General features: G+C 55.5%; 3 protein-coding genes across 19 annotated transcripts in view; all 3 read right to left on the reverse strand.

Annotated features, from left to right (window-relative positions):
• Positions 1-23,069: 23,069 nt before the first annotated feature.
• Positions 23,070-29,095, reverse strand: PLPP2 (phospholipid phosphatase 2). Of its 3 annotated transcripts, none has more exons than XM_079115421.1 (6): positions 28,987-29,095; positions 26,980-27,131; positions 26,591-26,868; positions 24,539-24,596; positions 24,190-24,366; positions 23,070-24,078 (listed from the first exon to the last, which is right to left on the reverse strand). In XM_079115421.1, exons 2-6 carry the CDS (start codon positions 27,013-27,015, stop codon positions 23,932-23,934), a joined length of 696 nt encoding a protein of 231 aa, XP_078971547.1. In that variant the 5' UTR covers positions 27,016-27,131; positions 28,987-29,095; the 3' UTR covers positions 23,070-23,931. The 3 variants fall into 3 exon arrangements, with proteins under 3 accessions (XP_078971547.1, XP_078971546.1, XP_078971545.1); XM_079115420.1 differs by having other exon boundaries at positions 28,946-29,092; XM_079115419.1 differs by lacking the exon at positions 28,987-29,095 and adding an exon at positions 27,579-27,780.
• Positions 29,096-33,603: 4,508 nt separating this feature from the next.
• MIER2 (MIER family member 2) lies at positions 33,604-57,009 on the reverse strand. Of its 15 annotated transcripts, none has more exons than XM_079116570.1 (14): positions 55,516-57,009; positions 49,133-49,220; positions 47,668-47,810; positions 45,055-45,180; positions 44,464-44,584; positions 43,896-43,987; positions 43,429-43,498; positions 38,355-38,506; positions 37,969-38,050; positions 37,790-37,884; positions 36,388-36,491; positions 36,127-36,215; positions 34,934-35,351; positions 33,604-34,645 (listed from the first exon to the last, which is right to left on the reverse strand). In XM_079116570.1, the coding sequence occupies exons 1-14, from the start codon at positions 55,522-55,524 to the stop codon at positions 34,624-34,626; spliced, it is 1,611 nt and encodes a 536-aa protein (XP_078972696.1). In that variant the 5' UTR covers positions 55,525-57,009; the 3' UTR covers positions 33,604-34,623. The 15 variants fall into 15 exon arrangements, with proteins under 15 accessions (XP_078972696.1, XP_078972695.1, XP_078972688.1 ...); XM_079116569.1 differs by having other exon boundaries at positions 36,367-36,491; positions 55,516-57,006; XM_079116562.1 differs by lacking the exons at positions 49,133-49,220; positions 55,516-57,009 and adding an exon at positions 54,897-55,262 and having other exon boundaries at positions 34,934-35,171; positions 35,316-35,351.
• Positions 57,010-63,034: 6,025 nt separating this feature from the next.
• SPMAP2 (sperm microtubule associated protein 2) overlaps positions 63,035-68,873 on the reverse strand; it is an 8,262-nt gene continuing 2,423 nt past the window's right edge. The window contains exons 6-8 of the mRNA XM_079114479.1: positions 68,056-68,173; positions 65,775-65,934; positions 63,035-63,333 (exon numbers count right to left, since the gene is read on the reverse strand). Of these exons, the coding sequence (XP_078970605.1) occupies positions 63,095-63,333; positions 65,775-65,934; positions 68,056-68,173 (517 nt within the window). The 3' untranslated portion in view covers positions 63,035-63,094. The remainder of the gene's footprint in view (positions 63,334-65,774; positions 65,935-68,055; positions 68,174-68,873) is intronic.

The following is a 68,873-nucleotide window of genomic DNA, read 5'->3' on the forward strand; positions in this document are numbered from 1 at the left end:
ACAACACAAAGGTGTAACTTTATTTTATTTTTATGCTATCACTTGGTCCTGGGTTTGCCTTCTAAAAACCTGATCACTTTAGAGAAAAAAACATAACACTTTTAGAGACTATATTTCAACTCATTGTTGAACTTTCTCAAAAGAGTGACTTTGTAAAAAACAACATATTCTGAAGGCAAATTGACTCTCTGTGATTGAATTATTTATTCCAAAGAATCCTTGTCTTCACTTTGTTTCTATGCATACCCTTTAGCAGTAATAGAATCAAATATTTGCCACTGGGACAAATAGTCAAAAAAGAAAAATGAAACAGGATTGGCAACCATCATAAGGGACACCTTCTGAGCAGAAGAGTTTAAAAGGACAGAAGTGTTCATCTCCTCCATGACATTCTGCAGGAAGTGGTAAGCCCAGAGAAGCATAGGCAGCAGTCAGTCCAGGAGTGACCTTAGATGCTACTGTGTTATGGGAAAACACTGTACCTTCTAGAAACCACAAGGAGCTATCAGATGCCCAAACTCCTGAATGGTTCCAAATTCTTTGAACTTTTAAGTGATTTTACTATCACTTCTAGTTAGTCATGAAGCTAATGAGAACTAATGGGTCTATGGGGTTAGGGATGCAGCTCAGTGGAAGTGTGCTTGCCTAGCATACAAGAGGTCCTGGGTTCAATCTCTAGCACCACAAAAGGGGGGAAAAATTTGTGCTTTATTTGCATAATAAATAAAAAATGAATAATCAATGCTCTTAGGAAAACATGTTGGGCCTGAAACACAGCCGAGACTCTCAGAATAAAAATACTCTCTGTATAGTGGATTGCCCAACTAGATTATCATGATCAACAGTGTCACATTATAAAGTATGTTCACATAAGTATGCCATCAAAACAACAAAAGTCTCTATTTTTTTTTTCCAGTTCTAAAACCAAATCTTTATTCTCTATTCTGAAAAGGAGGGTAAGTGGTTCTTCTGTGTAGATCCAGAGAACAGAACAAGGCCCAATAGGTAGAAATTGTAGGAAAGCAGAATTCAATCATTATAAGGAAGAATTTCTAACAATTAGAATCATTCTACTATAGAACCAGGGCCTCAGGAGGTGGGCGCTCACATCACCAGGTGAGGCTGGTATCCACATGCTGGAAACCTTGTAAAGGAAACTCACCCAGGACCTTCCCTTCAGCTGACCCTCCAGCACTGGTGGGCCAGCCCTTCCCACAACACAAGCTCAGGAAGGAGTGGAAGAGGGTCGGCCCTGGGAGGGCCAATTGGATAAAGCCAGACAGACCCCTTCAAGGAGGAAATGCCCTGGGAGGCTGATCTTCAGGGAGACAGAGGATGGAATCACAGGCAGGAGATGGGCCTCTGCAAGCCTGGGATTTCAGCAGGGGCGTCGGGGAGGGGGCACAGGTGAAAGCAGCTTAGCTTCATCTCTTGGGCTGAAGAGGCCCTGTGCTGCCCTAACAAGGCCAGCAGGTTCTCCAAGGGTATCCAGCTGCTCCACTTTCCCTCCTGAGTTTTCCTTTACTAAGGACTGTACCACACCTATTTTCAAAAGTGACCTGAAGTAACTCATAATAAAGACTGGGACATTAAGGCGTTAACACCAGAGGATGGACTCTTCCTTCCCACCGGTGGCTCCTCTAGCCAAGGGCACTACAGGTAAATGGAGCTGCTATTGCTACTTTTCCAGGGCATAGGACAGTTAGGATCAACGTTGGAAACACCAGCTGGAAGCCAGGTCTCTGCGCTCTGAAGGGGCATCCCTGGCCATCGGGTTGACTCCCTCACTAACAGGGCCCAGTTCACTCCCGCCTCTTCTATCCCCCCGGAGTCTCCTCCACCAGCTCCAAAGCGAGCGCTACCCAGGCCCACTGCCACACTCCTGCTGCGAAGGAGCCCAGGGCCTGTCTCCGTCGCCCATAGCCCCTGCCCTTCTCAGATATCATGTTTCTTTTGGTGAGTCAGGAGCCTCTCCTCGTCGTCAAAGGTCTGGCCACAGATGGCACAGCAGAAGGCGCCATCCCGAATGTGGCTCTTGCGGTGGGTGATGAGGTTGGACTTCTGACTGAAGCTGCGGTCACAGTCGGGGCAGGCGTAGGGCCGCTCGCCTGTGTGAATGCGCCGGTGGGACACCAGGTTGGACTTCTGGCTGAAGGCCTTGCCGCAGTCGGGGCAGACGTAGGGCTTCTCGCCGGTGTGGATGCGCCGGTGGGCGGCCAGGTAGGGCTTGTGGCGGAAAGCCTTGCCGCAGTCGGCGCAGACGAAGGGCCGCTCGGGGGCGTGGTCGCGCCGGTGGGCGGCCAGGTGGCTGCCCTGGGAGAAGCGGCGCCCGCACTCCTCGCAGGCAAAGGGCCGCTCGCCAGAGTGCACGCGGGAGTGCGCCACCAGGTGGGTCTTCTTGCCGAAGTTCTTCCCGCACTCGGCGCAGGTGAAGGGCCGCTCCCCGGTGTGCTGCCGCTGGTGCGCCCGCAGGAAGCGCTCGAGCCGGAAGCTGCGCCCACAGTCGTCGCAGCTGTACAGGGGCGCGGTCGCCTCGGCCTGGTCCCGCGGGGGCTCCAGGAGGGCCTCGGGCGGAGGCTCCGCCACGGGCTCCGGAGCACTCTTCTCGGGGGTCGGCTCTGCCGAGGGATCCAGCACCACGGCTGACAGCTGGGGGCTCCCAGCACCAGGGGTGGCCTGTGTGGAGCCCTCGGACCGCTTGTGGATCTTGCTGTGCGACAGCAGGTTGGGTTTGTGCCGGAAACGGCGGCCGCACTCAGTGCAAGGGTAGGGCTTCTCGCCAGTGTGGATGCGGCGGTGCGAGGTCAGGTAGGGCTTGTTGGTGAAGCGTTTCCCGCATTCTGGGCACTGGTGGGGACGCTCGCCAGTGTGCACTCGTCGGTGGGCGATCAGGTTGGGCTTGTGGCGGAAGCGCTTGCCGCAGCAGGCGCACTGGAAGGGGCGGTCCACGGCGTCTCCGCCGGGCCGCGGGGCGGTCACAGCCGGGCGACCTCGGGGTCTTGGCCCCAGAGCCTTGGCTGCCGCCTCTTCCAGGGCCTCAGCCACGTGCACCCGCTTGTGAGCAACCAGCTGGTCCCACTGAGCAAAGCTCCGGCCACAGTTGCCGCATATGAAGGGCCGGGCCTCAGGAGCAGGTGGGTGGCACCGCCGCAGATGTGCTCGAAGCTGCTTGTGTCGCCAGAAGCGTCTCTCACATTCGGGACAAGCGATGGGCCGCTTTGCAGCCGAGTGGGCCCGCAGATGCAAAACCAGGGCCACCCAGCCTCGGAAGCTCTGCCCACAGAGGTGGCAGGTGAAGCCCAGGACTGGTGTGGCAGCAGCATGGACCTGACGATGCAGTGCTAAGAAGGGGGCGTGGCGGAAGCGCTTCCCACACTCAGGACAAGGCACGGGGAGCCGGGCCTGGCACCTTCGGGTGTGAAGCCACAGGGCCACCCAGCTCAAGAAGTGCCTTCGACAGTGGGCACAGCGATGGGCCCTGCCTAGGGCTTGATTGCCTGACTGGGCCAGTTTAGTGCCCTGGTGCCTCAGCCCGCTGGACTCCTTCTCCAAGGTCTGAGGTGACTCCTGGGAGGGCCCTGAAAGGAGTCTCGGCTGGGCGGGACCCATGGCCATGGGGCCCCTGCAGCGCTGTTCCAGCATTGGTTCTTCCTCTGCTCTCCCGCGGGCTCTGCAGGGGTGCCGCGCCGGTCCATGGAGCCCCAGGCCGGCCTCCGCGGCCCGCTCCCGGCCCCGCCGCGGCGACAGCGGCAGGTTCGAGTTCACAACTGCCAGGCCCGTCCCCAACCTCCCCCCGCCGGGTTCCCAGCGCCACGTGACTACCCAAAAGTCTCTATTGACTCTTGAGAAGAATAAAAATGGATATAATATAGCTTAGGAAATTATTGTACATTGGAAACATGTGATACTGACATCAAATCCTCCAGGACACACCAGCAACTTTGACACATGCTATCATCCCACTTACTTGGGAGATTAAGGCCAGAGGATCACAAATTTGAGGACCCCTGGAGCAATTTAGCAAGATCCTGTCCCAAAATAAAATTTTAAAAGGGCTGGGGATGTATGTAGTTCAGTGTTTGGCTAGCATGTGCAAGGCCCTGGGTTCAACCCCCAGTGCCAAAAAATTCTCCAGATCAGATATCTGATCATAGACAACCATGGCAGGTGTAGAACAGGGCAGAAGCCTCCCCAAAATGATTAAATGAAACCTGTATTTTGTTCAGTTCATATATAACCTCTGCTTCTACTCATTCAAATATAATGACCCTTAAATATAATAATAAAAAAGTACTTCTTTAAAGAATTCAAAAGATATGAGATATACTCAACTCTATTCTAAAAGCCACTTTATAAGCACACAGGGGACAAGCATTAAGATAAAATGCAATCATGGTACTTCCCACATGAAATAACCCAAGTACTAATAAATATACATCAAAAGAAGAGATTCAAATTTCCAAAATCAAAAGCATGACTGCATTTTTAAATGATACTTTGAACAGAGGCAAACCACTTAATAGAGCTCTCCAACAAGAATTCTTGACAATATATGAAGCATTCTGCTCATTAGAAGATCCATCTCCTTGCTTGCAAGGAGTAAGAAAATTAACTTTCTGATGAATGGAAAACTTTAATAAGACATAGGGATATACTTTCTAAATTTGAAAAGTAGAAAAGAAAATATCTGTTTAAAAGAGTTTAGCAAGAGGCATCCTGCTCTTGATGATGCATGCCTGTAATTACATCCCAGCAACTTGGGGCTGAGACAGGAGGATCACAAGTTCAAGGCCAGCCTCAGCAACTTAGCAATATCTTCAGCAACTTAGGAAGATACTGTCTGAAAATAAAAAATAAAAGAGCTGAGAGTGGGCTGGGGTTGTAGCTCAGTGGTACAGCACTTACCTTGCATGTGTGAGACACTGGGTTCAAGTCTCAGCACAATAAATAAATAAATAAAAAGTAAAGGTCCACTGACAACTAAAAAAAAATTTTTTTTTAAAGGGCTGAGGGTATAGCTCAGTGGTAAAGCACCCTTGGGTTAGATCCCCAGTACCAAAAATAAATAAATAAAATAGAGGCTTTTTACTAAATGTATCTGAATTTAAAAAGCAGCTACTGACTTTTCTCTTTCATATTGTAATGACTTGAGTCCTCAGGAAACTTCATCTATAGGGGTTTTGGGTATCATGCAATGTCAATAGTTGACATTTAAAATATCACCATCCTGGGGCTAGAGGTGTAACTCAGTGGTAGAGTGAGGCATTGGATTCGAGTCTCAGCACCACATACAAATAAATAAAATAAAGGTTCATTGACAACAAAAAAGTGTCAAAAAATAAAATAAAATACCCCATCCTGCTTCTGTCTTCTAAACCTGATCTGACATTTTTGCAGTATTGTGGTGTATGTGTGTATATGTAAATACATGCTCTTTTTAAATGATGCCTTTGGATACCTCTGACACTTGAGTTCTGTCAAAGACACCTTTTTGTGTGTGGAGCTGGGATGGAACGTGGAACCCAGGGCCTCTTACTTGGTAGGCAAGTGTTCTGCCATAGAGCTGCACATCCAGTCCCCAAAGACATCTTAATAAGCAGAAATTAATTAAAATCATTGAAGAGTATGATGAGAATTTTCAAACAAGAAACTCAATCAAAAAAAAAAGTAAGCTGAGCTGGGGTTGTGGCTCAGTGGTAGAGTGCTTGCCGCACCTATGTGAGGCACTGGGTTAATTCTAGCACCACATATAAATAAATGAATAAAATAGGTCCATCAACAACTAAAATAAAATTTTAAAGTATGTTTTTAAAATATTGCTGATGAAAAACAGCAGAAGTCTACAGGATTAAGAATTCAGTAGAGGCTGGGGTTGTGGCTCAGTGGTAAAGCATTTTCCTAACAATTATGAGGCACTGGGTTTGATTCTCAGCACCACATGTAAATAAATGAATAAAATAAAGATCCATCGACAACTAAAAAAATTTTTTTAAGTAATTCTATAGAAAACTAGAAAGAGAAAAATTCAAAAGTTGAACAGGAGAAAATGACTACACGCGACTGAAAACTTGGAGGACCTGGGGGATTTCCTAGGAAACACAGACAGTGAAAAATGACTCTAAATTAAGGAAACTAGAAATCAATCAATTAGCATAGGAATGCTCAGACTGGTGTTTGGATATCTGAAAAGACCCCAGGATCATGGAGCTCACAGTTTAGTGTTACCTGACCTTTAACAAATTCTGATTTTATTTCAAATGTTCACAATCTAATGAAAAGAGAAAGAGGTGACTTTCCTAAATTCATTTTATGGTATATCAAAGCCTGATAGAGTTAAGATATTTCATCCAATGCAGGATGTCAATGTATATACAACAGACACTATTTTGTGTACCATTAAAAACATATTGCTAATTAGTACACTGAGGTGTGGCAGCAGGGGAAACTGTTCATCCTAGCTCAGTAGGGCAGGGTCTGGAAGAGGGGCAGGGACTGAAGGAGGGGTGGGGCTGGAAAAAGGTCAGGAGGGACCAGGATGGTAAGGAGTGGTGGCCTTGGTGGTCACTAGCTCAGAGCAGCTCAATCTCCAGTCTTCCAATCCTGTAGGGGAAGCTGAGGCTAAAACTGGGTAGAGGCAGTGACAGCCTGCCTGACCCACCACCCACCATTACAATAAGTGCCAGCAGCTACCCTGAATTCAGGGACCGTAGTCCCTGGGCCACCCACCACAACTACCTGCTCTGTTCTAGCTGCCTTAAAGTGCCAGGGAAGTGGCAGGTATTCATTACATAATGCTGAAAGAGGAGAGGAGCAGGTAAGATGGTCCATGCCTGTAATCCCAGCTACTAGGAAGACAGAGGCAGGAAGATTGCAAGTTTGGGGCTGGCTTGGGCAACTTAGCATGATTATGCCTCAAAATAAAAAAGAACTGAGGGCATCACTCAGTGGTAGAGCATTCACCTAGGATGCATGAAGTCCTGGGCTCAATCCCCAGTACTACAATTATTCAGCCTTAAATAAGAATGAAATGATGGCATTTGGTAAATGGATGGAGCTGGAGAATATCATGCTAAGTGAAATAAACCAATTCCAAAAAACCAAAGGTTAAATGTTTTCTCTCAAATAAGGATGCTAATTCATAATAAGGGGGTGGGCCTAGGGAATAGAGTTACTTTGGATTAGGCAGAGAGGAATGAAGGGAGGGGAGGGGTATGGAGGAAGGAAGAATAGGAGAATGAATCAGATATCATTACCCTAAGTGCATATGTGAATACATGACCAGGGTGATTCTACATCGTATCCAACCAGAAGAATAAAAGTCATACTCCATTTACATATGATGTGTTAAAGTGTATTCTACTGTCATGTATAATGAATTAGAACAAATAAAAATAAAAAGGAAAGGAATGCATTATTATAAAGTCCATTTCCTTTTATTCTACCTTCATCTACATCATCATTTTAATGCATTTAAATGTTCATGGACTATCTGGCAGAAGCTGTAGAGCACTTGAAAACTAAAATTTCAGATGCTTACACCCAAAGGACTTAAAATCAACATACTACAGTGACACAGTCATATCAATGTTTATATCCGCTCAATTCACAATAGCTAAACTATGGAACCAACCTAGATGCCCTTCAACAATGAATGCATAAAGAAAATGTGAAATATTACTCAGCTTTAAAGAAGAATGAAATTTTGGCATTTGCTGGTAAATGGATAGAGTTAGGTAATATCATGCTAAGTGAAATAAGTCAAACCCAAAAAACCAAAGACCGAATGTTTTCTCTGATATGTGGAAGCTAATTCACAATATAGGATGAGGGGGGAGGGAAGAATAGAGTTACTTTATATTAGGTAGAGGAGAGTGAAGGGAAGGGAAGGGGTATGGGGGAAGGAATGATAATAGAGTGAAACAGACATTATTAACCCATGTACATGTATGACTGCATGACCAATGTGATCTTGTAATATGTATAATCAGAAAAATGAGATTACACTCTATTTATGTATGATCTATCAAAATGTATAAATGCATTCTACTGTCATATACAACTAATTAGAACAAATTAAAAAAAATAAAAAGATGCTATTTATTATAGATCAAGTCAAGATAAAGAATTTCTAAAATGAAGATGTAAGTCAGTGAAAAAGCTAGATCTGACTCATAGAAACCTGATTCTTCAACATATTGGCACAGGCACTAACTTCCTTAACAAGAGCCATACAATTCAAAAATAAAACTAAGTGGGATGGCTTCAAATTTAAAAACTGCACATTGGAGCTGGAGTTGTGGCTCAGCTTGCCTGGCATGCACAAGGCCCTGGGTTTGATACATAGCACCACATAAAATAAATAACAGAAAAGATCCATTAACAACTAAAAAATACATTTAAAAATACTTTTTAAAAAAGCTTCTGCAAAGCAAAGGAAATGGATTCATGAAATGAGAGCCTACAGGATGGGAGAAAATTTTTGCCAGTTATTCTTCCAACAGGGGGTTAATATCCAGAATATATAAAGAACTTAAAATAACAACAAAAAATTAATAACTCAATTAAAAATGGACAAAAGAACTAAACATTTCTCAAAAGAATACAAAAAATATGTGAGACAATGCTCAACATCCTTAGCAATCAGGAAAATTCAAATCAAAACTACACTGAGACTTCATCTGACTCCAGTCAGAATGGCAAACATCAAGAGCACAAATAATAAACTCCGGCAAGGATGTGGGAAAAGGTACACTCACTGTTGGTAGAACTGCAGACTAGTGCAACCACACCGGAGAGCAGCATGAAGATTCCTCACAACACTAGGAATGAACCACCATATGGCCCAACTGTCCCACTCCTTGGTATTTATCCAAAAGAACTAAAATCAACACGCTGGTGATACAGGCACATCAATGTTTACATCACCACAATTCATAGTAGCCCAGCTATGGAACCAGCCCAGGTGGCTATCAACAGATGAATGGCTAAAGAAAATGTGATAAAGATACACAACTTAGCCATAAAAAAGAATGAAATTACCACATTTACTAGAGTAAATGAATGGAAACAGAGAACATCATGCTAAATGAAATAAGCAAACTCAGAAATTCAAGGGTTAAATATTTTATCTCACATGCAGAAACTAGAGAGAAATAAGGATATATAAAAAGGGGGTGACTCCTATGAAGATAAAAGAGAGGTCAGGAGAAAAGAAGATGGGGACAGAGAGGGAGACAGGAGGGAAAATGGAAGAACTGAGTAATGAAGAATGTATCCACACATATGAATAGACCACAGTGAACTCTGCCTTCATGTATATCTATAAAGCACCAATTTAATAAAACAAGAAGTAAATAGAGGAAGACCAGCAGTGGAGAGGGAGCAGGGGAGGGAGGAGAAGAAGAAAGTAGAAGTACTGAGGATGAAATGCAGCTAAGTATATTTCCTGCACACGTGCATTCCTCAAAATGGACCCCACTATTGCGTATAACTGAAATGCACTAATGAAAACATTTTTAGGCAGGCGCAGTGATACACACAGTAATCCCAGCAGCTGGGGATACTGAGGCAGGAGTATCTTGGGTTCAAAGTCAGCCTCAGCAAAAGCAAGGTGCTAAGCAAATTAGTGAGACCGTGTCTCTAAATAAAATATAAAATAGGGCGGGGGATGTGGCTCAGTAGTCAAATGCCCCGGAGTTCAAGCCAGTGTCCCCCCAAAATTTTTTTTAAAAAAGGAAAAGTAGGGGTTGTAGCTGTAGCTCAGTTGTAGAGTGCTTGCCTCGCACATGTGAAGCACTGGGTTTGATCCTCAGCACCACATAAAAATAAATAAATAAATAAAGATATTGTGTCTACCTACAACAAAATATTTTTTTTACAAAAGAGGGAAAATAGACATGTACTGCCAATCAAACTTTGCCTTCCTCAGCCAAAGAAAAATGTGGTTAATGAGCTTAGTTCCATGGAAGCCATGAAATAAAATTTTAATAAATTCTGACTTTCTTAGAAATAATGAATTTGAACTTAAACACCTTAGTGGACTTGACACATGTAATTCTGAATTTTTCAATATTTTCTACTACTTTAACACTGCAAAAGACAATGAACCATTAAAACATTAAGGAAACAAGTAATAGGGTGCACTGGGGCTCCCTCCCCTCATGCTCAGGACCCTCCCTCATTTCCTCCTTCCTCCCTGCTAGGTTCCCCAGAAACCACCTGGGGTCCCTCAGGAAGGGCTGCTGCACAGGGATCCTAGATAAAAAAATTAAGAAGAGAGTGGGGCTCCAGCCAGGCTGCCCTCAGCTCTCACGCCCAGGATGGGCCTCGCTCCACACTCACCCCACCGTTTCCTCACCTGTTGCCTCTTCATCCAGAAACTTCTAGGACACCACCTTGAGGCCGCTCTGAGAAGGGAGCTCCAGGCGTCCCTACAGACATGACCCACAGTGTCCCTAAGCCAGGCGTCTCCCCCAGGCTGCTCTCAGGACAAGGGAGCCCCAGGCGATCCTAGAGACAACACCCAGAGTGTCCCAAGCCAGGCGTCTCCCCCAGGCTGCTCTGAGGAGAAGGGAACCTCAGGTGTCCCTAGAGACATGACCCACAGTGTCCCCAAGCCAGGCGTCTCCCCCAGGCTGCTCTGAGAAGGGAACCTCAGGTGTCCCTAGACACACGACCCACAGTGTCCCTAAGCCAGGCGTCTCCCCCAGGCTGCTCTGAGGAGAAGGGAACCTCAGGTGTCCCTGGAGACATGACCCACAGTGTCCCTAAGCCAGGCATCTCCCCCAGGCTGCTCTGAGGAGAAGGGAACCTCAGGTGTCCCTGGAGACATGACCCACAGTGTCCTAAGCCAGGCGTCTCCCCCAGGCTGCTCTGAGGAGAAGGGAACCTCAGGTGTCCCTGGAGACATGACCCACAGTGTCCCTAAGCCAGGCGTCTCCCCCAGGCTGCTCTGAGGAGAAGGGAACCTCAGGTGTCCCTGAGACACTGACCCACAGTGTCCCTAAGCCAGGCGTCTCCCCCAGGCTGCTCTGAGGAGAAGGGAACCTCAGGTGTCCCTGGAGACATGACCCACAGTGTCCCTAAGCCAGGCATCTCCCCCAGGCTGCTCTGAGAAGGGAACCTCAGGTGTCCCTAGACACACGACCCACAGTGTCCCTAAGCCAGGCGTCTCCCCCAGGCTGCTCTGAGGAGAAGGGAACCTCAGGTGTCCCTGGAGACATGACCCACAGTGTCCCTAAGCCAGGCATCTCCCCCAGGCTGCTCTGAGAAGGGAACCTCAGGTGTCCCTAGAGACATGACCCACAGTGTCCTAAGCCAGGCGTCTCCCCCAGGCTGCTCTAAGGAGAAGGGAACCTCAAGTGTCCCTAGAGACATGACCCACAGTGTCATAAGCCAGGCGTCTCCCCCAGGCTGCTCTGAGAAGGGAACCTCAGGTGTCCCTAGAGACATGACCCACAGTGTCCCCAAGCCAGGCTCCTCCCCAGGCTGCTCTGAGGAGAAGGGAACCTCAGGTGTCCCTAGAGACACGACCCACAGTGTCCCCAAGCCAGGCTCCTCCCCAGGCTGCTCTGAGGAGAAGGGAACCTCAGGCGTCCCTAGAGACACCACCCAGAGTGTCCCCAAGCCAGGCGTCTTCCTCAGGCTGCTCTGAGGAGAAGGGAACCTCAGGTGTCCCTAGACACACGACCCACAGTGTCCTAAGCCAGGCGTCTCCCCCAGGCTGCTCTGAGGAGAAGGGAACCTCAGGTGTCCCTAGAGACATGACCCACAGTGTCCTAAGCCAGGCGTCTCCCCAGGCTGCTCTGAGGAGAAGGGAACCTCAGGTGTCCCTAGAGACATGACCCACAGTGTCCTAAGCCAGGCGTCTCCCCCAGGCTGCTCTGAGGAGAAGGGAATCTCAGGTGTCCCTAGAGACATGACCCACAGTGTCCTAAGCCAGGCTCCTCCCCAGGCTGCTCTGAGGAGAAGGGAACCTCAGGTGTCCCTAGAGACACCACCCAGAGTGTCCCCAAGCCAGGCGTCTTCCTCAGGCTGCTCTGAGAACCTCAGGTGTCCCTAGAGACATGACCCACAGTGTCCTAAGCCAGGCGTCTCCCCCAGGCTGCTCTGAGGAGAAGGGAACCTCAGGTGTCCCTAGAGACACGACCCACAGTGTCCTAAGCCAGGCGTCTCCCCCAGGCTGCTCTGAGGAGAAGGGAATCTCAGGTGTCCCTAGAGACATGACCCACAGTGTCCTAAGCCAGGCTCCTCCCCAGGCTGCTCTGAGGAGAAGGGAACCTCAGGTGTCCCTAGAGACACCACCCAGAGTGTCCCCAAGCCAGGCGTCTTCCTCAGGCTGCTCTGAGAACCTCAGGTGTCCCTAGAGACATGACCCACAGTGTCCTAAGCCAGGCGTCTCCCCCAGGCTGCTCTGAGGAGAAGGGAACCTCAGGTGTCCCTAGAGACACCACCCAGAGTGTCCTAAGCCAGGCGTCTCCCCAGGCTGCTCTGAGGAGAAGGGAACCTCAGGTGTCCCTAGAGACATGACCCACAGTGTCCTAAGCCAGGCTCCTCCCCAGGCTGCTCTGAGGAGAAGGGAACCTCAGGTGTCCCTAGAGACACCACCCAGAGTGTCCCCAAGCCAGGCGTCTTCCTCAGGCTGCTCTGAGAACCTCAGGTGTCCCTAGAGACATGACCCACAGTGTCCTAAGCCAGGCGTCTCCCCCAGGCTGCTCTGAGGAGAAGGGAACCTCAGGTGTCCCTAGAGACACCACCCAGAGTGTCCCCAAGCCAGGCGTCTTCCTCAGGCTGCTCTGAGAACCTCAGGTGTCCCTAGAGACATGACCCACAGTGTCCTAAGCCAGGCGTCTTCCTCAGGCTGCTCTGAGAACCTCAGGTGTCCCTAGACACACGACCCACAGTGTCCCCAAGCCAGGCGTCTTCCTCAGGCTGCTCTGAGAACCTCAGGTGTCCCTAGAGACATGACCCACAGTGTCCTAAGCCAGGCGTCTCCCCCAGGCTGCTCTGAGGAGAAGGGAACCTCAGGTGTCCCTAGAGACACCACCCAGAGTGTCCCCAAGCCAGGCGTCTTCCTCAGGCTGCTCTGAGAACCTCAGGTGTCCCTAGACACACGACCCACAGTGTCCCCAAGCCAGGCGTCTTCCTCAGGCTGCTCTGAGAAGGGAACTCTGCCTCTACCTATGGAGTGACCACCATGTCCCTGAGCCAGGACTCCCAAGTCTTGGTCCTGAGGAGGAGGCTTGTCCTCACCCTGAAGGACGTAGGACCGGCATCAAAGTAGGCGCCGGGAGGCCCCGCCCCTGAAGACCACGCCCCCTGGTGGCCACGCCCAGCGCAGGCCGGCACTCCCCTTGCGGCTGGTGTGGCTCCCAGCTTCCTAGTCGATCCGAGTTACCTCTTCCACCCTCAACTCTGCCTGAATAAAATCTGTTCAGCCGGGTGGGGTGGCGCACGCCTGTAATCCCAATGGCTGGGGAGGCTGAGGCAGGAGGATTGTGAGTTCAAAGTCATCCTCGGCAACTTAGGGAGGCCCTAAGCAACTGTGAGACCCTGTCCCTAATAAAATACAAAAAGGACTGGGGTGTGGCTCAGCAGTTAAGCGTCCCTGGGTTCAATCCCCAATAAAATAAATAAATAAAATAAAAAAATATGATCCCACTTCCTTACCTAGGTCTGTCTGTGCTATCTCCTCTCACAAGGAGTGAACTCTCAAGAGAGGAGAAAAGGGAGTCCAGGATACCACCTTCCTGAGATCCCAGTCCTGCAGCCAGGCACCAGGCAGGCAGAGGCACGGATATGTGCAGCCACATGGAGCCCCAGTTTTACTTCTGCCCAAGAAAATGGCCACGACAGAAGCCTCTGGGAAGTGTGGTCTTTAAGATGGAGTGGCAGGGGCTGGGGAGATAGCTCACTTGGTAGAGTGAGTGCTTGCCTTGCACAAGACCCTGGGTTCGATCCCCAGCACCCAAAAAAAAAAAAAAAAAAAAAAAAGATGGAGTGGCTTAGCCAGGACTGCTCCATTTTAGGATCATGGGCGACGCCGTCCAGCGGAGTCAATGTGGCGCAGCGGAGACAAAAGAGTAGCAAGGCTCTTAAATTTGGAACGGCTTATTGATGAATCAGGAAACCGGGGCCTCCAACCCCGGTGCTCGAGGAGAGCTGGCTTATATTCCCTTCAGGAGGTGAGGGGAAGGGCTGACGCCAATTATGCAAAAGATTAGGCGAGGAGCTAGCTGCCCAATCATGGTGAAGGTCAAAAACGAGCAGGCACGATCAGGAGCGGGAACACCTGTACACGTGTTGTGTGCGTGGACTTAATTGGATCCGGCCAATGACAAATCACCTGGGTGTGCTTATGTTAATCAACCTCCTCACCACCATGTGATCAAAGTAACCTCTGGCTGGCTGCCAGGTGCCATCCCAGCGCAGTCCACAGGGCATAGCCCCAACAATGGGTTTTAAAAAGAGCAGTTAAATCCCAAGCCAAGGTGTCCACTATCAAAGTTAAGAGAACCTGAGCTCAGACCAAGCACCAGCAGCCCCTGAGAGGTACAGGCTGCACATTCATTCAGAATTCCCAGGGATTCTGGGCAGTGAAGTCTTCTGTTTTTCACACACAGCCCTCGCCCCAGAGTCCTATATGGCCTGCAAAAAGCACATACCCCTAGGATTCTGGATAGTGTAGTCCAGTGTTCTACAATGAAGCTCGATTTCAGAGCTTTCAGGGAGCTGCAGGTTTCTCCATCACAAGATGCCCCTAGGCATTCTGGGAACTGTAGTCTGGTGTTTTGTCCATGCATTCCTCACAACAAAGGATTCTGAGAGCTGCAGGCCCCGCAGGATCGTGGACCTTGTACTCTTGCTATGTTGGTGCAACCCATGCTATAGTGGCTCCTTGGAGTTCTGAGCCCCCAGGAACTCTGGGTATTATAGTGTGTTCCATTCAGGCAGTCCTGACCTCAGAGGTCTCTGAGAGCTCTGGACCACTGACTTCTCTGGGTACTACAGCTCATCCTACCTGAGTGGGCCTCACCATCAAGGCTTCTAGGAACTACATACTACAAGTCTGCCTGGGCACCCCAAAGAATCTGGGTAGCACAATACAAAGCTGGCCAATAGGAAGGCGTCTGGGGGCTGCAAGCCCAAAGGGGCTCTGGGTAGTGTAGTTAAGTTTTCTGCCCTGCAGTCCTCACCGCAGAGGATCCCGGGAGCTGCAGTCCCCGAGGGTTCTGGGTCACGTAGTCCTGCGTTTTGCCTGTTCGCTGCAGAGGAAGTCACACTCCTTGGGGGATGTGGGAAATGCAGTACAGTGGCTTGCACGCTCACCGGAGGGTGAGGGTTCCAGGAGCTGCAACCCCTGAGGATGTGGGCAATGCGATGCAGCGTTCTCGTCAATTCCCGCAGAGGTCTCTGGGAGCTCCAGCTCTGAGGACTGTGGGTACTGTAGGCTAATGGCTTGCCTGCTCACCGCAGAGGATCCTGGGAGCAGCAGCCCTGGAGTATTCTGGATAAGGTAGTCTAGTGTTTTGCCTGCACAGCTCTGCTGGGAGAACCACAGGAGCTGCAGACCCCAAGCTTTCCCTGCTACCTGAAAAATTCTAGGTAGTGTGGTGTACCACTGCAGCCCTCACACAGAACCTCTGAGAGTGGCAGTGTTACAGGGTGCAGGCATCCCCAGGGATTCAGAACACTGGGGTCTGGTATTCTGCCCTTGCAGCGCTCACCCCAGAGGCTCCCGGGAGCTGGCTGCCACACTCTCACTGGTCCCTGGGGGGACTCTGGGCGGTGTAGATCAGAATTCCGCTGCTCAGCACTCACCATGAAGGTCCCTGCAAGCTTGGGGCCATATGCTTACCTGGCACACTGAGGATTCTGGGTAGGGTATCCCAGAGACTGCCTACCCAGCCAAAGACTCTCCACAAAGGCCTCTGTACACTGACGATGGGGAGAGTATCCCAGAGGCTTCCTGCCCAGTCAAACTCTCCACAAAGGCCTCTGGTAGACAGAGGATTCTGTGGAGAGAGTGCCAGCCACTGCCTGCCCAGTCAAGGACTCTCCACAATGGCCTCTGGTAACTGCAGGTCACACAGTTGCCAGGAGCCCCCATGAATTCTGGATAGTAGGTTTCTGTCCATGCAGGTCTCACCACAGGCCCCTGGGACCTGTGAGCCCCAGAGGATTCTGGGTAATGCAGTCCAGCATCTGCTCTATCGCCCACAGGAGTTGCAGGCCACATACTGGCCCTGGTACCCTAAGGAGTAAGGGTACCTCAGCCTGCACTGTCCACCCAGCCATCACCACTGTGATGCCTGGGACTTGCAGACTCATCTAGTAAACCTCAGCATCATCAGGTGTCTTCTAAAAAGTTATAGTCATGCAGTGGAAAGAAGTCTTTAATACAGCCACAAATGAAAATAAACAGGAGTAATTCCTTGATATCAAATGCCCAATTAATACACAGATTTCTCCAACTATTTCAAAGAAATTTTAGAGTTAGACACAAGTCAGGTTCAAACTAGAAGCATCCATTGCATTTGATTAATATGTCTTCAAGTATTCCTTTTCTTGTCACCTACTTATTGACACAGGCAGTTAATTCATACTATAGAGCTCCAAGTCTGTGTCTTGCTTCTTTGGATGTTTTCTTATCTCATAGTGCCTAGAACTGACCCCATATCCTCATCCATGCTACCCCAACTCATAACCCCAACCTCAAGTTTCTTCTTGTAACAGACACAAATACAATATTTACACTTAAAGTAACTTTGAATTTTGAGGCTGGGGTCGTGCCTCAGTGGTAAAGCACTTGCCTAGTATATGTGAGGCACTGGGTCCAATTCTCAGCACCACATAAAAATAAACAAATAAAATAAGGGTACTGTGTCCTTCTACAACTAAAAAATATATATATATATATATATATATATATAAAATGTATAAACAAAAAAAGAACTGATAAGTATTTTTAAAAACTTTGAATTTTAACACATCAACTTCTCAATATTTCTCAAGTACCTTATAAGAAAATTAGTCATCAAAACAAGAATAAAAGCAAGTGATGAGGGGCACATTAGATCTTTCCCTCAGGCCCCAGTGAGATTCCAGGCACTGGGCCTTCCCTGTGCCATCCTGAGGGGACATCTGTGTTTCTCCTTTCTGTGTCCCTGGATTTCTCCCCCAAAACACACTCAAGTCACACAAAACACACTGGCATGTTATGATGATGAGTGGCCAGAGCCTCAGTAAAGAATACTGTTGTAAAATAAGTTCTGCTACGATGTTACCTGGGAAAGTAAAGAATATGGCAGAACTTCTTCCTCAGCACATCAGGTGTGCACAGGAAGCTTCCTGCTCATTGTTTCCTCACGTGAACCTCTGTCATCCTGAATCCACAATGGCATCTCCATGGGTAGGTTCCCTGAAGAAGAAAACTCTGGGTCCCACCAGACGGAGTCCTTAGGCATCCCCAGGCCATGGTGTTTCCCCAGGTGACTCCTGAGAAGGATGTTCTGATCCTCACTGGACATCATCCCCAGCATGGCATCTCCCAGGTGGGTCCAAGGAGAAGGAAGCTGACAGAGGACCCCGAACCCAGCCCCTCAAAAGCAGGTGTTTTGGGCTGGGGTTGTGGCTCAACAGTAGAGCACTTGCCTCGCATTTGTGAGGCCCTGGGTTCAATTCTCAGCACCGCAAATAAATAAAAAGATAAATATTCATCAACAACTAAAAATAATAATAATAATATTTTTTTAAATTTTTTTTAAAAAGCAGGTGTTTCACAGTTGTCAAAGGAAGTTGCTCTGAGCGCCACCTGCTGCAAAAGTGGGCAATGCAGGACGCTGGGTGCCCGCTATTCAGAGCTGCCCCTGTGCTCCCGGTGCTGGTTACAATGAACCTCTGAGATTCATAGTTCTGATTATTCCAGGTCATTATTTGGAAATCAAAAAGAAATACAATCCACCATCCTACATCTTGGTCAGAATGAATGGAGACAGGAAGCAGCAAAGAGCATGACTCATAGACAAAATCTCCTTGATTTCCTACACATCAGCAATCAGTAGAGGAAACAGTGGAATTTGAAAACTGGAATAAGAAAATTTTTAAAGCATCAACATTTAAAATAGCACCCCCTTACTTGCATGCAAGTCTTAAAGTACAATCATACTTTCAGAAAACCTTGAAACACAGTAGAAAGAAATAAATGAAATATAAATAAATGTAGAGATATTCCTTGTTCAGGTCTCATTACAGTTAAGATGAAATTATCTCAAGCCTGATCGGCAGATTCAGGGAAGAACCAGTGAAATCCCCAGCAAGCTGTTCTAGACCTAGACTAGACACCACCGACTGTGAAAGGACACACTTCAAGAAGGCACAACCTGGACCCCAGAACCTATCGAGATACTCCATAGACTTGTATTTACAATGTGAAACTGAAACTCCACATGATGTGCATGACCACGTTTCATGATGAGATTTTAAACACAGCCCCCAAACAAATCCATGAAAGGAAAAATTGATAATGTGAACTGTATTAAATTACTCTGTGAAAAAATCATACTAAGAAAACAAAAAGATAAGTCAAAGACTGAGTGAAACATCTGGAAAGTACATGTGTAAAATAAACTTAAGTCCAAAATATAGTAAGATACTCAACCACAGGCTATTAATGGGTAGGGCAGACAGACAATTCACAAGAAAGATACGAGATGGCAAAGAAGCATCACCTGTCGTGAGGAAAGCACAGCTAAAACCCTCCACCATGAGGAGGATGAGCAGTCACAGTATTCTCATGCATTGCCGGTGGAGCACACAACAGTTCACCGCCTTCAAAAAGCTGGCCACCACATGATCCCAAGAACATAGACAACTGCCTTGAAAAAGTATATCTAGATAACAGCATGCAATTACATAAGCAGTTCTGTTCACAAAGGCCAAATATTTCAGGGAATCAGAATGTGCTTTACTAGATGAATGAATAACTGCAATGCATCCATGCCATGGGGGTCCTGGGGTCTCTGAGCACCCCTGGGCCTCTGCTCTAGGCCACCTGGCCTGCCCTTACCCTGTGCCCCACAGTGGGGCAAAATGGGTTCTGTATGGAAATGCCTGTAGACACAGATGATAAACTCAGTAAAACATAGGAACAAAGACCCAAGTCTGCATCTTTGCCTACAGGAACCTCCTGGGGAAGGACAGCCAGACTGCAGGAGCCCCACAGGGCCACACCTGCCAGGAAGAACCTGGAGGCCGCTCCTAGGGCACACCTCTGATCAGTGTGGAGGACCTTGTGCTGCACCTTAATTCCCCAACACAACATCCTCTGTCTCTCCACAGTCAGCAACTGCTTCCTGAGCAGGATTCTGTTAGTTTGTTTGGTGTTGCAGAGTGCTGTGCCACTGACTAGCCCTGAGGCATAACCTCTGAAATCTATTCTTCTGATTATCATACAACGTAATTTTGGACATTCGAGCTGAAATAGAGACCACCGTTCCATGGCTTGTTCTGAAAGGACAGTGCTATGGTTCTGGAGTCCAGAAAGCCCAGGGCCGGACAAACCACCTCTCAAATCTCCTCCAGGCCTCTCTCAGTCATCCAGTTTGGAGCACCTGAGATGTCCCTGTTAATTGCAGCATGGAGGGTGCCTCAGGAGGGAAGAGGAGGATGCTCCACCCTGTGGTACCTGTGTCCTTTGGAGGAATAAGCATGTAACAGGCTGGGGCCACACCCTATTCCTCAGGAGGCCAGGGACAAAGCCAGGAGGGCAGAGGGAAGCGGGCTGGCTGTCAGGATGCTGAGGGTGGTGGCCCCTCTCCACGGGATCTGGGTGCAGGGGCTGAGGAGGGGCCTCCTGCCTTCATCCACACAGGGCCTCTGACCACTGCACAGTGCCCCTTCCCAAGAGGCCCAGTTCCAGCCAAGGGTGAGCTCCAAGAACTTTAGTCCATTTTCCCAAAAATGGACATGATGCAGCTAGTGTAGTCACAGTTCTAGAACTTTCAGGACTGAGCTGACTGCCTGTCCAGTATAGGAGGCAAAATGACCTGGGGGTCCTCACCAGTCCCTGCCTCTGACTGACCAGCTCCACACAGGCATCTCCCTTCAGGACCCTGGGCCCTGCTGGCTACAGGAAAGACCACAGGATGGACCCAGGGCTCTGTGTGGTCCCTGGGAGGGCTGAGGGTGGCACCCCCTGTCACAGCCCAAAGCATAGGACTTGCTGCCTCTGCCCCCCAAGTCTGTGGGAGTCAGCCTGGTGGGGGATGAGGGGTCCATACCCTGTGGCAGATAGATAGAAGGCTGTCCCCCTACCTCCCACACTGCTGGCAGCACATCCTCTGACCTGGAACTCCCAGAAGGCCAACGCCTGTGCCCTGAGGACTGTCAGGTTCACGCCAGGCCACAGGTGCATGATGTCCTTTGGATCCTGGACTCCAAGACAGCATCTTTCTCTGCTGCACCATCCCCTACCCCTGCCATGAAATGCCCTTCTCCAATCTCAGTCAAGATTTCCTCCTCCTGGGACCCCACCATGGGTCTCCCAGCAATGGCTTCTTGTTCTTATACCCATGAGCCTATGGGGACAAAGGGCTTCGTGACTGACCCTCACAGACTAGCTTGGGAGCTTCTGAAGGCAGGACTGGGGTCTGATGCCTGGGTCTAGTGCTGATGACCCCTGGCCCAGCCCAAACTGGGCTTGGCTCTACATTTGGTACATGGGCGGGTGAGCAGGGGACAGTTTCAGATGCCACTGAAGCCACAGTGCACCCCTCAGGCTCAAACAACCCTCCTGGAAATGCAGCTGCCAGGGACTTGTCATTGAGAAATAACCAAGTGAGGGCAGAGGGCAGAGGATGGAGCACCCAGCCTGACACAGCTCACAGGTCGAGGTTGGATGAACCATGTCCATTAGTAGGGCACAGACACATCTGATGCACACCAATCACCAAACCCTGCACAGGGTCTAAAGGCTGATGGGAACTGCAATCCATAGTCATAACAGATGTCAGGAGCAGTGAGGTGAAAGAAGAGAGGGCATCCAAACCATCGACTTCAGCTGAACAAAACATTTCCTTCACAGACACACATTAAAATCTGATGGGAATCCACCCTCGGCTACCCGGCCTTGTCTAACCACTTGTCTTCCCCAGTGAGGTTTGCCTCCAACACTCAAGGGAGACATGTGAACACAAGATGTCAGAACGCAGCCACACCCCACTCAAAAGGCTAACGGGTACAGGAGTGTGGTCTTGTGCACAGGTGGAGGGAAGGCGGCAGCAGGGAGAATCTCCCTCTCTGGGAGGCTTCACTGCACAGAACTCACAAGACTAACAGGGTGGAGGAATGTGAAGGTGGATGTCCCTGCCTGCAGAGTAGAAGGAGGTTCTGGGACACCTGCTCTTCCCTGAGGAAGAGCAGGCTCAGGTTGGCCCAGGCCCTCAGGAAGAACTCAGCACTTAGAAGGGGAAAACAGAGACCACCCAGGAAGCATGAGCTGCCATCCCAGTGGAGGAAAGTGGTGTTGGGTGCACCAAGGTGACCAGTGCTCTCACCTCCCTGTGCACTGTGGGAGCCCAAGAGACACACAAGGTGGGAAATGCAAGTCCACTCATGGGCCAGGGTTCCAGAAGGCCCAGGAGGGGCCGGGCCCTGCACAGGACCTTGGGAGGAGCCAAGGGCAGTCAGAACCACCAGCTCCCTTCATCACATCCACAGGACAGACACGTCTGGGGAAAGAGGAGGTGAGAAGGGATGAGACAGCCAGTATGTGCTTTTCCTAGGGCTTTTGGAATTGTATTATAAACTGCATGGCTTAAACTTATTACCTCAGAGTTCTGGAGGCCAGAATTCTGAAATCAGGGTATCAGCAGGGTGGTTTTTACCTGTGAAAGCAGCTGGGGAGGGCCCTTCTTGGCCTCCTCCAGCCTCTGGGGGTTGCTTGGTTGCATACTGAGGCACAGGAGACAATTCAGAGCCATCATGACAGGCAGAGACCTTGCAAAGAAGTCTTGGGGTGGGGGAAGACTGGGCACCACAGAACATGGTGGGGCAGTGGATGGAGAGATCAGGAAGAAACTCTGGGGTGAGGGTGCCTCCAGCTAAACCAACTCAACATGACTCCTGCTAGAGACAGGCCCAAGTGACCAGATGAGGAACCTGAGCAGAAATGGAGGATGACCAGCTATGTGAAGGGGCTGCTCTGCTCCTGCCAAACAGATGAGTGGGTGCTTTGCCAGCCCTGGATTTTGCCAGAAGTGCAGTGACAGGCCCAGGAGAGGGTTCAGGAGCCTGCCAGGAGCTTGGGCAGGCAGAGAAGCTGCTGTTCCCTCTAGTTTAGGGAAAGATCTTCTCTCCTTTGAACAGGGCAAGTCCACTTCCTCATCTGGTCACCTTCTGTTCATTCAGGACCAGCTGGGTCATCTGCTGGGAACTGGGAGCAGAGGATATTTGCTGGTTGGGGCAAAGAGGCATTTATGAGGAGGAATTTCTGTGAAAATTCAAAAAACACAAACCATTACTTGGAAACCCAGGGTCTGCGTCTGGAGGGAAGCAGCTGGTGTCTGAACAGGGGGACTGGGGATGGCAGTGACAACACAACAGATGTCCTACCATGGGGGACATTTCCGGTGACAGCATCAGTATCCTGGGACCAATGCTCAGCACGGCTTTTCAGCCACCACAGCAGAGGGGCCATTCTGCGCAGCCCAGCTCCATCTCCCCCACCTGACCTGAGTGATTTGTGGGCCCATGTGACCTCCCCTAGACAACTGCAGTCAGAACTTGTGCTCCTCACATGCAGTGAGTCCCACTATCCCTCTGCTGGTCCTGGGCAACCAGATCCTTGGCCCTGGTCACTGGCTAGGAAATGACTGACACATTCCATGAATCAGGCTCCTGGTGTCCACAGCATCTGGTGCCTGGTCCCTGGCACCAGGGGAGGGCCATGGGCTGCAAAGGAACCCTCTAGGCCCAGGACAGGGATGCAGGCTGCGTCTCTGCACCCAAGTGCTAATCATCCCACTCAGGACTGGTGACCATACCCCACAGGAGGTAAGAAATAAAGCAGGTTCCAAGTACACATACAACATCAGCAGACACATAAAAATAAATCACCCATCATAAAGACATATTTGGTAAAAAAAAAAAAAAAAAAAATTTATGACACTCTCACACTGAAAAGGCAAGCCCAGAAAGTTCTGAAATGGCTAAGAGGCACCAACTCACTGGGCAGACAGTCAGGACTGCAGGGCTCATCAGGTCAGAGTCCCACAGGGGCACAGGGAGGGCACAGGGAGGGCACAGGGACAGAGCTTCCTACAGGGCCTGGAACCCTAGTCTGTGCAGGGGCAAGGGGCATTGCTGGACCAGCAGTTCAAAGCACAGGATCCCCATCACACAGAAGGGTTCTGAGGCCGTGGGGGCATACAGAGGGTCCAGGAGGGGAGAGGGCAGGACTCAGGAAGGAGAATGAGTCTGGCTGGTCTTCCAGGCAACAGAGGCCACTGCAGGCCCAGGGGCCCGGCTGTGCACAAGGGCTCGCGCCTTCCCTCAACACACACAGCCCGCTGCCTGGATGCCAGACATCCTCCCTGCCAAAGCCCCGGGGTCCATAACCTGCAGGCCCTCTCTGGACATGAGATAACTGTGTGCTGGCCAGAGAGAAGCAGGGGGCCCTCAACAAACACCTGCTTTACTAGAGACCCACGTGCACACCCACCAAGCAGCACAAGTGCCTGGCTCCCAGGTCCTTCCTGGCCCCCTACTTGAGTGGGTCCTCAAGAAGCAACAAGGACAGCCCATGGGACACCTGGCCCCCAGAGCGCTGCTTGCCACTGCCACTAGCTGGGAACCTGGGGCCTGTCTGAGCCCTCCTGTTGACCAGGGTCCAGAACACGGCTGGCCCGCAGATGGCAGCCTGGAGGTCCTGGCTCAGGAGGAAGAGACAGGGTAGCCACGGTGGTTGTGCGAGGCCTCGCCCACAGTCAGCGTCAGGGACAGGCTGGGCTTGCGCTCCGCCACCTCCTCCAGGCAGGGCCGTGGGGGCCGGGCTTTGAAGAAGTCGGAGACATACCGGACCTGCGGGGGGGGGGGGGGGGGGGGCGCGAAGAGCGGGAGGATGGCAGGAGGGTCCGGATGAGGGTTGGGAACGCCCCAGCGGAGCGCGGGGTGGGTGGGGCTGGGACTCACAGTGAGGCCGGCCACCAGCGCCCCCTGCAAGAGGCCGACGAGGACGTCGCTCCAGTGGTGCTTGTGGTCGGACACGCGGGTGTAGCCCACGTAAAGGGCGAAGGCCACCAGGAAGAACTGCACTGTGGGCCGCAGCAGCCGCGCCCACTTCCCGCAGAGCCGCGCCTGCACGTAGAGCTGCGGAGACAGCACATCAGCCGGCTGCAGCGCGACTGGGCTGAGGCCGCGGAGTGGGCCGAGGGGCCGCAGGAGCCGCTTGCCCGTTTGCCCCGCACCTCCTCCACCTCCCCAAGGGCAGTGCAGAAGGCCGGGCCCTGGGCTCCCCACACAAGAGGATAAAGAAACTCACCGCCAAGAACAGCATGCAGTACATCCCAAAGGAGGAGTGTCCAGAGTAGAAAGAGAGCCTGGGAGAGAGGGTGGGCAGAGTTGGTGGGGGAGGCCATACTGACCCACCGCCTACCCAGGATGAGGGGACCAAACATGGAGCAGTCCCCAGGTAGGTAGGGCTGGGCTGGGCCTGCAGCCTTGAGCACCTCACTAACACAGCAGGACCAGTCAGCCGCCCCAGGGCCCAGGCAGGCAGAGCCAGGTCTGTGCCCTGTGTCCCCTTCAGGGTGGTTCCACGTCTGGAACCTAAGGGAAGTGCCACACCTTCTACCAACCTCAGACTCAGCACAGACATCCAGGGACTGGCAGGGAGGCCAGGGTTCCCTGCCAGGGAGCTCTGGAGCAGATGGAAAGCTCATGGCAACCAAAGGGCTCAACCAGAGGCACCAGCTCTGCACCACTGTGTCACACACCAGGACGGCACAGGCCAGGACAGCGGCACCCAACTGCCACAGGGACCTGCCCCTCGTGGCACCTGGTGCCTGTAGGAGGGGCTGGTCAGCCCCCACCTAACAAAGGGGCCTCAGCCACCACTTCAGGGCCACAGGCAGTGCTGATGCCAAGGAGGGGCCAGCCACACAAGAGGGCCCAGGCACTGGGGGGACAAGGGCCACCACACAGAGGGCCCAGATACTCTGCTCAGAACAAGAAGCTGGGCAGAGGTCACATGTGCCCCCTGCAAATGCTGGGCAGCTGTCCTTGGTTCTAGGAGTTCAGGAAATCTGTGTCTGCAGCGGGGGTGCAGCTGAGGCACAGCAACAGAAAGCCCTGTGCCAACCCCAGCACCACCAAGTAAATAACAGGAATCTGCATTTGATGGCTATCTGCCCTGATCTAACAGATCATGGCCACACACAGCTAAACCCACTCAGAAATGTCACTGTGCAGGCAGCAATCAGACCCTGCAAGGGGCAGACCCTCCCAGAATGGCCCACACACTCAGTTCTCCACAAAACAGCGACAAGCACACAGGGCTCTGGCTGACACGAGGGCAAAGCCACTCCAGGTGTCCCTGAGGGCGAGAAACAGGATGGTGGTCCTTGTTCAGAACTCAGCATTCAGCCTTAAATGTAAAATGGGGTGCAGAAAAGGCAGTTGGAGGAGAAACAGCAATGGAAAGCTACAAGCAGGTGACCCAAGTGTCAAAACTCACAGTCCTTAACAAACAGGACCTGCTGAACTGCTCCCCAAGGCCCCCTACCACCTGAGCAAGGAAGGGGGCAGCATGGGCACATTTAATGACCCAACGGGGGGCAGCAGCACCCAGCACCTCAGGAGAACTGTGCACCCCACAGTACTCAGCCAGTGAGGAACCAGGGGAGGGACCCTGCGCACTACAGACAAAATGCTGAGGTCCCTGACCACCAGGCACCCTGACCTTCCAGGACCATCGGCGGAAAACCTTGCTTTCTCTGCACCTCTATCTCAGTCCGTCCTTTAGGTTTCTGTAGGTGAGCTTGTTTCTCACACAAAAGAAACCCAAGGTCGACTCAGAAGACAAGCCTCTGGGTCAGTCACCTGACCCACGACCAGAGCTGAAAGGACTCAGAATGACGTATCCCATCACGGCAGAGTTGTAGCCAGAGTTGTAGGAAGAGAAATGACGACATGAAAACTAACATCCCAAGAAAAAGAACATCCCTCGGTTTAGATGGGAACCAGGTGGGGGACAGGGCATGGCTGCGATGGGCAGACATGGTGACCACACTAGCCCAGGAGAGGGAGCAAGAAGCACGCAGGACAGGTGCACAGTAACTCCAGCAAACGCAGCAACCTCCAGGTGAACTTAGAGGGAGCCAGAGACACAGTGGACCAAAGACAAAGTCAGAACCTTAGCAGCAGCAAGAAAGAGAAACTCCACAGCACACGACCCCTCGGCAGGAAGGAGAGGCCAGAGGCAATGGGAAGGCTGGGACAGAGGGCTGAAGGGAAGCACCTGCAACCCACCCCATCCACACCCTGCCAGAGTCTCACAGGGGAGTCTCACAGGGGCCAGACACCTGGCACCCACCTGGCCTCAGTGACGTTGGCAGGGGTCCCCCTGCACACCCTCTCCAGCTGCACATAGACCGAGCAGTTGACCCGGCTCCAGTCTGGGTCGCAGACGGCCAGGAAGTTGGGGCGCAGACGACCAATCATGTACTTAGCCAGGTCCGTCAAGGACTGGCTCACAGCAGCCCCGAACAGGAAGGTGCCCAGCACCTTGTAGAGGGCAGCCACATAGTTGTTGAAGTCGGAGCGGGAGTAGAGGCGGTCAGTGTACACCAGGTAGGCTTCCCCCACTGAGACCTGCAGAGAGAGGATGAGAGACACAGGGCAGGGTCTGGCCAGCCCAAGGCACCCCGTGCTCCCAAGTGGCTGTGCCCTCAGTCCTACCCACTCCACGCCCTTCTGCCTTACCAGGATGACAGTGGCTGTGATGGTGACCCCGGCCATGAGCCCATGGGTGATGGTGTCCGGACGGTAGGGGTATCGGATGGAGTCATCTCCACAGTAGAACCCTCGCTTGTATGGGGCGTTCACCAAGGTCAGGATGGCAAAGGGCAGAGAGGCTAGGGAAGGCCAGGGAGGGACGTGGCGCCCTGCTGCAGACACAGCCTGGGCCTCTCCACAGATCTCCAGTGAGAGGCCCTACACCATACAGTCCTGACTCTCCCTGGTCATCGGGCAGCCCTCTCAGCCCCCATCCACCCCAGCTCTGCACGCCCACCTCACTTAACTCCCCTCCTGACACCCTGGAGTGCCTGCCACAGGAGGAAACACCTGCTCTTCCCAACTCCTGCCCCTGTGAAAGCACAGTCGTTTGTGTGACACAGACGCTCGGGGCTGGACCTGGCCAAGCGGGGCAAAGAGCCGACGCAGCCAGGGACACAGCAAGCGAGGGGAGACAGCCCAGGCCTTTGCTCAGGCCACCAGCCAGCCACACTGAGACCAAGACACACCCAGCCCTATCCAGGAAGCCAGTCCAACAGCCCAGCCCACCACCACCGTTGTGTTACCAGAGGTGTCCCCAGAGCTGAGAGAGGCCTGGAGACAGGAGCCAGCCACAGAGCTCGGGCAGAGGGCAGCACCCTGCCCCAATGGAGGCTCCAGGGACAAACCCAGGCAGGGTGCCCTTTGCCCCCAGCAGGGAGCTGGGTGTGAGCGGGTGCGGCTCTTCTGGGTCTTGAATGCCATGAGGGTAGGGGCCATACTTCCCCACAGGCCAACTTGAGGGGACCTCCCTGGGGAAACACTCCAGAAAGGGAGACCTGAGGTCCACAGGGTGGCCGCCCCTGTTGGGGGGCAATACTCTGGCTGCACTGAGGTGGCCTGAGGGAGCCTGGGACCAGGGTCAGGGGACACAGGCCGAGGGACAGGCAAACACAGGCCAAAGGCGGCGGAGTCCAGCAAGGCTCCGCCCACCACCCAGTGGGGCTCAGGCTGGAGCAGCAAACCAGCAGCCCTGCCCCCACACCTTCCGCGGGAGATTCAGAAGCGGTAGCCAGGGCTGGGGTTCAGGACACTACAATCTGGCCAAGACAGGGGCCTCCTCTCCATTCGGGCACCTCCGGAGCCTCCCTGACCTCACCTGCTCCATATTACTACCACCTACACCTGTGCTTTCTGAACTGTCTACAACCTCAGCTTTCTTAGGAAGGAAGCCACTGCCACCTGGCACACTGCAGCAATGTGCAACTGACTTTCAGCTCTGCCCTGCTGCTGTGTGACTCCACCAGGTGGTTCAACTTCTCTGGGGCCAGACTGTTTGGTCAGAAAAGTGTAAGTATTGGCAGGTCTCCTGGTGCCTAACATACAGTAAGTGCCACATATATGTTTAAACAACACATGCACTCAAGAAAACAGTACCCAAGACTGGCAGATGATGTGCCTCAGGGACTTACTGTTGTTACCTGGCCCACCCTCCAGACCCGAAGGATGGGCCCGGCCTCTCTGGGAGAAACAGAAGACAGGAGAAGAGGGGCAGCCAATGAGGCCAAAGCACCCGCCCCCGCGGGGGCAGCAGCATTCCGGGGCCATTGTCCACTGAGCCCCAGGGCAACACTCGGTCTTTGTTCCCGGGACCTGGGCCGGGGCAGGCGGGGCCTCTGGACAAGCCCTCCCCTAGCGCAGCCCAGAAACCGGTTCGACAGGTTCGGCTCGGTGCTGGAGGCCCACCCGCAGCCCGGGGCGGCCCTTCAGCCTCTGGGGCCCGAGGGCGAGGGCACTGGACCTCATTTGCGTCCGGCCGGCAGGGCTCCACCGGGCCGGAGTCAGCCGGCCCCGCGGCGCCTGGAAGCCGCCGGCGCCCCCTGGCCCCACGCAGGCTCTCGCAGCCGGGGGCGTGTCTGCCCGGGGTCCCCACACCCGGGCCCGCGGCTCTTACCGACCAACACGCACAGCACGTCGAGCAGCACGAAGACCCACCTCCGCTCCATGTCGCCCCCGCCCGGGCCGTGCCCGCGACCCCCGGCGCGCGCGTCCCAGCGCGTCCCGTCGCGTCCCAGGGCCACAGGGTCACATGGCCGCGGAGCCGCCCTGGTGGAGGGGAGGGACGGGGGCGGGGCGGGGCGGCGACGGCAGGAGGGGCGGCCCGGTGGCCCGAGAGCGCGGCGGTGCAGGGAGGGGACACGCGTGCGGAGTGCGGGCGGGGGAACGGGATGCGGAGAAGCGCAGGGTCTCCGAGCTGGGAGCAACCGCCCGACGCTCAGGGGCAGCCGGCTCGAGGGCACCCAGGGTGTCCCTAAGGCCTGGGCGGTGGAGCCCGCGCGGGTGGTTTGAGCAGAGTTCGGGTGCGCAGGGGCTGCAGAAACGAGGTCTGGACACCTCGGAGCCCACCCGGAGGACACGTGCCCTTGGCGTCGCCGAGCCCCACTTTCCTCCACGGGGAAGGGCACTTGTGCTGGACACCCTGAGTCCTGCAAAACCAGGAAGTACCGGGGTGGGTGGTGTCCTGGCTCAGTGTCAAATGTCGCTTCTTTCTAAAGCCATGATCCTGGAGTGTGGGGATACCTGGCAGGTGGGAAGGGCCAGTTCCTCCACGCCTGGTTCTTGTGACTGGAAAGGACTGGATGTGCCCCTTGGCACACTGCTGACCCCACTCCACGAAAGGGCAGGTCCAGGGAACCCTAGGTCATGGGTGCCTGGTGTGGGGTGGTCAAGGGTATCGGGACTAGGGAAACCACGGCCTGAGGGAGTAGTGGCAAAACCTTTCAGTGTCCCACACCCATACTGGATCCCTTTGTCTGGGACCATCTGGGAAGTCGTCTTGTTTCTTCCCAGTAGGTGAAACTGGTCACTTGATACCCACAGTGAGAGTGGCAGGACTACCCTGCTGCCCTTGACCACTAAGGTCATGCTCCCTGGCACCATCAGCCTCTCCCCCAACAACCCCAAGAGGACAGTCCAGGTCCAGAGGAGGGCAACCTGACCCAAGGTTAAGCAGCTGGACTGCACTCAGAGCGCCCCTCCCCGCAACCCAGGCTGCTTCCTGCATGCACCTGGGGTAGAGGTCATCCTGGGGAGTCCTGAGAACCCAGGTGCTGAACTGCAGTATTGGGTAGACAATGCACAGCTGCCCTGTGGGAATACGGGAAGGTCCAGCGCCCAGAATTGCCTTTGCACACACAGTTTAACTGGGTCCACCGCCAGGGCAGTGTGCGTTCCAAGTGGAGCCCCCAGCTCCAGGTTCTCTGCAGTGTCTGGAGAGGTACGCGAGGGCACCCAGAGTCCCCATGCCCACTGCCACGTGGGCGGCCAGGTCTGACCCTCTGCTGCACTGTCATCATGGGTGGGCTCTAGATGGGCCATGGGCTCTGCCCACCTGGCACAGGGCAGGGTGGTCCCACCCCATCATGGCCCACTTGCCTGTCATGCCCACAGAACCTGGATTCTGTTGAGGCTCTCCCTCAATGTGAAGCCCTGGGCCAGGCATAACTGTGAAATTAATGTGGTGTGACACCATTTCTGCCCCCAACTCTGCCACCTAAGACAGGCCTGCAGGGAAATCTAGACGCCCTTCCACACTTGCTAAGAGGATGTGGGCCTCTGCTGGGGGAGCTGCTCAGGGGCTGCTGGTGGAGGCTTCAGGGTAGGCAGGGCACAGAGGGGAGACCAGGAGGCGAGCTGTGTCCTCCCTCTCAGGTCAGGATTTGGGTCAGTCCTTAAAATCCCTGAGCAGGGTCAGGATTAAAACCTGGTGGGGGCAGCAAAAATGAGGATCAGGGTTAGGATTGGGGTCAAGTTTCCTACGTCTGTTACCTTGAGGAGCTTCTTCCTCAGAGTTCTCGTATCCAGAATGGACTGCCGATCCCAGCTGCCCATTCCCCCTCACAGGGAAGGCCCCCGTGGGGAAGCCTGGGCTGGGAGCCGGGCCTCCATCACCTGCAGATGCAGAAGTGGAAGGGGAATGATGGGCGCTGGGGTCCAAGACTAGCTCACAGGACCTTGCGGTCCTTAGGCAGTGGGGCTCAGTGCTACCTCTGCCCCATCAGGGCCTCACTGTACCTTACAGCCTCCAGACTGCCATGGAATTGGGAATGCCCAGTGTGTGGAGGGCCTGGCACTCTGTAGATGCCAACCAAGTACAGACTGCACTCCACCTGTGCCTCTCCTCTTGGTGAAGTTGTGTGCCCAAGTCAGGGTTGCAGGTTTCCCTACCCCCAGGGACCTGGAGGCCACAGGTTAGGGCCAGAGGTTCCACCAGCAGACTCACAGACAGGTGAAGGGTAGGCAAGGCTCTGAGGGGCTGATGGGGGAAGACGTCTCGGTGTGCAAGGTCTCCTCTGCACACCTGAAGACCCCACGACTTGCAGCAGGCACACTGGGAAGCAGACGGCAGGGCTGGGGGACGTGCTAGACCACCACCTTCAGATCCAGGGTCTGGTGCCAGTGTGCTTGAGGTCCCAGAACTGCACAGCGTCACCACCCTTGGGGCACCTCCTAATGCAGGACCACACCCCCGAGTCAGGGAAGAGGTGACTTCAGGGTCCTGGTGAAGGTACCCTGGCACACTGCGCAGACTGTGCCTGCGTACGGCAGCACCAGGAGGGCAGGACCGAACACAGTAGACGCTCGGCAGCGCTCACCAACGAGCGCACAAGCCAGTGGGCACTGCGTGGAGGCCTGGAGGCCTGGAGCCTGAGACCACAGGGCCACTGGATTGGGCACTCACCAGACACAAGACATGAGCACAGCAAGCACTGAGTGCCCCAGCAGTGGAGTGGCATCTCCCTGCCTGTGACCAAGCACAGAACGTGGAGGTGCAGGCCCCCCTCCCACATCCTCTGGGCCCACCCCTGCCTCGAGCTCAAACAGGGTAGCAGAAGTCAGCAAAGCACAACACAGAACCCACGGGCCCAAGGCCCAGCCCCAGCTGACCTGCCTGACATGACTGCCTCCCAAGATGCCAGCCCCTCCAGTGTCAGGGGCACTCCCCAGTATGCACTGTGGGCCTCGTTTCCAACTCTCCCCTGCACAGGGCTGGGTCCTGACTCTGCAGTCCCATGAGACAGCTCGGGCTGGGTCCTATAGGGCAGGACCAGGGACACCCTCTGCAAGAGACAGGCACTGACCTTCCCAGACACCTGAGGATTCCTTCCAGGTGCCAGGCACAGAGGCTCCACACCCATCTCAATGTCCTCCTGAAACAGCCCAGGAATGGGGCTGCTGGAGCAAATAAAAATATAGTACACCAATGCAAACCTGAATCCTAACAGGGCAACAAACACTTTTTTAGCATGAGTACATCCCAAGTATTGTATGGGATATACTTATATCAGATGTTTATCTATCTGTACTTAAAACTGAACTGGGCATCCTGCATTTCACCTGCCAGCTCTCACTAGGAACTACAAACCAGGAAAGGGTCACTGGGAAAACAAGAGCTGAACAACCTCCTGGATGGGGTGGTTAGGTCTGGACAGCCAAGCAAGGTCAAGACCCTGGGGTGGTAGCCGGCCAACACCACCAGCTCTGGACCACTTGCCACTGCTGAAGCAGCCCTGGCCAGTGCAGACTCACACAGTGCCTGAAGCACGGCAGTCACAAAAGGCCTTTGCCCACTGGAGAGAGAAGACCCTGGAAAAACTGCACAAGGACCTGAGAATGCAGAGGGACAGGCCCTCCCAATGACAGGATGCTAGATAGAGCTGATCCCCAGGCACCAATCGCCAGCGGGAAGGCAGAGAAAGCAGTGCCAGTAGGAATGGCTTGATCCCTCCTTCAGAGTTGAAACCCAAGGTGAGTCCCAAGTACAGGAGGGGCCTCCCAGCAGGCCTGAGGCCCGGTATCCACCCCAGTGGAGACTCCACTCACCCAGTTATTTTCTACACATGCCTAGCGAGCAATCAGAAACCCAGGACGCCATCAGCAGGGACAGGAAGCATCTAGGTGGCACCCCAGGTTGGCACCAACCCTTCCCCACTCCAGCAAAATCCACCACCCTGAAGCACAGCTCTGCTCTGGCCCCAAACCCTGGGCTGCCCACTGTACCCTTGGTCCTCAAGTTCCTCAGTCTGAGAGGAGTTCCTGGGTGCCTCTTGCCATCAGGGACATGCACACCATACAACACCCAGCTCCTGGCCCTTGCTGTTACTTCCGCCCCACACCAGTCCCTGCTCTTAGGCCAGTCCTGCCACTGAAGGTGAATAAAAGAAAACTGGTGGCAGATGGGGCCAGGGGCTACAGCCTCGGTGCCACCCGGCCACAGAGGGAAGCAAGGTCCCAAGGACGAGCACAGAACGCCCTCCCCACTCTAACCCTGCCCTGGGGCCCAGAGCCCTCTCCGCCTGCTGCCACCTCTGCCTGCACACACATCCTTCAGGGCGCAGCTCAAACCACTTCCTGAGGAGCCCCGGTCCTGCATGCACCCAGCACCATGCCACAATCTCCATCGTGAGGACCACGCCGCAATCCCCATGTCCCCTGGCCACACCCCTTGTTGTCATGGTCACCTGTTGGCCCAGATCCTCAGTGGGACACAAGTCCCCCAAGAGACAATGATGGCCTCAGTCCCCAGCCCCCACCCCATCACTACAAGGCACCTGGGATTCAAATCATATTTAATAAATAAAACAGCGAAGGGCGAAGGCAGCTTCACCGCACAGTGTGGTCCCTGCTGGGCGAGGTGGCCACGTGCGGCTGTAGAGAGCCTGCAAGACCCTGCCGCACGACTCCAGGTGGGCTGGCCGGAGGAGCCACTCTGACTTGTAAACACCAACATAAATAGAGGAAGGAGGCTGGGAAGAAGAGGGGTCCCCAGCCACCTGCTGGGACACCTCGACAGAGAACTGCAGGCGGTGAGTGCGCTGGAGTCCGGCCTCAGTGCAGGTGACAGCAGCACTTCTGGAACACCCGGCTTTGGTGCTGAGGGGAAGGGGCAGCAAGGGCATGTGGGCCACCTATCTCCTCAGACCCTCCCCACCCCCGGGCTTGCTGAGGACCCCGCCAGTCGCTTGGGGTCAGGATGGGTGAAAAGGCAGGAGGCGGGTGGGCATAAAGTGCGGCTTTTCCTGAAGTGGAGACATGGGTGGGGGCCAAGGGTAGGGAGGCCGGACAGACAGCGAGGTATATGGCTCTGCACCCCAAGATCCGGCACTGAGCAGAGCTGGCACTAACCCAGCGGGGCAGCCTGCAGCCCTGCCCAAGTCAATGGACAGAGCCAGACGGTGCTGAGGCCGCCCAGGAGGAGGCTGCTGCTGGTGTGGGCGGTGTGTCCTGCCCACCTCCCCGTGGGCAGTGGTGTCTGCCCTTGCTTCTGCTGGCTACAAGGGGCCAGGAGGCCAGCTCTGCCCTGAGTCCCGAGGGTCAGGCCCTCTCTGAGCCCAGATGCCCGATGGATCCCAAGGTGCAGCACAGTCTGGAGCTGGGTGGTGGTGGCCCAGGGTCCAGTCTGGGTGGAGGGGTGAGGGCCAGAGGCCCAGCCACCTCACCCTGGTCCCAACGTGTCCCAAAGCAGAGAAGGTGGCAACCCAGCCCAAGCTGGGGAGGGCTCAGGAAGACCGAGGCAGGCCGGGTGGTGCCCCCAAGTCCTGTGCGGGCCACAGAGCCCACCCACGGCAGGGATCAACAGGTCATCACGTTGCAGCTGCAGGAGAGATGAGGACCAGTCAGCGGCACCTGTGGGGCTCCACGTGGCTCCCTCACCCCCCAGAGCCAGGCTTCTCCCCACACCCCTCAGGCAGCGTGCACTGGGAGCCCCACCAACCCCATCTGCACCTTCCAGGTTTTGAACACACTGACATGTCACCAAGTCAAAATGAGTCAGAACAGTGGCAGAGAGCAGAGAACAAGACTAGGGAAGCTGTCAAACCCCCTTGAGGACGCCACCCTCTGGCTCGGTCAGCCCGGCTCTGCCTGAGCAGGGGGCACTCACTGTGACAGGGGCTCCGAGTGCAGCCCGGGGGCCGGGCATGCTGAGTGGCCAGCCAAAAAGGGATTCACGTCCCCGATGCCAATGAGTCCAAACTCAGTGACCGACAAGGCCACTTGCGCAGGGGCCGCAGGCTCCTCTGGGTCCTCGCTCAGACCCACGGGGCTGGAGATGAGGGGCAGCTCCTCCGGCAGTGTGAAGTCCACAGCCAGTCTTGGGCTAGTGCCTGGCTCTGGAGCAGCTGCAGCAGAGGGGTATACGGCTGGGTCGGCCAGGGCTGGGGGCTGCTGGGGCAGGGTCACGGCGGGGGGTTTATCCAGCTGCGGGAGCGGGCAGGGCCCTGGCTCCAAGGACAGAAGGCCATCAGAGCCCACTCCAGGCTCACCAAGACTCCTGGACATGCCATCCATGTTCAGCGGCTCTGTGGAGAGAGAACGCAGCTAGGAGACCCCAACAGCCCCTCCAGGGCCCAAGAGTCACAGGACGCTCCTCTCTCGGGTCTCATGTGTGCCCAGGCTGCAGCTGTGGTGCCTGCCTGGCCCCTCCACAACACACATCCAAGGGCCAAAGACGCCTACCACACCGCGGTCGGTGGACCCAACTCAACGGCCCAGCCTTGGAAGGTGTGAGAGGAAACGTGGGCCACGAGCCACTCTCCATAGCACAGCACAGGAGACCACAGCAGCCAAGAGTGCTGCAGCAGATGGCAGGCTCAGGGTTTCCTGGAACCTGTCCCACAGGCAGACCTGCACGCCCTCTGGGGACACCATGGAGAGCAGACATCCTGCTTCGGCTGACACCCCAACACAGCCCCAGGGAGCCAAGACCCTCGTGTGGGAAGCTCGTGGAGCCATGTTGGCTCCCCGAAGGCCCCGGGGCCTGGGCGCTGGAGCTCAGAGCCACTCCTGTCCTCTGCACGTGGCCTGGCGCTGAGGGCTGCACACCCACACCAGGCACGAGTAGGCCCCTCCAGTGACACCAAGCCCTGGGCCTTGTCGGGGGCCACCTAGCCACTCTCCAGAAGGCCCAGGAGACGGACACGACCCATCTCCAAAGGATACCCCTCTTAGGATGGCCTCAGTGAGTCCTCAGATACCTGGACACACCCTGCCCACTGCAGCAACCAACACACACAGGTGTGGGAGGACATTCCACTGTCCCCACAATCCCTGACCAGCTGCCACCTGCTCTCTCACCTGTGCGCACCCCCATCAGGGCATTCTGCTCAGGGCGGGGACGAGTGGGGCCATCAGGGTCACTGCCTTCCAGGTCCTGGTCTGTGTCCCTGTGCAGAGCAGTGCTGTGAGGCGCAGGGAGGCAAGCAGGACCGCCTGCCCGAGGCGCCACCCAGGTGCCCTCCACGACCCCCCCAGGCTGCAACGGGCAGCCCCGCCTGGCCGATGCGGATGTTACTGCTATAGCAGCACTGCACGCACGTGGTTCCAGCCGGGACGTACTTCCTCCGGCCCAGCCGCGTCTGCTGAGCAAAGTAGTCATAGCGCTCCGACTTCTTCCACAGGTAATAGTACTCCACACACTCGCCTACCGACCGTGTGCGCACCTGGAGACGGACAGAAAGGCGTCCTCGGCCCCACTGCCCAGCCTCAGATCCCCAGAGCCACTGGGACACAGCAAGAGCCCAGGGCCCAGGCCCTGAGGGCCCTAAGGTCCCCCATCTGGGCCGACAGCCCCCGCTGCTGAGGCCCCAGCAGAGGCCCCCACCTCCTGACCTGGGACCCTTCTTTCTCTCTGTGGCACCAACACCAAAATCACCCTGAGCCCCCACCCAGCACCTGCCTCCGCACCCCAGAGGCAAGTGCCAGGGATGGTTGGCATCCCTCTGGTCGACTGGTTCCTCCCTGTGGGTCCCATGCAGTCAGCAGGTGCAGCCACAAGCAGAGTATGGCACCTGAGCCAAGGGAGAGTGCACAAGTCCCATGCTAACACCTGCGGGTGAGGGGACGGCCTCAAACACCACAGGAGCCCAGAGTCGGGGACGCACAGCTGCCTGATGGGATGGACAGGGGCCCTGCTTCCCAGTGTGCTACTCTGGAAGGTACGTTCTGCTGCAAGCCCAGGGCAGACCCCTGTTGGGGAAGACCCCACCCAAGCCTACTGCTAATCAGCACAAGGCACTGAGGCTATACCTAGGCGGAACCCAGAGACCCCCATGCCAGGAAGGCCAGGCGGTAGGCACTGCATGCACACGAGGGCCAGGCAGGAGGCACTCCGTGGGCCACAGTTCCCTGCCACAGCCCAGACAACACACGAAGGGGCGTGTGGTCACAGACCCACACTCCTGGCCCCAACGCTAAGGCACAGCCAGGAGGGGCCGCACTGCTTCAGCCCAGCACTGGGACAGTCACTAGAGCAAGACCCCAACTGTACCAGTCGGCAGGACGCGGCCTCCTGCACCACACCCTCAGGGGGAGACACCAAGGCCCCCCACGCAAGCATCTCCATGGCTACAAAGTTGGACAGGGGTCAAGTCTATCAGCCCTGAAAGGATCAGAAAACCAAGGGGGATAACGGGAGAGGCTCAGGAGAACTGCCAGCCACGCCAAGACTCTGCCAAGAAGGCAGTCGGTGGCAGAGTCCCACAGTGGAGGTCAGCCATGGAAAGGCAGGAGGATGGTATCCCTGGGTGAGAGCCAGGAGACCCTCGGGGTCATGGCATGGGCAAGGATGGGGTCAGAGCCTCCAGCGATGCCCACTGCTGGCCTTGAGGGGCCACCTTTCAGTGCTCCCACACTGGAGCCTTCAGCTTTTGGGGACAGGAAAAGGGCCTTGCAGTGTCAGCAGAGGCGGCCAGTGGGCTGCAGGAGCCCTGCCTTCTCCCCAGAGTCGGGAGGCGCGCACCTTGTTGGCCTGTATCAGATGGAAGTTCTTCCCATGCACACGGAAGCCATGCTCAAAGTTCCGGCACTCCTCCTCACTCCAGGCACAGAGTCCATCTGCAAACAGCACAAGACAGTCAACTGGGCCACAGTGGGCAGCATGGACCAGCAGAGGCGGGCTGGGGCTGAGCCGGGGCTCACCTCGGATCACCTTCACATTGAACCTCAACCTCCGCAGGGCTTCCTCCACGTTGAAATTACATTTCACCAGCTCATACAGCGCCTGGGGGAGAGGCACTGTTCACTCTCCACACCTGTCCACCTGGACCCAACAGCAGGGACATCGCGCCATCGCCCAGGAAAGACATCAGGGGTGTCCATGCCACGCCCAAGAGTGGCACAGGACAACTGTGCCCAGAAGCAACACGGGGCATCAGCACTGCCACCTGGAGTGTCCTCCTGACGAGTGGCCCTGATGTGAACTCACGCCCACAGAGGCCCACCTTGGGTTGGTGTTTCTGCCCACCCATACAGCTCGCAGGCCTGACCGCCTGGGACCGCGGCCCTGCCTGACATGGCAGCCCCACCTGCTCGCTGTCTGTCACAGTCTCTCCCTGAGGGAGATGAGAGCCGGCCACCTCCTGCCACCTGCGCTTTGCTGCCCGGTACAGGAACTCCTCTACCTCCCTCTCAGGGAGGACACTGGGGTCCCAGAGCAGCTGGTCTTCGTTTTCATGGACTGCAGGGAGAAGAGGGCATGGGTCAAGTCACTGGCTATACTAGGAGAGCTGAGGCGGCCGTCTTGGCACCTCCACAGGGTGGACACCAACTAACTCCTCGAAGTCTTGTGGTCTGGGCCCACCATCTCTGAGCCTCTGCAATTCAAATGAACAAACAGGTCCAGAGCTAGCTTGAGGCCGGAAGCCATCGGGCCCAGGTGGTGGTAAGAAGCCAATGGATACTTGACCCAGTCAGGAGCTCAGAGGAAACTTCCCAGAGGAGTCTGCAGCACTCTGGGGAAGGGCCCAGAGGAAGGTGTGACACACCTGGCTTGCAGTAATAGGCAGTGCCACCGGAGGTGGTAGCAGAAGAAGCCAAGGAGCTCTCGAGCCAGGCACAGGCACACTGGCCACTGCAGCCCAGACCAGGAGGGCCTCGGGTCAGTCCTGCCACAATGATAGGTGAGCGGCAAGCACGCTACAGAGCCAGTGGAAAAGCAGTAACCGGTTTCAGGACAGGGAGAGTTCAGGGAGGGCTGGGACAAGCCACGCCTGCACTCGTCAGCAGTCCCGGGCTTGCAGAGACCAAGCACCAAACCAACACAGCCACAGTGCACTGGCAGATCACAGAGCGCACGTGGAAAGCCGCTCTGCAGGACAGTTCAGGAGAGCACCACTCACACCCAGCAAGGCCACTCCCAGTACTGACAGGCTATGCAGACGCCCTCGATGGCAGTCCTTTCTGCAGCCCACACTCGGGCCCTGCCTGGACCCAGGGGGTCCCTGGGAGGAGAGCAGGAGCATCTTTGCGGAAGACAGTATCATACACAGCCTGGAACGTGGCCAACAGGAAATGTGAGAAGAGGAAGATGAGGCACCAGCAACCACCAGGTAAGTGTGAAGTCAGCACACCAGGACTGAGAGCCCAGAGAGGTGCCCAGGCAGAGGAGGACAGGAGGGAAGGCTGGCTGGGACCTGGGCAGAGAGCAGAAGCTCTGCAGGGGGAATTTCAGGACTGGAAACCCAAATTGCAGTACGAGCCCAGTGAGTGTTCCCACAGCAGCCTAGACCAGCACAAGACAGGGCTTCTGAAAGCAGAAAGTGTCAGCTCAGAACTCACAGCTAAAGTGTACTGAGCAAAAACAGTCTGCAGGGTCAGCCTCCAGTAGTCAATGTCTTGGGTGCAGACACCCAACTGAAGAGCTGGCCTGGGAAGGGCACCAGCGGGAAGGCACACCAATACAAAACTCCATGGACAAGGCCAGGCCAGGCTCTTACTCACAAGCAGGGAAGGAGGCACAGACAGCAGAGGCAGTAGCAAGACCCTGGCCCTCAGATGCCAGCCAGGAGGCGGTGGACCTGCTTACAGGCAGACAGGAGGAGTCGTTCAGGAAAAGAGCTGGACCAGCACTTCCAGATCAACAAAGCAGGACACCCGTCACCTGCATCGGCACCAGCCTGGGCCTACGAGGAGCACCTCAGCTGCACATCAGGCTGGCAGCACCAAACAAACTGCCAACTGGTGGAGTCGCAGGAGGCAGGGGCTGGGACAGCACGACACAAGTGACGCTGTGAAACCTGTAGTGTGACCTCAGGAGGGAATTCAAAGTCCATCACAGACAAGATTCCACGGCTGGAAACACAAGGACAAGCACATGGGTCTTTGAAAATCAAAAGAAACCAAGAAAGAACAAAAGCAAACAGAAAGACAGGACCCCAAAATTCACCGTTTCATATGGAAATGAGAAATCTTCACACTAACTGAACACACAGGTGGACTCACAACTGCACTGAAACGCAAATGCCACAACAGATGAAAATAAGATCCAAATGGGCTGAGACACACAGCTGGCGTGCACCAGAGCCGGCACCCTGACCTCAGACACACACAGCTGGCGTGCACCAGAGCCGGCACCCTGACCTCAGACACACACAGCTGGCGTGCACCAGAGCCGGCACCCTGACCTCAGACACACACAGCTGGCGTGCACCAGAGCCGGCACCCTGACCTCAGACACACACAGCTGGCATGCACCAGAGCTGGCACCCTGACCTCAGACACACACTGCTGGCATGCACCAGAGCTGGCACCCTGACCTCAGACACTCACAGCTGGCGTGCACCAGAGCCGGCAGCCTAACCTGAGAGACACACACAGAAGCCTCTGCCTATAGCCAAAAGCGTTTCTACAGCAGTCCAAGTCTGGCTCGTGGACACACTCAACCAGCTCCAGAGGACAAAAGTGACACTATCGATTAAGGATAGATGGACACCAATGAAGGTCAGCATAAAATCCCCATGTTTGGGACTTAAACAGAACACCTCTGTGGCAATAAGAAGTCACAACGGAAACTAGAAAACAACAAACTGAATTGAAATAAAATGGAAGAAAATAAAGATAAAAGTAAAAATTAAATGGAAATCAGACAGTAGAGGGAAGCGAAGAAGCCTGAAGTGAACTCTCCATAGAGTATAACAGTTGACGGACCCAAACAAGACCAACTTAGCAGAAGAAAAAGCAGAAGACCCAAATGCCATGTCAGAACCCCAGGGTGTCTCTAGAGACCTGTGACACTTCCAGCAGGAGAGCAGGAGGTTGCCACCACAGCCCACCAGCTGCAGCCATGGCTCGGCAGTGGGAGCTCCAACAGACCCCCATGGCTCCATCAACTGAAGTTATTATTAACAACCTTCCAAAAAACAAAGCAGACCCAAACCCCAGGTCCAGGGAGCTCCACTGAAGTATTCTTGCAAACATTTAAAGGGCTAATAATTACAACCAAATACAAACTCTCCTGGATGCTGGTGAGAGGTATTCTTCCAGACGCAGGAGGGAGAACAGCCCCACTCAGGAACACAGGTGCTCAGCACACAGCAGCAGGCCAGGCAGAGAACGGCAGGCACCATGGGCCACAGAGTCACTGCAGACACTGTACCAGCAGCCTCTCCACCACTGCCCACTACACAGGGTCAGGAACCTGTGCGGTCAGCCAGCCCATCAGCAGGTTCCCAGTTGTTTCCTGATTCTTTCACACCCTGTAGCCCCAGCTAGGTCCTTCCCTCTGAGGTCCGGCACAGCACTCCTGTATTCAGGGACGTGACGCTGAGGGGCCGCTGCCAACCCAAGGCACAAGCCTGTGATGAGCACAGCACAGCAGAGCGCACCTGGCAGAAGACACCTGCTGGCCACAGGAAAGCAAAGGAGGTGGCAGACTTGCCTGGGGGCGCACACACATCCAGACCACAGAGCTCAGAGGTCAGTGAGGTGTGCACACATTTCCACGAGCAGATAACAAGGAGGACTGACCACACAAGGACAGGCTGGGGACTCACTCCTGCCCACAGGAACATGGAGCACAGGGCCCGCGCTCAGGCTGGAGGCAAGGACACACGCCCTCTGCTCCTCTCCCACCCTGACCTGCACTAACAAGGACACAGGTCAAGGGAAGACAGACAGACTAGAAAGAAAGAGGCCACGCTATCTTCAGCAAATGGCATACCAGGGCAGTAACAAGCAGATCTAAAGAAACAAGTGGATCTACAAAGTTCTAAACTGAATACGTATGCAGTCAGAATAACAAACTACAGTTCTACCAGCAAGAATCCAGCAGGAAGTACCAAGTTTGAAATACCCTTTGTGATGGCACCAGTAAGACCACGTGACAAAAGACAGGGAGAACTGCCACCCTAGAAAGCACACAGCGCTGTCAAACCTGGAGGCCCCGAAGGCCAGCGAACCAGATCCACAGGTGGACCTGCCACCTCTGCTGACCCAGCAACTCTCCCAACTAAGCTCAAGCTCAGCACGAACCTCAAAGTCCTGGCAGCTTCTCGAGGCAACTGACCAGCCAACCCTAAAACCTTGGCAGCCATGCCAGAACAGAGCCTGGTGGTCACAGGGGCCCTGCCCAGAGGGGAAAAATGTGCCTTCCGGGCACAGAACACCTGAACAGCCTTCACCAGCAACAGCTCAGCCAGCACAATCTCACATGCCAGCAGGAAAACCTCCAGAGAAAGGGTCCCCAGGACCTTGGCTGACCACTCAGACACACTGCCAAAAACGCACACTGACAAGAGATGCCTCATTAAATCCAAAGGCGTCAGCCAAGGCCCACGGGCAACACAGCAGTACACACACCAACCCCAGCAGTGGCCTCCTCAGAGAGTACTGGGCTACAGGTGGGTCACCTTGAGCACACACCACGCCTGAGAACGTCCAAGTGGCCAGTGCATGCTGCGTGCCAGCACGAGCCTCAAAGCCACAGCGAGACCGTCTACTCCACAGGAGGCGCCAGCAGCAAGACAGTGTCCCTGGCAAGGTGTGAAGCAGCCACAAGGCCAGAAGAGCAGGGCACACTCCTAGGGCACGCAGGACTCGAACAGGTTCAGCTGGGGTCCACACCAAGGTTCGAGCCCCTCGAAGGCATACCCAAGGGGCACAAAGGGCCCTTCCTGGGGCAGCATCCCTGGGTACCTCTGGCCCTGCTTGGGTAGGCATACCCCAGGCACCCGAGACAGGCCCCTTCACGATCAGTACTGCTGGTCTGCCCCCTACCCCACCCTCCACTGCTGAGTCATAGGGGAAATGATTCCCCAGGAGGACAGCCCAGGCCCTGCAAGGCTCCAGGGCAAGAGGAAAAGGTCCAAGCCAGCATGCAGGTGGCCAGTCTAGAGGAACAAGAGGGCTTCAGGACAGAGACCAGCAAGCACCTGGAGAGGAAAAGGCAGGGCAGAGGGACACAAGGAAGGTCTGGCTGCAGAAGGAGGGAGAGGGGAGTCTGGGCTCAGAGAAGGGAGGGGCTGGGAGAGGGTAGGTGGGGTCAAGTCTGCACAGGAGGAAGTGCAGCCCAGGACTCAGCAGCACCGCCCAGCTGGGCTCTGGTCTCCACACGCAAGTCCAGCAAGCCCAGCCCTGAAGCCTCAGCTGCCCCTGGCTACTCACTCTTTTCTCCGTGTCGGCTCGGGTGCAGACTGCTAAGATCGGCCTGGAACTGAGGCCCCACCATGATTTCCTGCAGAGGTAAAGTCAGGGTCAGGAGCCTAGCCAGCATCCGGTCAGTTAGGAAGCCAGTTGCCACAGCCCTGCCTGGACACCAGGCTGCAGGCCGCTGCCCCAACCCACCTGTGCAATCTCCCAGCAGATACCAGCTCTGCTCTCAGGGCAGGGAAAAGAGGCCTGGTATGGGTGGGAAAACCAGAGCATCCTGATATACGGCCCAACAGGCCCCAGGCAGCGTGCTGGGGCCAGGGCAGGTGCAGAGCACAGTCCCACGTCCAAGACCCTGCAGCTAGTCCAGACCACCTCTTGGGAGCTGTGTGAGCCATTCCCCCTGGGACACAGGGCACAGACCCAAGGGCTCAGCTGTTCCTGGCTGTGGACAACAGGGTTGGGAACTGCCAGCTACATACCTTCTTACATTTGTTGGCAGGAAGAGCATCCTCTTCAGTGTCAGAGGAGGCAGAGGAGCCCGGCTCTTTGCCTTCACCAGACAGGAAACGGGCTTTGGGAAAGAGAAGTGTGAGATGCACCTGCAGCACTAGGTGTGGGCCCAACCCCTGCTCTCTGGCTGCAGCCTGGACACCCCTTCTTTTAACAACGCCCATCCTTCACTGTGACCCACCACTTGAGCACAGGACCAAGTACCACCTATGAAGAGGGGACCTTTCTGTTGCCATGAAGAGTCAGCACAAAAGCAAGCAGATCCTGGGGGAGAGGATAGCCGGGGACAGTCTAGGAACGCTATCTCTGGATCTGCTAAAGGAACTAACACTCCCCTCCGGGTTTAAGCCACAATCACCCTGAGGGCTCACAGGCCAGGGCAAAAGAGCTCTCAGGACCCAGTGCACCTGGTGCCTTCCCACCCCAGGGGACGCCACATCCCACTGGAGCTCTGCCCACGCCACCCAGTGCCCATGGCCTGGGTCCCCAGCATCGGGCTCAGGCCAGGCTGGTGGAGGGAGGCACAAGAACACCTACACCCACTCTGGTTGGGGAAGAGGACTGAGGCCTCATGAGCAGTGACAGATGGGGCGAGGTCGTCAGCTGAGGACTGCGTCTCCTCCTCTTCTCCTGAAAGCAAGTCCTTCGCTATTTGTTCCTTTTAACAAGAAAGCAAAGAAATCAACGTGTCTGGTTTGTTTCACCATCTCGACGCAGCAGTGAAGCTATCGCTGCTGCTGCCCATGCCACAGCACCAGGCCACAGGCAAGCTCCCACTCTGGCGCTGGGCTCCTGGCCCTCTCACTTCATCTGGTTCTCAACTTCCCTGACAGAGACCCCGCCTTCTAGGAGCCACAGCCCGCTGCCCCCTTTGTTTAGCCAAGATGGCGTCTCCTCTGCCCACTCTGTCCACACAAACTAGAATGCCAATCAGTCAGCCCAGAGCCACCCTAAGCCTGGGCAGATGGACACAGGTGGACAGCAGCCCTCGCTTGGCCTCAGGTCTGCTGACCGTGTCTCCCTTGTGGGCACGGGCCTCCTCTGCTGACTTTCCACGTGCAGGCAGTCAGGGGCCATATGTGAGTCCCCCTTTGCTGGAGGCCAGTTCTGGGAGGGACCCTCGCTCACCTTGTCCAGAGTCATGTCTGGGAGGTGGGGGGCTGAGTCGCCACCCTCGCTCTCCCGCTCCGAGATGGGGTCGGACGCCTCGTAGCCATAGAGTGCCAGCAGCTCGTCCAGGGGCATGTCACTGCTCTGCATGGGAGGGGACAGGCCCTGTCAGGAGGATGCCCAGGGAGTTCTGGTCTCCTCTTTCTGCCTGAGTCTCCTCGGGCTCCACCATCAGGACTACTTGTCCACCCTCAGCAAGTCCCCAGGTGGTGGTGTTGCCAGGCCTCAGGGGCTGCTCTATAGCCCAGGTCAGGCACAGACACCTGAGCTTAGAGGCCACCAGTCCAGAACAGGAAAAGCCAGGACAGCCTCTGTGCACACCACACTGCCCAGCACCATCCCCTCCACAGGCCTGTGTGGGGCCAACTCCAGGAAGGCCAAGGCTAGCTTGACAGCTATAGTCTGCCACAACTCATGACACCTGGGAAAAGCAATTCAATTCAAACAGCACCTCAGTGGACTAAGTCGCCAAAGGGACACTTCATCCCGACAGCAACTTCAGCCACACAAGCAGCTGAGAGGTGCCCAGTCACTGTGTACAGTGACTGCCCAGATTCTCCAGGTGTGACTGCAACAGAAATCAGGATGGGACACAGGTCACCTCTTCCCTCCTGGCTATTCTGGAACCACCATTTTAGTGCCCTCATGTGACCCTCTCTCAACTCTCTGTTCTGACCCTTATGCCTCAGCATCAGGACCCAGCCCTCTGGGAACCCCTTCTTGCTCTCAAACTGTTAGCACCTGCCTCCCTCCCTGCACCCCAACTCCTGCCCTGCATCCCAAGGCCTCAGGGCCTCACAGAGGACCACGGCCCCTCCAAACCCTGCCCCTGGGGACCATGGAGCAACACCTGGGTATGGCCATTGGGCTCCCAATGACGTGACAGAGGCTGGTAGGCAAGCCAAGACCCAGCTTCCCTTGACACCTTTGCAGTAGGCCTGATGCCGCCTGCACCCTCCACTGCACTGACACACAGGCCAGTGCTGCAGAGCCCTCAGGCGCAAGACCAACAGCACAGCCATGGCAGGGCACCACAGCACAGGGGCCACCACGGTGAACACTCAGGATGAAGTCAGTGACCTCACCAGTTTTCACCCTGAGCAGACATTGTGCTGTGCTGCATGGGACGCGGGAGGAACACAGAGCGCCTGCAGTTTAAGAAAGGAAGGTAGCCGCTCAAGCACACAGGAGGGGTGATGCAGGCAGGAGCCCGCTGTCCAGTTCTGTCTGGAAGAAAAGCTAGCAGACACTCGGCACCTCCAACACAAACCCAGGGGCTGGGAGGTCAGGGAAACAGCAAACAGCACTTGCTGCCACCACCAGACTAGAGCTTTCAAGCAAAATGCTGTCATTTCAGAAAACCTGGATTTAACCACATGAACTCCCCTCCCTGGGCTGCCTCTAGAGATGAGGCCTTCACAGAAGTACCATAGGGTGCAGCCTTAACCCAACAGGATGAGTGTCCTCCTTGGGTAGCAGAAACGCTGTCCCTGGGAAGGCAGAAGGAGTCTGCAAGCCAGGAGCCTCATCAGAAACCCAGACTGCTGGCCTTGACCCACTGTGAGGAGACAAACGCCTGTTGTCCAACCACCCAGCTGAGAGCCTCGTTACAGCAGCCCTCACAGACCAAGGTCTAGCAACCTGTAGGGTCCAGGAGTAGGGGACCAACGCCCCAGCCACGCCTCCCCATGCAGAACTGACAAGTCCACATGGCCTCCACCAGGACCGGGAGTGGAGTCCCAGGTGTGGTCAGACTTGGTGGCACCAGTTCCAGTAGAACTAGACTACCACTGGGGTAGCACAGGGCAGCAATGAGCAGCGTCCATGCATCTCCCTCGGCCAGCAACAGGGCTGTGAAGCTTGATCACACCTCACTCAGGAAGATCACAGAGGGCAGGTGCCTGCCTCTGAGGCTGAAGCAGCAGTGGATGCTCACGCCTGCTTCTGCACTTGGAGATCTGGAAAGTGTAGCGTCCCCTCCTTCGCGGTTTCTTTTGTTTTACGGGCTGGGCTCTGGCTCAGCGGTAGCACACTCACTCAGCTCTCCTGAGGCTCTGGGTTCGTCTCAGCACCACACAAAGATTAAAAAAAAGGTACTGTGTCCACCTGAAACACGGTTTTTTAAAAAGGAGTAATACTTTGTCATCTTCACAAAAACATTATTTCCATCAACACATACTTGGCACTTTTTTTTTTTTTTTTTTTTGGTGCAGGGATTGAACCCAAGGGCCCCAGGCATGCTAGGCAAGTGCTCTATCACTGAGCCATAACCCAGTACTATTATTTTCATGAACTAGTAAACGAATATTTGTAAAACACCTCAGTGTTGACTGCCAATACAGTAAAAGGCAAGCTCCCCAGTCCCTCCCTGACTCTCAGGAGCACAGAGAGGCTGAGACCAGCAGATCTGCGCATGGTGCATTCATGTCCAGCTGCCAACCTGGCCTAGAGCCCCACCCACAAGGGTAGGGTCAGGCTGGTACTCTGCAAACAGGTGTGACATATGCTTTTCCACAGAGAAGCCAAGAGCAGAAACCTCAAGTGTGCCCCAGAAGGCAGTCAGCCACGTACCTGGGAGATGAAGTCTCTGTCCAGCTCCTCCTCGGGTTTCTCAGGGCACCGCAGGGCCTCTGTGCACTCCTCCTGGAGGCTGTAGTTCTGCGACAGAATCTCTGCGAGGTTGAACTGATGGTCTGCAGAGCCCATGGACACCACTGTGGAGGAGACCCCAGACCAGGTGAGCATCTCCCAGTACCTGTCTCTAACCACCACAAGGTAGCTGAGGACATCCACGGTAGGGAAGGCAGCAGTGGCCCTGCCATCCCAGGGATGGGGTCCTCAGTGTGCATCCATGTGCATTCTGATACACACAGAGGACACTCAGCAGGGCAAGCTCCCATTGGGAACTCAAGAGAGCCCAAGGACCACTGGGATGCAGACCAAGGAGCACATTAGCAAAAAAACCCACACACACACAGAGTCCAACGATCTGGGGTACGTGTTCTTTCTGGGGACTGCTTGGTCCTCCTGAACCACAGAGGCACCCCCCCTGAGGGCCTGGGGGAGGGTGCATGACCTGAGAAGAGACAGGCACCAGTGAGGTTAGGGTGGAAGGAGCAGAAGGGCCAGGAGCCAGGGTCAAGTCTGGTCCCCAGCACAGCATAGACACAGCAAGGTCCTGGCTCCTGAAACCTGAGGTGGTGCTATGCAGCTCACTGCAGGATGGGGCTAGGCTGTCGCCACATCAGGAAGCAGCACTGTAGGAAGGGCCTGCAGGGTGGGGCCCACGGGTTTTCCTAAAGGACCAGAGTGGTCCACTGCCACCTCTGCAGTGATTTTCAGCAAGTCAGATTCAAAATACGGACATAGGATGAAACAGCCAGGGCTCAGTTAACCCAGGATAGGGGTCTGGGGGCCCAAGAGCCCAGGGCAGGGGCCTTCTGGAGGATAGTCACAGAGCCAGCACAGCTGGTCAGACAGCTGCCTGTGGAGTGGCATCTGGTCCAGGTGAGGGAGCCTAGAGCAGCCCGCGCCCCATGCCTCCATGGCTAGCCCTTGGAGGAAGTGTGAATGGGAGACAGGGACACAGCTGCTCCTGCGGGGCTAGGCAGAGACTTATTCAGAGCTGAAGCGATGGCTTGTGCCTGGCCTGCAGCAAGAGTTCAATCGCATGGGCTCTCCCCTCCTGCAGTGATGCCTCCACATAGGGCCAGAGCAGAGGCCAGCAGGAGAGGACCTGAGACGTTTATCCCCACTGAGGAGGTGCAAGTACCCAGGGTGTCTCCTGTCTAGCCCTTCAGCTGGCTCTCCCTCAGCTAGACACCTCCCCAAGACCACAGCAAGCAGACACCACCATCAGCCCTGGTGCAGACCTGCACTCTAGTCCACGCAAGGTCAGGCTGGCCATGCCTGAGAAGAGGGGGTCGCGAGCACTCTGCCACACAACCCCACCTGACCCAGCAGAGGCTAGGAGCTACCAGAGGATTCTGCGTTTTGCAGCCAGAGGCCCTGCTGGACCTGGGCAGGAGGACAGTACCTGCCGTCTGCAAGCCGGGCTCCCTGGGACACAGGCTGTGAGCGAGGCAGGAGGCCACGTGAGGACTCTGCCTCCCCAGCGAGGAGGCCTGCAGGGAGAAAGAGGCAGGGTCAGCTCCACGAGCCCAGCGCCCAGCTCCAAGCTCCCCTCAGATGGCTTCCTCTCCGCCCCCAGAGGCTGGGGAGAGGCACTGAGAGTGGAAGCAGCAGCACGAACCCACACAGCCCACTCCAGGGCTCGAGCTCGAGCACTCACACAGGCAGCCTCGCCACGTGGCAAAACCGCCCACCACCAACCCACAGTCCCAACCAAGCTGCAGCGTGCACAGGTCTGAGGACCTCACATTCAGCGAGAACCAGACGAGAGGCCACGGCGTGTGACCCAGTGAGAGGAGAGTCCAGAGACTGGATATGGACTCATGCATGCCAGAGGCTGGGGAGGGATGGAACAGTGTTGTTTCGGGGGACAATGGAATGGTCTGGAACTAAAGAAAGGTGCTTGCTGAAAACTCACTGAGTCTACACATTGGGCAGATTTCACAGTATGTAAATCTGGTGTGTGAAACTAGGCTCAGGGGACCCTCTCGATCTAATGAGGGAACCCAGGAAGCCCACAACCACAGCCGCACTCAGCGGTCAGATGAGCTCACCCTCCACGCCGCACCTGAGGGGAGCTCCACCACTCATACTCAGTACCTCCCCAGGGGTTCCCATCCAGGCAAGAAAAGGAAATAAAAGGAACCCAACAAGTAAGGAAAGAGCTAGACTATACTTCCTTTTGCTGCCGACATGATCTTGTACCTATAAAATCCAAACTAAAAGCTATTTAAACTAATAAATGATCTCAGCAAGGTTGTAGGATATGAGATCAATATGTAAATACTCACTATATTTCAATATACTAGCAATGGACAGTTCAAAACTTTAAGACAATTCCATTTACAATAGCATCAAAAGACGTGTAAGAAATACTCCTTAAGAACAAAGCAAAGCCGGGCACAGTGGTGCACACCTGTAATCCTAGTGGCTCAGGAGGCTGAGGAAGGAGGATCGCAAGTTCAAAGCCAGCCTCAGCAACGTAGCAAGGCTCTAAGCAACTCAGTGAGACCCTGTCTCAAAATAAGAAAATACAGGGCTGGGGATATAGCTCACTTTGCATGCCCAAGGCCCTGGGTTAATTCCCAGTAATACACACACACACACATACATATACACACATACAGACACACACACACATACATAATATATATAAAGAAATACATATAAAAGGCTGGGGATTTGGCTCAGTGGGTAAACACCCCTGGGTTCAACCCCCAGACCAAATATAACAAAACAAAAACTTTGTACTTCATTATCTATAAAGTGAAAAACTCACAGAATGGAAGAAAATACCTGCCAATCGTACACCTGGCAAAGGACTCGCATGTGTAAAGAACTGCTATGACTCAGTAACAAAAAGGCAAACAACTCAACTTAAAAAAGGACACAGGATAGAAACACATTTCTCCAGTGAGGATCTATGAATGGCCAACAAGCTCGTGGAAAGACACTCAGCATCCCTCAACTTGGAGAAACATCACATTCCAGTGACCCTTCTCAGTCACAGTACAGTTTAGATCAAAAAGACCAATGACCACAACTGCTGGAAAGGACTAGTGCTGGGAAACGTTCAACTGAAGCCCGGATGTGAACAGTCACAGCAGGGTCACGACTCACAGTCACAACATGGAAATAACCTCAATGTCCATCAGTTGACCAAAAGAAATACAAACCAGCCTGGAGTGGCCTCAGCCAGGGCATGAGCAAGTGACAGCTGCAGCGTGGATGCACCTGAGGACCTCGTGCTCAGTGAGAGCCAGACACACAGGACACAGGGTACGACCCAGTGACAGGAGGCTCCAGGACAGGGGAGTCCACAGACAAGGTGTGGACCCTCAGGCACAGGGCCTCTAAGATGATAAAAACGGTCTACCACTGTCTGTTGGCACTCACACAACTCTGAAAATACTAAAACCCACAAGATTCTACACAATAAAATGGGTCCACTGAGAGGCAGACGGACTGTATCTCAGTAAAGCTGCTGCCAAACAAAAATAATCATCACGTTTAATAAAATGAAGCTTAAAAGATTGGAAAGGAACTCTTACGTCACGGGGTGCTCAAGAAACCCTCACAGGAAGCGCACTCAATCTCTCCATAAGAGAAACCAGAAAATCAAAGCTCAGAGAGTTCAGGTCGCTCACCCAAACTCATACAGCAAGCAAGTGCAGTACAAACTCATTCAGGCCTTGTGCTCAGAAGCCCATGTCAGCCATGTCCCTCCACTTGGGAACATAAAGATGGTGCACCTAATGTTTAGCAAAGCTGTGGGAGAGAGCTGGAAGGTACAGGGTGCCATCAAAACTGCAGAGACAGGCTGGGGAGAAAGCTCAGTCGGTAGAGTGCTTGCCTCACAAGCACAAGGCCCTGGGTTCTGATCCCTAGCACCGCAAAAAAAACTGCAGAGACTTGGAAACAGGACCGCAAGGTCCCAGGTGCAAAGGTGCGTTCCCCTGACTGAGGTCTAGGAGGCCCTGAGGGTCTGGTGGGGAGAGAGGGGACCAGTCAGCTGTAGTCCACCTGTGGTGGCAGAGGGCCATGAGCAGGGCACAGGGAAGAAGCACCGTGGGGTTCAGAAGAAGGCCAGGGTTGCAGAATACCCTTAACCTAAGCTTAACCTAAGCTGGTGCACTTAGGTTAAAAAGACTAATCTAGTGGCCCTGGTGAGGCAAGGTGGCCGCACCTCCCTCCTGGACACACAGGGACACCAACCTGTGGCAACCCTGCACAGCCACACGCAGGGCGAAGCATGTGGAGAGCACCCAGAGCTCCAGGAGCTTCCTCAACCCTCTCCAGGACTGCCTGGGGTGGTGGGAAGGAGGCTCCTGGGTACCCTTCCCACCTCTGCCAGGAGACTGGCTTTCTATTCTTACAGCCAATAGGCCTGCAAGAGGTGGGGGAACATTAACAAGGCCACCTTGTGGATGACAGGTTAACAACAGCCCCCACAGGCTCAGTGTCCAGAAAGAATGAGAGTAAATTTGGCCTCAGGGATGATGGTCTGGGGTCCCCAGCAGGGTCTGAGGAGGACTTGGCCCTGTCTGACTTGCCATCTAACAGGGGGTTCAGGCACAAAAGCAGAGATCAATAGACAGGACCAGCGCAAGAACAGACCACAGGGAGGCAGTGAGCAGCTGGCTCCCCACAGGGTCACCAGCCTCAGACCCTAGTGCATCTCCAAGGGGGTCCAAGTTCCTCAAGACTCACCAGGCATTACCTTCCTCCCCCACCTATTTCTGGTGCCTGGGTGCAACCCCACACAATGGCAGATTCCCAGGTCCTACTTCCATTTACTCAGAACACACTGGACATCCCCCACAGTGTCAAAGGCCAACAAAAGTCCAGTCCTCTGGTCTGTAGAGAGGAAAGGAAGAGAAGAACAGGGGATGGCCAAAGGTGAAAGAGAGGACGATGAACAGTATAGTACCACAGAGGCAAAGGAGGGGGTCACACATGGGGTCCCATGCAGGTCTTCTGTGGGCGAGGAGGAAGCAAGCTGGCCCACATGGAGACTCCCAACTTCTCACAGAGCACAGGACAGTCCTTCTCGCAGAGCAGCACCCCATTTCTGCTCACTGCAACAGATTCCACACTCCCTGGAGGCTGTGCCCACACTCCACTCACACACTCTGTTGCTTGTGTGGCCACATGGAGGCACTCTCCCCAGTCTGGTCAGGCCTGGGTCACAGGATGCAGCTAGTTTCCACCTGATCTCCTTAGGAACAGCCACTCCTGGAACATAGCCACCATGCTTCAAGGAAGCCCAAACCACACGAAGAGCCAGCAAGCAGGCACAAGTGAGGAAGACCCTAGCAAACTCCAGACCCAACCAGCACTGTGCACCGGATAAGGGACCGTGTGTGAGAACTACCTGCCTGAGTCAGCCCTGAGAAGACATGAGAATAGAGTGAGTGCTGTCATGTTCCAGAGCTAACTTCTGAGGTAGCCCATTACGCAGCACAGGTTAACAACAGCATCCTGGATTTCTCCCTGACCCCACCACCCATGCCCAGCCCAGGCACCCAGTGTCCCCTGAACAGCCCTGGCATCACTCCTCCATTTGAGCATTTGCTCTGGGCCTACCTGAGGAACAGGTTCTGACTGTCTCCACCCACATGGAGTTGCCAGTCTAGTTGGTGCACACCTAACAAGTTGGTGAACTCATATGCCACACAGAGAGAAGTGAGGGCACAGAAATGAAGGCAGGACAGCTCTGAGGTCCTCCCCCACAGGGGCCAGGAGGCAGAACAGCTCCAGGCAGCCCCATAGTCCACAGAGTACACCAGAAACAAAAAGAGCCAGGGGCTGCGGAGGTCTTCAGGGACCACACCACAGGAAGCTGGTCACAGTGAGGAGATGCTAAGGGCAAGGAGGAGCCACAGAGGGTCTGCACAGGAGTGAAAGCTGGGACGCTTAGGTTAAAAAGATTAATCTAGTACAACGAGAACAGGATGGAATGTTCCTGTTTTTCACTGGGGTGCTGATGATTATTTTGAGACAAAAATACAATGATCAAGTGGCTAACACTGACCAAGCACTACTAGGTTACAAATGGCTGCTTTTATGGATTAAAAACAGCTGAACACTAGCCATTTCATAAAGTTCAACTTCCATTTGCAATTCACAGGGCCAAAAACCTCATGAGCCTTCTCACTTGGGAGGTCAACCACTGACTTACCACTCTAGAGATGAGAAAACTGAGAATAAGTCCTTCTGCAAGGCAGGCTCCAGGGCCAGACAAGGCCTATAGGACAGAGGCTGGTCAGGGTCCCACAATCTCAGCATCTACATGTGTTTTAGTCCTTCATTGACCAGCGCCTCTGACCAGATTCTAGACAGGTCCCACCTGTTCTACTCACCCTGGGAACCCTATGGCCTAGCACAGAGTGGGAGGCCTCAGAACTCAACAGGGCTCCACCCCAAGCTGTACAACACCACCACAGGGCAAGGGGCTGCTCTGACTACTTCAGGACCTCGTCATAGGAAAAGGCAGAGGCAAGAGCCCAAACTGAGCAGCTTATCAGAAGAGGCTGGCTGGAGTCTGACCTGGGCCACCCAAGACACACAGCTACCTTCTAGGCCATGTAAGCTGGCAAATGCCACCCAGCACCCAGGAGGGAAGGGACATCAGGAGACCTGGCTTCCTTCTGCAGCTCTTGAGGCCAGCCACCATTCCCATGAGTACTCAGCTTCCCTGAGCATCCCCTGAGGAAGGAGAACCAAGTCTCTAAGGACCCTCTGGATGCGGACACACAACGCAAGCAGGAACAGGTTGTTGAGGTCCAGTCAGGCACCCAGACACCTACTGGCTCTCTAGCACAAACTCAAGAGCCTGTTGCTGCCCTGAGAAGGCTGCAAATGGGAGAAAATGGCCAGTCCCGCCCTCCACGACGAGCCACAACATAAACACTGGGGCCAGATTTCCAGCCCCAGCTCCCAGGCCTGCTGTGCCTCTTGGGGTGGGTGCCTTCTCCTCTCCAGGGCTCAGGAGCTCCAACGCCTGACACAGGGTCAGTCCTTAGGTTTGTGGATTCTTTTTAACTTCTGCAAGAACAGAGCCCAACAGGGCACTGGGCACAGAGCAGCAATGCGCCGGGAGCCCCATTTATGCAGTCCTAGCAGGGGATGCACCTTACACACACCACCTCTCTCCGTCCCCGCTGTACCTAAGCGGCGAGAACAAGTCTGCACTGCCCTGTCCACCATCCCTAAGCCAAGCAAGCGCCAAACACCAAAGTTTCCGTTCCCAATGGATTCCGACGTGGAGCTACACGTTGTCCTGGGCAGTGCCAGGTGAGTCTGATCGAACATCATGGCCCCAAAGCCCGCGAGTCCTCAAGTCGAAGAGATGAGGGTTCCAAACACAGCCGGCCCACGGTCTTCCGAGAAGTAACTCCACGAGGGAGCGGCCGGCCAGCTCAGCCCTGCGGTCAGTCCAGCAGCCCATCCGGCCGCCCGTGGATCCGCAGTGGAGCCGCGCGGTCCCGCCGGCCGCCACCGCCCCGGCGCTCCGCAAAGTTGGCGCGCGCCGGGGGAGCTCGCCCCCGCCCGCCGCGCCCCCTGCGCCCGCGCATGCGCGCCGCGGCGCGCGATGTGGCAACGCGGGGGGGCGCCGGGCCGGGGGCGGCCGCCGAAAACCCGCGCCCCCCGGCCCCGCGCGGGCGAGCGTCCCGACCGGCCCCGGAGGCCCCGAAGAGCAGCTTCGTCCCCGGGCTCCGCAGGCCCACCCGGAGGCGGGGGCGCGGGCGCGGGCGGGGGGCCGGCTCCCCCGGCCCGCTCACTCACCTCCGCCATGGCCGTGTGTGCGCGGGAGGCGGCGGCCGCGCCGGGATCCCCGGATGCGGGGCCGCGTGCTCATTGGTCGCGGCCTTGGAGGGCGGACCCGGGGCGGGGCGGCGCGTAGTAGGTGCGCGGGTTGCGCGGGCTGGCAGCGGGCGCTGCGGCTCCGTCCGCGCTGCGTCCCCGCATCCTCTGGCGCTCGCGGCGGGCGGGGTCGGTCCCGCCGTGCGCGGCGGAGGCCCGGGCTGGAGGCGAACTCCACCCGGCAGGTGCGAGGGGCCCTGCCCGCGCTCGGGGCCGAACCGGAGCGGCTCGGGGACCCCCGGTTCCTGCCGCCAAGACGGGGGACCGCCTCGAGGGCCCTGCGCCGCTGCGCCCGCTCCTCCGTGCGCTGACGTCATTCGCGCCGGGGCTCTCCCCGCGCTCGGGACTTCGCGGGAAGGCGTTTCGGTCGGTTGGTTGACGCGCCCGGCGAGCTGAGCGCAGGCCCTGCGCGGCCTGGCCCTGGGCGCCGGGGAGGCCCGCCGAGGTTGGAGGCGCGTGGACAGTTGCGGGAGTGGCCCGGGAGCCGCAGGAGGGGGTGTGGAGAAGGGTGTTTTCAAGGTCGGAAAGTCGCTGGGGGTGGCCGATTAGTTGCAATGGAGAAATGCGGCAACCTGTTGGCGGGTGATACACGCGAACATCACTCTTGAAGAGCAGGTGGACCTCCTGTGTCCCTGGATGCGATGTCCTGAGAAGGACACCGCCCCCTCCTTCGGGCCGGGGGGAACGCAAAACTTGGGTCTTCCTGGGAGGAAATTGCAGGCAAAGCCGGAATGTGAACATTCTACCAAAGTGGTTTGGAACTGCGTTTTTCAAAACTGTTAGTGCCAGGGGGGTAAACCGCGGGAGGCTTCCCGTGGAATCAACAACATGCAGTGCCTGAGCCTAGACTGGACCCAGCGGAGGAGCAGAAAGTGCCACAAGACATTGTTGAGTCTGTTCAGGATTAGGTGAAAGGATTGAATCAACGTTAACTGAAATCAATGGCAGTTCTCTGTTTCTGTAGGAGAATATTCTTATTTCAAAATTCACACCGACTCCAGAGACGGTGGCGCACGCCTGTAATCCCCGCTGCTTGGAGGCTGAGGCAGAAGGATTGCAGGTTCAAAGCCAGCCTCAGCAATTTAGCGACCCTGTCTCTAAATTAAATACAAGAAAAGGGCTGTGAATGTGTCTCAGAGGTAAAGTGCCCCTGAGTTTAATCCACGGTATACATAAATAAATTCACAATGATCTATTTAGGATAAAGGGCCATGATGTATGCAACTTATTCCCAAATGATTTAGAAAAACATGTTCTTACTTACAAAACAGTGATAACAGCAAGTGGAGCAAAATACTAATAACTTGATCTGGGAATGGGTGTATTCTTTTTTTTTTTAAACTATGATGAATAATTTTCAAATAAAAAGCAAAAGAAGTAAAACAAAATAAAGATCACTTGAGGTTTGAGCTGAGACCTTGGAAGAGCAAGGCGGGAGGGGGGGGGGGGGGGTCCAAGCAGTTGGCCAGCAAAGGTGAAGATGGAGTCCATCAAGGATACGTGCCTGAAGGCGGGTGCTGGGCGAGTGCATCTCCCCAGGTTTCTGGTGGCACCTCTGCTCCTTCCATGGAGAGTCAGAGACCTGTTTTAGACTGGCGCAGGGATCCAGGGACTGGGGATGGGGTCTGGGTTGCTGCAGCATAGAAACCTCTAGAGTGGCTGAGGAAGAGCAAGGCATGTGTAGTGGGCAACCAGAGGCAGCAGTGGGAACTACAGTCACAAGTGACCTCTTCCCTATCCTTTGGAGGAGCTTTCTTCCAGGTGTGTGGTGTGGGTTTGCAGGTGGCTGCACTAATGCTGCACGCTATCTCCCTAACCCTACCAAAAAATCCTAGAAGAACTAGCAGCCCAGCCACCAGGCAGGTTGGTGGCTGACATCTCAGCTGCCATCAGCTGAGGAGAGCCACGTCACCAGACCTCCCAAGAGGCTGCCTCATCCAGCCATTGCAACCCTTGGGGCACCAGCTGGAAGCCCCAGGGCTCCCAAAGTTCTCACAGCCTGCTCATCCCTCTGCAACCCTGCCTTCCTGCATTTTCCTGCACATCATTTATCTCAAAAGTTCATTTCCAAAAATAAAGGAAAGAGGGAGGGAAGGATGAGACCACATGAGGAACCAATCAAATACAAATTAACAGATGAGCTAAAGCAAGTGTAGAGGAAGGAGAAGCAGGACAGGAGGGCAAAGGGAGGTCATGAACTGAAATCAATTTTCATGCACATACACGTTTGTCAGGGTGAACCCAACAATTATATATAACCATAAAACTAAAATATTTTTAAGTCTGTTTCCAGGGATCTAATCTGTGACACAGAACTTTAGTGGTGTTTTAAAAGATTCAGAAAACAAAAGGCCAGCACAGTGGTGCACACCTATAGTCCCAGGTACTGAGCAGTTGAAGCAAAAGGATCACAAATCTGAGGCAGCTCTGGGAATTTAGGGAGACCCTGTCTCAGGATAATTTTTTTTAAAAAAAAGGAGCCGGAAATGTAACTCAGAGGTAGAGTCCTGAGCTCAATCCCCAGTGCTACCAAAAAAAGTATCTTAGTCTGTCTGTGCCACTATATCAAATACCAGAGTCAGAGAGGTATGGTACATGCTGTCCCAGCTGCTTAGGAGGAGGCTGAGGCAGGAGGACCACCTGGGCCCAGGAGCTCGAGACTCTGTTTCACAACAAACAAAAACCCACAAACCGGGTAGTTTATAAAGACTGGAAACTATTTCTCACGGTTCTGGAGGTTGGAAGTTCAAGTCGCGAGCAGATTTGCTGTCTGGTGAGGGCCATGTCTGGACTTGCAAGAGGCCATGTGTCCTCCAGAGGACAAGCACTGTACAGGCACTTGTGGAATGACATGAGGCCAACAGGAGCCACCTGGCAACCCACAGCCTCTGTAAGGGCACAGGGCCCATTAAGCACCTGTCCAAAGGGTGCTCAATACTGTCACCCAGGGAACGAGTCAACATGAATTTTGGAGGGGATGGCATCTTGCAAAGCACAGTAAGAAACAATACAGTTTTAAGTGCAGCACGGCATGATGAAGATAGGGTGAAGCCCTTGGCGTTCCAAGAGAGGAACAGAGGCTGAGCTCAGAGAGGCCCCAGGACAACCCAACTGTTCCCTGTAAACTGGGGCAAACCTGGGCTCTGGCATCTCATAGTGTTCTCTCCACTGCACACCCCGTCAGCTGCATGGGGCTCCATCAGTGCCCACTGTCACCTGCTGGCCCTCAGTGCTATGTTACCCCCAGAACCAGGAGCCTGGGGGGCAGAGGGGACAGGAGCCGCTCAGTCATAGCTCTAGAGCCTGCTGCTCATGCTGCTTCTGTGGGCAGAGTCTCCAGGAAGCAGAGGCGGAGGTGGAGATTTGTGGGCAGCAAGTCCACGGGAAGGGCTCTCAGATGGACCCACAAAGGTGAAGACAGTGAACAGAGGCCTCCACTCTGCAGCAAGAGGACCCTGCAGAGCTGTTGCGCTGGGGTATGGAGGGGCTGCCCAGCCAAAGGTCGTCAGCTCAGCATCCACAGCACCAAACAAATCTTGCTTTCATACCTGTTTTTCCTGAGAACTTGGATACTTACCATGGTTATTCTAGTGATTAAACTGTGATTCTACATAATTTACTTAATTTTGTTCCTACACACTAGCACTGTATAATAGGAACGTGAGGCACCTGGATATCTTCCCATAACTGCATTTTTAAAAGAAATGGAAACATGTCTGGTACATTTCAATAATAGATTTTATTGAAATAAATTCATTAAAACATTATCTGTCCAATATAGAATCAACCAACAATATAAGTGTATGAACGAATTTTTTTTCCTTTTCTTTCAGTACCTGGCATTGACCCTGTGGTATTTACCCACTAAGTCAGATCTCCAGTCCTTTTTATATTTTTGTTTATTTTGAGATAGGATCTCGATGACTTGCTAAGGCAGGCTTCGAACTTGCGATGCTCCTGCCTCAAGGTCCAAAGCTGCTGGGATCACAGGCATATTTCCATTTTTTTTCAAATGAACTCCAGGTGATGCTGTTCTTTCTTAGTAGTGTCATGTAAAACACCCTGAGCAAGCCCCAGCACTCCCCCCATCACAGGCAGGGTGACGTCATCCTCCCCACCATTGTCATTACAGGGCTGGTGTCGGGCTCCTGCTGACTCGGTGTTTTTTGAGTTTCTTGGAGGTCCTGATGCCCTGCCCTCCTCCCTACTTGCTGGGCATGTGCCGCGTATCTGTGCTCACTCTCCCTTCCCTCAGCCGCCCACCCCTGGACCTGCCTCTGCTTTGCGTGGTGGCCAGCACTGCCTCCTGGAGCTGCTCTGTCTGGCTCCTCTTCAGCTCTGCCACGACCTCCCCGCTCCCTGGGTCGGTCTGACTGTCCACATGTCGTCCTCACTCTCTCTCCGTGGGCCACACGGGACCCTCAGTCACCCTCTTTTCCTGCTCGCTTAGAGCGTCTTTTCTATCTTTCTACTGTGCAGTGGAGTGGACGCGGCCTCCTGCCCCAGCGAAGGAGCCTGCAGGACAGAGGGCCCTCACTGCCCTGGGCTCCCGGCCTCCAGTCCTGGTGTTTCCCTCCTGTGTGCTCACGCTGGTGCTCGGCTCAAACTGGAGCCAAGCCAGCCAGCCCCCTCCTTCCTCCACTTTTCAGCTGCGAGCCCCAGGCTGTGTCTGGGTGTCCCTTTCCATCTGCAGGTGACATCTTCCCTCACGAGTGCGGACGCCTGCTCTGTTCCGGCAGGCGCGTCTCCTTGGAGGATTCCGAGGACAGGAGTCCTATGCGTGGAATCCCCTTTCCTCGCCTCCACATCCTCCGCTCTTCGGGCCCCTCTGATGACGCTGCACTTCCGCCCCCTGAGGCTCCCTGCACCCTGGCGACCACACCTTCCTTGCCTCCCCATCCTCGCCGGGTGGGCCTGCAGCGGTCTCTTCTGCATCTGGCAGAAGACCCTCGGCACTGCGGCAATGGTTTCATTCATTTGTTTAAATCTGTGGCGTTTCCTTTTCACAGCCTTCGTTTTATCTGCTGTGTTTTAGATCCGGTCTTGGGTTTCTCCTAACAGCCATCAGGAGGCCTGTTGAACCTGAGTGCAGCCTCCTCTGCCCTGGCTCTGCAGCTGCTTGTGTGGTGGTCCGACAGCACTGCTCAGTGGCAGCCACACCCCACGCAGTGGGATGGTGGCTGCCTGCCTCAGGTTTCCTGGGTGACCCCTCCTCACCCAGTGTGCCCTCCTTTCCCTTCGTGCCAGGCTGCGCCAGGGACTTCTGCCCCTCGGGGTGGGCACACCTCACAAGCGGCAGCCAGATCGCTCCTCAGCACCTCCCCAGCCCAGCACGCCCTCCTGGCCCTCCTCACTGGCTGCTCTTGCTGTTGAGGGCTCCGGTTCCATTCTGCTCTTTATCTGCATGAGGCGGCCTCTGATGAGACAGCAGCACATGGATCTGAACACCAGTCGAGGTAAATGTCTCGTTTTGTTTTGAAGGTTTCACGTGGAAGACACCAGCTCGGTTTCCCTTCGTTGGTGGAGTCCCCAGGACAGCCGATGCGTCTGAGGTTGTCTCTGCAGGTTGGAACCAGCTCTGGGACAGACTTTGAGGACCAGCAGGGCCCTGCTCCCCGGGGTCAGGGTCAATCTCCTTCCTTCCAGAGCCCCGTCCTCAGCCACTCCATCTTCTTCTTGCTGGCAGCAAAGCACCTGCTCTGTATTATGGTGGCCTCTCCCGAAGCAGATGTCCTCTGGCCCCCAAGGCTGTCCACCAGGCAATTGGGATAATCTCCGGGATGGTCACTGCTCTGCCATGCCTTTGAGCCAACAGGGAAAACCTCTCAGTGTTAAGGATGAGGGCCTGGCTGAGCTGGCTGGTCCTGCGCCCTCCTCACCGTCAGCTGCAGGTGCACCACCAGAGCAACGGGGATGAGCCCTGCCTCCTTCAAGGAGTGGCGGCTCCACGGGCGCCACAGAGCTGCGAGGTTGGGGCTTTGTCCACGGGTGGTACGTGGTGATGTGGGGTGCAGGAGAAAGAGCAAGCCTCTGAACACACTTGACGACATGCCCTGAATCAGTGAGCCAGGAAGGGCCCCAAAGATGCGCAGCCCGGGGCAGCTGGGGACCCGATGCCCGGTGGATGCTGTGGGTGGGTACAAGACACCACTGAGGGTCGACTGAGAACTGCAGCCCCGGTCTCTGGGGCCACAGGGGGGTCTGCCTCTCTCCCTCAAGCCTCACTCTTGCTCCCTACTGCCTGCTCCTCTGCCACCCCTTCCACCACAATGCCCTGCCTCCTCTCAGTCCCTCCAACCATGGACTGGACCTCTGAAACCAGGAGTCAAAATAGACTTCTCTTCCTCTGAGTTGTTCCTGTTGGACGTGACCGACACATTAGGATCCAAAAAAACACCTGTGGATGGGTCGAGCTGAAGGAGTCGGCACATCCCCTGGGGTGACCTGACCTAGGCGGAGCTGGGGAACAGAAGGGTCCAGGGTCTCACCTTGATGAGTTCCCAACAGCCCCTAAGACGTCCACATCCTGATCCCCAGAACCTGAGGCCACACACCTCCCGGGGCAGAAGAAACTCTGAGGCATGATCAGGGGAGGCCCTGAACAGGGTCCTCATGAGGAGGCAGGAGGGCCAGAGTCAGAGAGCCTGGAAGATGCTATGCAGCTGGCTGTGGAGCTGGAGAGGAGGGACGTAGACTCTCCCTGGGGACAGGAGGCCAGCCTGCTGCACCTGGGTCTACCCAGGGTGGCCTGAGTCGGCTCTCGACCAGAACCATGAGATCGTGAACATAGCCGTTCTAAGACCCTGTCTGGGGTGACCTCTTCCTATAGCCACAGGAGCTTCAGTCTGTCCACACGGCTATGGCAAACTGCCATGGACCGAGTGGTTCCCGGGAAACAAAAGCCTGTTTTGCACAGTCTGAAGCTGAAGTCCAAGACTGGGCCACTGAGGGGCCGGGGGGCCTTCCTCTGGGTTGGCAGCAGGCTGGGAACTCCGTCAGCTTCGTTCACGGCTTCATTCATGGGATGCTGACCCTGGTCCCGGGAGCCCCTCCCCATAGGTCCCACCTCCCAACACCACCACCTTGGGGCTGAAGGTCTCAGCACATGGGGGCTTCAGGCGCTGTGACTCTCCCCAGCCTCTGGGCCTCAGCCTCCACTTCTGTAAAACAGGGACACTCATCAGCCCTCCTCCCTGGGGCACGGTAAGGACAGCACAGCCTGTGGGTTAATCGGGGAAAGCAACCTGGGTCTGATGCGCCCTGGACCGCAGGTGGCTGGCGTGACGGCAAGTCGGGGCTTGGGAGACTTGGGAACCCCTCCTTCAGAGGCGTGGGAGACTTGGCGGAAGTGACTTGGGAAATGAAGGGCTGCACAAAGCGCAGGCACATGCAAAAATACACGTTATTATTGCTCCCGGGGAGGCGCGCGCCCCACCCAGCAAGAAGCTCAGTGCACACGGGTTGCTCTTGGTGTTTACTGGAGCCCGGGGCCAGACTGGTGTCACACTTTCTTGGTAATGCTCTTTGGGGTGGCGAGCTCGTAGAGGCGCGGGGACGCCTGTGCCACCAGGGAGGCCGGGGAAATGCGGTAGGGGTCATAGTCCTCGTTGAGATCCTTGCGCACCCTGGGCTTGGCCAGGAAGACCACCCGTGGACTGGCCACCGCCTTCTTGGTGCCGTCCAGCACTTCCCAGCGGGGATCGCGGTCAGGAACGCACTTGTCTGACTGGGCCTTGGGCACTAGAGGGCGGGAGAGAGGGATGGTGGGGCTTAGCCAGCTCCGGCGTGGCAGCTGGACACGCAGCAGGGACACGCACAACCAAAGCATCACGCCACGGCAGGAGCGAGGTGACACCACAGCGTGGACAGACCTGAGGACCTCCCGCTCAGTGAGATCCAGATACACAGGGCACAGAGTGGGACTCCTGGACCAGAGAGTCGAGAGACAGGATGTGGACCAGGACATGAACATGGACCGGGACGTGGACACAGACTGGGACGTGGACCAGGACGTGGACATGGACTAGGACGTGGACGTGGACACAGACTGGGGCGTGGACCTGGATGTGGATAAGCAAGCACAGGGCTCGGGAGGGACAGGGGACTGACTGCGTTGCGCATGGGGACAGGTTTCCTTTGGAGGTGACGGAATGTGCTACAATTAAGAAGAGATTACAATTTAGTTACTACAATTTAGTTACTCCGTGAGTGTACTAAAAACCACCCCTTAAGAGGTAAATTGTAAAGTGTTTCGATTGACCGCAGTTCCAGAAAGGCCTCGGGGGCCAGCCAGAGAGCCCACCCTCGGCTCGCTGGCTCGGATGCCATGTCGGGAGGGAGTTCACATAGCACCTCTTCTCCTCGGGGAGTGGCCATCCCTCGCAGGCCTGATCTGCTTCCCTGGCCAGCCCCCTCTTCACCATCTCCCCACCCCTTCCGCTACAGTGGTTGGGCCGAGCCAGCAGGGAGGCTCACAGGCAGGGAGCGGAGGTGACCTCCAGGCCCTCCACTTACATCTCTGGGAGCTCTGGCCCCACGTGGGGGACACCAAGCCCCTCTTTGCTTGGAGCCTCTGTACAAATGGACAAGGGCTCCTGAGCAGGAGAGCCCTGGCTCACAGAGAGGCCCTGGGGGAGAAAGCCCAGCCCCTCTCCTGGCAAGCAGAACGCAAGCAGAGTCACACAGGCCTGAGACTCTGGGGCAAGTGCCCAAGAGTGGGCGGGGGCCAGGACCAGCCTACCCGGTCGGCTCTGAGCACCAGGAGCGTGCCCACATGATGTCGAGACCCACATGCGCACGCGCTCAGAGACGGGCTGAGCTCGCTCTGGCTCTGCGGGTTCGCACACCCCTCTGCTGGCATCTCCCTCCCTTCCTTGCTGTGAGACAGGGTCTCCAACATCCCCAAGGCTGGCCTTGGGCCTCCTGAGTCCAGGGTTGCAGGTACACGCCTCCGCACCATCTTGGTCGTTCCACATTTTTAAAACGTGGGCCACAGTCCGTGGACGGGTTCAGTGGTAGAGACATGCTTAGCATGCATGACCCTGGCTTCCATCGGCACCAGAAGAGCTTGGCGAACAGGACACAGGTCACAGCCTTTCACGGGACGCCCACCATCAGAGAGCCAGCTCCAGCCACCCTCAACACACATCCACGTCCCATGAGTTGCGCATCTGAAACATGGGCGAGCCTGTGCGGGCTGGTGCGTGATCCTCGCGCCCATAGTGGTAGGGGATCCCGAGATGCGTGTGTGCTGTGCTCCCACCTGCGCCCTGGCTGGACAGACAGAACCATCAGGCAGAAGACCCCACACACAAGTCCGAGGCCAGGCAGCCCAGGAGGGATTCTCCTCAGTGGACTTTGAGACCATCTTACACAAAGGGCAGCTCCAAATCAAAGCCAAACCAGGAACAGGACAGTGGTACCAAAGAGGGACCCACTGGCTGTCGCAAGAGCAGGGAGACACTGGGCACGACGTAATGCAGAGGCACGGACAGGCCGCTCGTGGGAAGCACGCGTAAGGAGAAGGCGCTTGCGGACAGCACCGGGCCCCCAGCGCAGGGGCGAAAGAGGCAGGAGCCCCAGGGAGACCCCGCTGACTGGGAGGTTGGTTAGGGACCAAGGTGGAGACTGGGTCTGGTGTTCCCCTGCATGTGGGCATGGGGCGGGTGGATACTCAGCTCTGGCAGGGTGCCAGAGAGCACCGCGACCCCCTCACGCATCCTCGTGCACGGCCCCTGTCTGTCCAGCACTTGGTGCTGAGCCCATCCCCTAGGCCATGGCTGTGGGCATTATTCTTGGTGCTTTCCCGTCTGTTCGATCCTCTGCAGCTGCAGGGGAAGTGGGTGTTTAACTGCTCTCAAGGCCCCCAGGCAACCCCACAAACCACCTTCCAAAGCTGCCCTTCCACCTGCGCTCCCTCCACCTGCGCTCCCTCCCTCTGCTCCTCCGAGGTGGCGCCCTCCACCATGACCTGCTCCTCTCCCCACGGCAGGGCTCCTCCACCACCTTCCAGGGAATCCGAGCAGGCGGGGTGCAGACACCCACAGCGCTCACTCAGCAGATGGTCTGTGGTTTGGGGAGTGGAGGGAGGAAGAAGGCAGCACTAATCTGCAAAATAGGCCTCTTCCACAGCTGCTGCCCCACCCCATCCACAGCATGTGAGCCCCAGGGCACCTACTCACTGGCCAGTTGAAGGAGACGGTTGTAGTCTGACACGTGGGGTTTAGGTTTTGGCATGGGGTCCCACTCTTCCAACATGGTGGCTGGGCCCCGGGGTTTTGCCAGTCGGAGGGTCCGTGAGCTGGGGACTGCCATCTGGGCTGCCCTGGATACTTGGGATACCTGGAAATAGGAACAAGGGAAGGGGCAAAACAGTTCATGACTGCTCACTCACTGACCCTGAAGCAAAAGTATCCCAACAATGAAAGATAAGAAACAAGAAATGAGCTTGCAAAGAATTGATGGCCATCGTATATAAAGAACTCCTTTGAATCAATAGCAAAAATGTAACATGGAACCAGGGAAATGATATAAGAGAGTCGCCCTAAGTGGTCTGTAACCTCTCTACTGACTAGGGAAACGTAAATTAAGCATCAAAATATCACTCCATGTCCACACGTTTTTAGGAAAAAAAAAAAAAAAAAGACTAGCATTCATTGAGCCCAAGTGAGAATGCAGGAGGATGGAGTAGAGTAAGCAAGGTCTGGAGAGCAGCAACACGCAGGCTTCCCTGCAGAGGGCTGGGCCCTGGGCCTGGGCAGCAGGAGAGCTGTGGTTGCAGGCCTGGTACACACTGAGGCAAGCTGCCGTCACCAGCAGGGGTGGGTCTACCACGGTGACTAGCAGGGGCCGCGCAGGTCAAGGCAATGAATCCCTCTGACTGGAGGCGACCCAGCACTAGTGTGCTCTCTACAGGACCCAGCAGGGTTCGCTCTGTAAAGAGACAAGGATGGCACTCTTTACACACACTGACACACAGCACTGTGCATATGGTCGTGGTCTACCTGTGGGATGGCGGGAAACTGCCATGCTGCTCAGCTGGGAAGAGGCGGGACCTGGCAGGATTTCACCCAGAAACCTGACAAACGAATTCTGGCGTTTCCCTGAGAATCATAGTCAGACCAACTCAGTTTTCTTCAACTCTGCTATGGCTGCTCAATGACCAAGCCCCCCGAACAAGGGTCGCAGCTCCCAGGCCTACGCTCCCCCATCTTCTCCCATGAGACCCATTCAACCCTTGTTTATCCTCGGCCCACCAGTCTCTCCCTCTCTCGTGGGCATGCAGGCACACATCCTCTCCTGGAAAGGGAGCTGTGGGAGAGATGCAGGAAGAGCTGGGGAGGGGAGGCAGGACAGGCGGTGGTTCTTGAGCTCAGGGACTGGTAGAGGCAAGAGGAGTCCAGCATGTGCCAAGGCCGGGGGGGTTGGGTCCAAGGTCAGAGGGGAATGCCGTGGGGAAGGGGAGAAGGGGCCAAGTTCAATGTGCCCAGCCCTGAATTCCAGGTTCGGGAAGGGAATCCGACCTTCTTGGGAGGTCTGGGGCCACAGAGGGTTTTGGAGCGCAGGAGTCCTCAGGGGCTGGGCGGGGAAAGCAGAGGAGGGCGGAGCCTCTCCAGGGGTGAGGGGCAGGCAGAGGGCGGAGGAGGCAGAAAGGGCCTGGACTTCCTTTGGATCCAGATTCTACCCACCACAGAAGCTGTCTGGAGGACAAGGGGAAAGGGCGTGGGCTAGTGCCGTGGAAGAGTTGCATGTGGGCAGTGTGGCTGCTGCTGGTCTCTAACCCACTAGGTCATCCAGCCAGCAGCCACCAAGCAGTGTGCAAGACCACGGGAGGCTCAAGCTACCACAGGCACCCTCGTCAGAGTGACCAGAACACACGAGGAGACACCGGGACCCAGCAGCCTGGGCTGGCCTCACGCAGCCTCTGTGGGCGCTCTGCAGAGGTTGGGAGCTGGACACCCCAGGAGCCCAGAAATCTCATTCCCAGGGATGGCAAAGCCTGCACTCTGGGAAGCCTTCCCGGGGATAGCTGGGAACTGGCCCCTCCCTGGCAAGCGGGAGGCAGAGGGTGGCTGCCCCCGAGCACCAGGGGCCTCGCCCCACCAACCAAGGGAGCTGCCCGGGGCCACAGAGGAAGCCGCCTGGCCCAGCGGGCGGCCCACTTCCCTGCATCAGAGGTTAGGGTTCAGGTTAGAAGCCCATCAGACCTGCCAGCCGGCAGGGGGCGGGAAGCTCCCGGGGCAGCCTACCGCTGAGCCACGCCCAGCCCCTCTGGAGTCTCGCTGCGCAGCCTGGGCTGAGCAAGAAGATTTGAGCTGACTCTGGGCCTCACAGGCAGGGAGGGACCATCCAGAGCAAGCACTCCAGGACAGAGGTGGAAGCAGTACCTGCCCGCCCAGCTGCCCAGCCTCCTGCCCCCAGGCAGCCGCCTCCGCACCCCCACCCCAGCACACTCCTGCCTACCTCAGACATGTGTATGCTCCAAATGTTATTCCGGATCTTGGGAACAGCCAGCTTCTTCAGGCGATTAGAGCTTTGGTACTCCAGGGTGGACCGAGGGATGGGCCACATGGGCGTGGTCCTAGAGGGAGGACAGTTTAGAGGCCAGCCCACCCAGGGGTGTGGATCCATCCGTGTGAGCCTATCTTTCTCTCAGCCCTGTTTCTGGGACCTGAACCTGAGAAAAAGGGGTGTTGCTATTACCTCCAAGAGGAGACTCAGTGAAGCCCAGGACAGGCCTCCCGTGGCCTCCAGCAGAGCTGGCCTCGCCCACGGGTCCCACCACAGCACAGGGTGGCTCGTCCCAGACAGACCCACCCACCTCAGGAGCCTGGGAGGATGCACACCCCACGGACAAAGCATTTGTTCTGTGGCTTCCTTGAGACCCTGGAGGGGCAGATGGGGGAGCTCGCCAGGCCCATACCTCAAGAGCCAATTCCCAGAAATAAAGTCCCACTTCCCTGCTGAGGAAGATTGTCCCCTGGGCCTGTCTGAGGCTGGAACACAGGTGCCCCCCAAGACCACTGCCATCGAGTCCGTGGGCCGTGGGTTCCCAGGTGCAGCCTCAGCTGTGCCCAGCCCCAGTGCTGGGACGAGACAACAGGCCCCTGTGCAAAACCACGCTCCAAGATGCCCATGTTTGCGGAGCCTCAGGTGGGCCTCAGCCTCCCGGGGCTTCCCTCCCGCACGAGCGAGTCTTCACAGGGTCAAGGGAGAGGGCCTGGGGTCTGCCAGGGCGCCCGCTGGGAGTGGGCGGGGATGAGTGCAGGCCACCAGGTCCC

This window comes from Sciurus vulgaris, assembly GCF_902686455.1.
Source record: "Sciurus vulgaris genome assembly, chromosome: 16".
In the NCBI taxonomy this organism is placed as follows: Eukaryota; Metazoa; Chordata; class Mammalia; order Rodentia; family Sciuridae; genus Sciurus; species Sciurus vulgaris.

Bases quoted from the DNA above. Each gene is read 5' to 3' on its own strand.
- PLPP2 (XM_079115419.1), bottom strand. From the start codon at position 27,771: ATGGCCCCTACCCTCATGGCATTCAAGACCCAGAAGAGCCGCACCCGC. The intron at 24,597-26,590 runs GTGGGTGCCAGG...CCTCTCTCCCAG, and splicing joins GCCAACGTCACTGAGGCCAG to GCTCTCTTTCTACTCTGGAC. The intron at 24,367-24,538 runs GTGAGTTTCTTT...CTGTCTCCGCAG, and splicing joins ACTGCATGCTGTTCTTGGCG to CTCTACGTGCAGGCGCGGCT.
- MIER2 (XM_079116560.1), bottom strand. From the start codon at position 55,044: ATGATGTTCGATCAGACTCACCTGGCACTGCCCAGGACAACGTGTAGC. The intron at 47,811-54,896 runs GTACAGCGGGGA...TCTCCTCCACAG, and splicing joins GACTTGTTCTCGCCGCTTAG to TGGTGTCCATGGGCTCTGCA. The intron at 37,885-37,968 runs GTGAGCCCCGGC...TGCTGTTTGCAG, and splicing joins CAATGTGAAGGTGATCCGAG to ATGGACTCTGTGCCTGGAGT.